Source organism: Symsagittifera roscoffensis, chromosome 3 (genome assembly GCF_963678635.1).
Source record: "Symsagittifera roscoffensis chromosome 3, txSymRosc1.1, whole genome shotgun sequence".
Classification (NCBI taxonomy): Eukaryota; Metazoa; Xenacoelomorpha; order Acoela; family Convolutidae; genus Symsagittifera; species Symsagittifera roscoffensis.
Window position 1 is genome coordinate 75511755 of NC_087064.1, and position 72089 is coordinate 75583843.

The 72089-nt window shown below is 35.5% G+C and overlaps 5 protein-coding genes across 8 annotated transcripts in view; 2 read left to right on the plus strand and 3 right to left on the minus strand.

Moving 5' to 3' along the window:
* The first annotated feature begins 6156 nt into the window (after positions 1-6156).
* On the plus strand, positions 6157-9987 carry LOC134841923 (solute carrier family 22 member 6-A-like). 4 transcript variants are annotated; one of them, XM_063858007.1, is made up of 3 exons: positions 6157-6260; positions 6645-7679; positions 9240-9987. In XM_063858007.1, exons 2-3 carry the CDS (start codon positions 6656-6658, stop codon positions 9815-9817), a joined length of 1602 nt encoding a protein of 533 aa, XP_063714077.1. In that variant the 5' UTR covers positions 6157-6260; positions 6645-6655; the 3' UTR covers positions 9818-9987. The 4 variants fall into 4 exon arrangements, with proteins under 4 accessions (XP_063714077.1, XP_063714076.1, XP_063714078.1 ...); XM_063858006.1 differs by having other exon boundaries at positions 6172-6256; positions 6629-7679; XM_063858008.1 differs by having other exon boundaries at positions 6198-6256.
* Positions 9988-10552: 565 nt separating this feature from the next.
* Positions 10553-11293, minus strand: LOC134841840 (ribosomal RNA processing protein 36 homolog). Its single transcript, XM_063857880.1, has one exon. The coding sequence runs from the start codon at positions 11291-11293 to the stop codon at positions 10553-10555; it is 741 nt and encodes a 246-aa protein (XP_063713950.1).
* Positions 11294-12479: 1186 nt separating this feature from the next.
* On the minus strand, positions 12480-32454 carry LOC134842477 (uncharacterized). Its single transcript, XM_063858838.1, has 12 exons — positions 32260-32454; positions 31192-31480; positions 30963-31027; positions 30647-30882; positions 27045-27473; positions 26753-26895; positions 21994-22064; positions 21862-21921; positions 21556-21690; positions 21051-21389; positions 14121-14680; positions 12480-13926 (listed from the first exon to the last, which is right to left on the minus strand). Exons 1-12 carry the CDS (start codon positions 32403-32405, stop codon positions 12575-12577), a joined length of 3825 nt encoding a protein of 1274 aa, XP_063714908.1. The 5' UTR covers positions 32406-32454; the 3' UTR covers positions 12480-12574.
* Positions 32455-43259: 10805 nt separating this feature from the next.
* Positions 43260-72089, minus strand: part of LOC134842792 (ATP-dependent 6-phosphofructokinase, muscle type-like) — a 480347-nt gene continuing 451517 nt past the window's right edge. Inside the window, exons 6-16 of the mRNA XM_063859282.1 lie at positions 67807-67972; positions 63141-63294; positions 62803-62898; positions 62219-62437; positions 59772-59894; positions 49932-50099; positions 49113-49274; positions 47874-48026; positions 47164-47390; positions 44821-45032; positions 43260-44375 (exon numbers count right to left, since the gene is read on the minus strand). Coding sequence (XP_063715352.1) covers positions 44056-44375; positions 44821-45032; positions 47164-47390; positions 47874-48026; positions 49113-49274; positions 49932-50099; positions 59772-59894; positions 62219-62437; positions 62803-62898; positions 63141-63294; positions 67807-67972 — 2000 coding nt within the window. The 3' untranslated portion in view covers positions 43260-44055. The remainder of the gene's footprint in view (positions 44376-44820; positions 45033-47163; positions 47391-47873; positions 48027-49112; positions 49275-49931; positions 50100-59771; positions 59895-62218; positions 62438-62802; positions 62899-63140; positions 63295-67806; positions 67973-72089) is intronic.
* On the plus strand, positions 57351-59590 carry LOC134842793 (cytohesin-1-like). The gene has a single exon (XM_063859283.1). The coding sequence runs from the start codon at positions 57646-57648 to the stop codon at positions 58969-58971; it is 1326 nt and encodes a 441-aa protein (XP_063715353.1). The 5' UTR covers positions 57351-57645; the 3' UTR covers positions 58972-59590.

Consider the following 72089-nt stretch of genomic DNA (forward strand, 5'->3'; position numbering starts at 1 on the left):
AATTAACAATGGAAACATTTATCAGTTTCTTTCGAGTTTGATCGAAGGAGAATATTTTTTGGCTCTTTTTCCTTTTCCCCCCACCTGCAATTTTTTATAATTAAAATTACTGTTCGGATTGTCCAATTGTCATGAAAATTGACATGCAAATACATTAGGCCATGACAAACATATTTGGTCTTCATAATTAACCTTGTAAAATCACTCGTTAGACCATAAAATCGATGCTCATAAGAGGTGGGGGGGGGGGGGAAGGAAAAAGAGCCTATTTTTTCTGAGCAAAAAAAATCTGTGAATTAAATTTTGTTCAATCAAGATTTTTAACACATTTTGAGCCCGTTAACACTTGTTGAACAAATGTTGTGGGCAGGGGCGGATCCAGGATTTTCTCGAGAGGAAGAGGCGGATTTTCAAAAATTTTGTCGACCGAATTTTTAAAGGTCGACCAAATTGATTTTTCGAGCTCACCCAAAGCACTAAAAAAGTCCCTGTTTTGGCCTAATTTTCTGCGCTGCAGGCAAAATTTTGAACAAATTGGCCAAAAAGGCGTTTTTAAGCACTTTTTGGAAAATTTTGACCAAAAAATTGCATTTTTTCGGCGGGCGCTCCCCCCTCAAAATTAGAATATTTTAGTGCCAAAGGCGCCTGTAGAAAAATGTTAGGGTCCGTCACCAAAAATAGGTATCTCAAAATAGTACAAAGGGGGAACCCCCTAAATCCGCCCCTGGTTGTTGGTTATCTTGGATAAATCATTATCTAGCGATGAGAACAATTTTTTCACCTACCATAGCATTTCCTGCAAAAAATATAACTGTTCAAAAAGTGATAATTCAGTTGGACTCATATGATTGGTTTGTATGTCCACTTACATCGAATACCTATTACATGAAAATAGAAAATAAGTTAGGTAAAACATCCTTCCAAATTGGTCAGAGTCTATCTAATTGGCATTAAATGCACTATTAGGCGCAAAAAACCTCTATCAGCTTTTGATACTTTTGGCGGTGAAATTTTTCTGAAACAATCAAGCAAAGCTTTACCTGAAACATAAACCAACAAAAACTTATCTTTCATTTTTAAAAGTTGGCGCTTGTTACCGATTTTAAAAAAGACGCATTCAAAAAATTTCAACTTGTGAAATTGCTTAAAGCGAAAAAAAACAAACTTAAGTACAACTTATTTCACGAAACAAAAAAATAAATCAGAAACAATGCACCTGAAAAAAATGTAATTTATATTGCAAGAAACTCTAAGCAGAAAATTTTCAAATTGAAGCAGAGAACTTAAAATTACAACAAAAAACAACACGAATTCAAGCAGAAAACTGAAAATTACAGCCACGAAAACAACGAAATCTGGGAGTTTTGCAAATGAACAACAGTTGCGATTGAACAGAGATTTGAAGAAAAAAATTGGCTATACTAATCAAAAACTTGACTATATAATTTGAACTTGGGCTTTGAGTTGGTTTAGCTTTTGATAATATTTATGTTGCAATAAATAAACTGGATAAAAGCACGAACAAAAACTTTCAACAGCTCATCAATCTCAGAATTGGCTAGGCAGTTTTTCTAAATCCCCTAAATACTGATCAAAATATCAAAACGTTGACTTTTTTACGCTCATAACCTGTGTTTGAAAAAAATCAAGGGCGTAACTGCCTCTGCAGGGAAAATTCTCATAAGCTAGTTTATTAAATTTACAAATCTGAGATTTGGCATGATGGTTTTCGAGAAAGTGCAAAACAGTGAAAATTTCGGCACTGGAAACTTTATCAAGTAGAAAATGGCCGCTTCTGTAGAGAAATTTACGGCTATTTGCTCCACCAATTGAACCCTTACACTCAAATTAGGCCAGGTAGCTGCAAAATTATCTGCGAGAAATTCCTACTTAAATTTCAGCGCTACGTCGCTCCTCAAAAAATCAATTGTTACGTATTACGATCCGATGTTTGTCAGAAACTAATAGTTTGAAGTAGTTTCACAAAGAATCGTGAACATACAGATTCCGCAAATTCGAAATGCTTTGTTTGATAACAACAATAAGTGAAGCGAGAACATCGTTGCCCAAATCGTGTTTTTACTCTGGGAACGGAGAAAACCAACAACTACGTTCCCCTATTATTCAGCTGGATTAATCAATAGCATCCTTTTTCTAACAGCCGGCATAGAATCGAATCAAGGACCGCTATACAAATGCTCTATCTGTGATAAACATAACGAGAGTTCGCCAAAGCGTATGGTGCCTCTTCAGCGGATGGGTACATCTCTCTTGCACCTCGTTACGTAACACTGCTGAACGGTCTCGTAATTGCTACTGTCAGAACTGCTCTTTTTGTCAACATCAAAAAGTACTATACCAAATCAAGCAAACCAAAGCTAAAAAAAACCAAGACCCCCTAAACCAAGCAATGAAGAAAACCACAGCAAAGATTTCAAAATCTTAAAATTCAACGCAAATGGCCTGCACCCAAAACTTGGCAACATTGTTCACTTCATTGAAAACAAAAAATACCGGTTGCGGCCAACAAAGAAGTCAAACTTTGTGATGAAATCACCTGTAAATCACCTCCAGTCTACTCAATGATAACTAAGAATCGTATCCCGGAGAAAATTAAAGGCGGAAAATCGGCTTTTATCACAATCAAAAACAACGTAGGCATCAAGAACTTAAAATACCAGTGAATCTTTAAGACTCGCACAGAAAACTGTGGAATTGGAAAAAAATGAGAAAAATCACATAAACTTGTTACTATTTATATTCCACCACACTATAGCGGCGACGCAGGCTCCACCGCATCCATAAATTCTCTAATATTTGGTGATTTCAATGCTCATAATCTTTTTTGGTTCTCTGATTTTGAGGATGAAGTAAAAGCAACTACACTTGCCAAAAAAATAGACGACTCAGACAACGTAGTATAAATGAGAATGTTCTAGCTAGGGTAACCTTTAACTTTAGGAAAGCAGACTGGGGAGGACTTCGCGAATCAACTGAATTAGCTTTTGACAAATGCAGATCACCCAAAACAGTGCCTGAAAGTGAAGTTAAATTCCCCAACATTTCGATTAAGGCAGTCAAATGTCACATTTCACATGGCCGCATCAAAAAATTCCGACCACACTTTCCAAAGCAAGCTGTAGAGTTTTCCACGACCCGCGATGAACTTCAATCAAACAAACCGGGTGACCTAAAAGTTTTCCAGTTGAAAAAATAAATCAATGCCTTGTGGAAAGACACAAAAACGAGAAGTAGATTGAATTAGTTAATACCCTCAAGCTCAGAGCTGCCAACTCTTTAGCGGGCAAATCAGCTGACAACACACAAAACTTACCCATAAACTTCAACAACAAACCAGTTCATTACTCTAAAAAAAAGTGTCATTCGATTTAATCAGCAATACAGTCCTCACCCGCTCATCCCGAACAAAGAGAAACGCAGAACGCTCCGATGACTAAAAAAACTCGTCATGAGTCCTCTATAATTGTCCCACAGGTTGTCACAAACAAAACCAAACTAAGCAGGAAAAGCAAAACTTAAGGGCCCAATAATATCGCCCCACTCATCTTCACTAGTTAAGCGAGAAAAGTATCAAATTCCTTACAGAAAAATATCAATCAATCTCAACTCCTCAATTATTGCGTAAAACTGGAAAATCGGTCGACTCTTTCCTTTACTGATACCGGGCAACAGCAAAGATGAAGCAAAAAGCTACCAACCCATAGCCCTTTTTACCCCCAGTACCGAAAATGATTTGAAGAATCTTGCTGGATGACCTCAGCAACATCCCACAAGATCACCAACGCTGAATTCGAAATTACAGGTCACCAAACACTGCCTTACACTGCGTTGCCACAGACATAGAGAAACTAACTAAATTAACCTCATCCTCCGCACAGGACACGTTTAGTTAATTTAGATTTTTTTGCAACCTCCGACTAAGTGCATCACAGTATCTTGCAGCACGATCTTGAGAAATCGTCTCTTCTAAACATCACAAAAAGTTGGAAAACATCATATTTACGAAGCAGGTCAACATATTGAATTTAGAAACAAAAAATCAAAAATGCGTTGAACGAAACAAGGTACACCTCAATGACAAGTTTTGTTGCCTATTCTGTTTATGATTTACATGTCATCAATGCCCCTTCGGAAAATCACTTAACTTGAACTAGAGGTAAAACCTTATCTCGGTACTATAAAAAATTGGCTTCAGAAACGCAATTTAAAACTATCTGAAGACAAATCTTCAGCGACTACTGGAATAACCTGGAACAAAGAAAAAAAAATCAAACTTATGTGTAATTGAAAACAACCCACTACCGACCAATCAAAAACAAAATGTTCAAAAAGTCACCTTTGGTTACTTCTTTACTTTCACTGAACACATTACTAGAGTGATCAACAATTTCCTAAAAGACAAATTCCTTTTACCGAAAAAGCTCTCAGGCACAAGTTGATGATGTAGCAAAGAAACTCTAAGTATTACATACTAGGCCACTAGCGCAGTGTTCTGAATTATGAAGCTCCTGTCTGGACACTTTCAGTCAGTGATTCTCGTAGGAACGATCTTCAAATCCGACAACACAGCTCTTAAAACTAACTGTCTGCGCAAAAAAGAATCCAATTGAACACCTTCATGGTAAAACTCAAATACTGTGAGCATAAAAACACGGTTAGGCAAACAAATTCTATTTGGCTGCCATCAACAAGAGCGACGTGACCACCACACAACTAAACACAACCCGATGTCGAGAATTATAAAACCAACACTTGCCGAAAAATACTATGGCAACATTAAAAAAACATCTTGATGAAAATGGTCGTCTAACACAAGATCAACACGAAGTCGCTTTTAAAACAATTCATTCAAAGGAGGTGAAAAACTACGTTTCCAAACATCGCTCTAAGCTTACGGGCTCTCAAACTCCAAAAATAGCTTCAGAAGAAAACAGCTTTCCCAGAAGTTCACGACATAATCTTGCTCAACTTCGCTGTGGATATAACACGCAATTGAATAGCTATCTGTCAAGATTGGACAAAAATGATTGCTCAAACTGTAACGCTAGTCCGCATGACATACACCAGCTCTTCAACTGCCCATTGAAACCAACATCTCTTAAGCTTGACGACCTGTGGGACAACCCCGTTGCAGTCGCAAAATGGCTCAATTTACCAACATAATGGGGCACATTAGGAGTTATTCGCAGTTCTCTGTACTTAAAAAAACTGCCCGCTGAAACTGGGCATGCTCGGTTCTCAGTATAAAAAATTGCCCGCTAGAACGGGTTACTGTTTACTCAGTACTGTCAGAAGGGGGCCTTTCTGCTCTTAGCGAACCCTGGGAAAGCCACAGTTACTGTTTTACGGACGAAACGAAACAATCAATCAATCTCCACAATCTTTGTTTGTGGAGTACTGAAAATAAACGGCAATGAAGAAGCGAATTGTACGCCCCTTCTTTTGCAGCTACAAACAACAAGTTAAGTCACAGGTGCAGTAATTAGTTTTTTGTCCGTATTTATTCTTGTGTTTTGGTGTGTGTTTCTGTTGAGTTATGCCTTATAAACTTTTATCCGGACCGCTTGATTCCTAATAACTGGACTATGAAACGTTTATTGTTGCCCCTACAATTCAAAATTATAAAGTTACCACAAAAGTACACGTTTTTATAGAACAAATTATCTTACAAATAGCAGGGTAGTTTTCGAGAAAAAAGAAAGAAACTTAAAAAAAAACAGCCAAAGTTCAAAAGCTAGACTTTTTCGTACACCATATTTTTTTCTTCACAAAATGCAGAACTCTTTACGTCGAGAAGATTCCCGCAATCTGTTCTCTCAACCATTAGCACCAAAATTCCCATTAGCAGAGCATTTTTTGGTAAATAACTTCAATTGACTTTTCAGGACTCCTCGTAGTGGTAAGCCCGCTTGCTCCTACGTATGTACAATTACTAATCTATGGTGACTGGGCAATTGAAAAGCAAGCCTGTTCTATAAAGAGGTATCAACAGCTAATTTGATGAGCCTATTGACTTCTGGATTTCAGTTTCAACCAATGTCAAATTAAATGTATATCACTATTAATGCTCTGACATTTTATCGTCCGCCAAAATAACTCGACAGAATGACATTCGTTTGCTCACTTAAATTCTAAGCAAAATGGATCTCATGAAAGTTCAATTGCCCCTTGGCACGTTTCCGATCAAATTTCTTAATTTATTTGGTATTTCGATTACATTCATCAAATTTTCAGAGTAGGTTAGCTTGGCCATTTATGCATCTGTTTTTATATCTTTCAGCTTTAAAAACAATAGGCAATGATTGACGGGTAAATTCCATGACATTTTTAGAATTTTGCGAGGGGAAAGGCCAAATTGATTTTCCAAGCTATCAAAAAATTCGCAGACAAGTTCTTAAAAAATGACCAAATTTGTTCACACTTGAAAGGCGTTGAACAAAAAAATGATTTTTCGTTTTTCGGTGTCGGATCCATCTCAAAATTTGAAATTAAAGATTTTTCCAGTTTAAGTCATTCAGTCCACAATAGATACCGAAAAATAGTTGAAAATGCAGTAAAGCAGATCCATTAAAGTTTCTCCGCTTAACTTTTATTTCGCATTGGCTAGGCTAATAATCTCCCAGTTCATTGCCCAATGATAGCCAATCAAGACGACAGCAGAACTTATTATACTGTCAATGGGCTGATCGATTCTCTAGGCGGTTATGGTCGCTTCCAAATTACATGGACCATAATCATGATGTTCCTTCCACTTACAGTTTGTTTTGTCTCAACCAATACGTTCTCACTTCAGTATTTAGAAGTGCCTGAAAGTATGGACAGTGAACAAATAGTTTCCTGCGTGAACGAATCGAAGTTCTTTCAAACCGAAAATGGCACGTTCGAAATGGTAGCCGAAGACATGTATTCCACAGCCACTGAAGAATTCGGATTATATTGCGACCGTGAAATTTGGATCCCAATAGTAGCAGCTGTTTTCTTTGTGGGTCAGGCAGTTGGCGCGCTCACAGCTGGTCAGATATCCGATAACTTCGGACGTCGCCCAGCTCTAATCGTTTCGGAACTTTTCTTGAACGTTCCTGCCTTACTCTCAGGTTTTTTCGACTCTTTTCCATTTTTCGTAGTATGTCGATTTTTAAGCGGCGCCGGCTACTCTGCATGTTATATAATAGTGTACAGTATACTATTTGAAATGGTTCCTTCAGAACACGTGATCCTTTTAGGTCTAGGTTATGAAGCAGTTTTTAACCTCGGAACAACATTACTAGCCGTTGCTGCATTTTTTATTAGAGATTGGAGGTGGCTGCAACTTTTTGTTTCTGTGCTAGCTTTACCTTCCATATTTATTCCATTTTGGTCACCCGAAAGTCTACGATGGCTGGTCACTTCAGGGAAGTTTAAAAAGGCAAAGCAATTAGCAAAACGACAAGCAAAAGCAAACCAAATTCGAAGCACAAAATATGATAGAATCATAGATGCAATTTTCTATCAGAAGTATCAAGTTATGAGTGAACGATCCGACGACAGCATTGGATCATGGTTCTTCATTGTCCAAATTTTGAAAATGAAGAAATTGCAAGTCTGGGTGCTGATTTTGGCGCTTTGTTGGTTCGTTCTATCAAGTGCCTATTTTGGAATCATCGGAAGCATAGTTCCAGGTAAGGTCCGACAATTAATTGTCAGTATGTGTTGCTCGCACATACACAAAATTAGCCAGAAATAGTATTAGACAAATGCATTTTTTTGCTCCGACCACTGTAAGTAAGGAGAAACTTTGTCTCTGGACGTGCTTCATCTTTATAGAAAAAAATTCCACGCACAATCAAGAAACATGCATAATCATTAGAATGGGTCGAGTTACATATCATATTGTAAACATAAACAGGTTTATTGTAAAACATTAATGAAGAAAAACTCTTTAAAATGTCACATGAATTAATAAAGTAAGATTTGTTTCACAAAATTTGGACCTAAAAATACCTTCCTTGAAAATGGGTTACTCTCTACTCTGCTAGACTATTTTATCAAAATTTAACCCAAAAACTACTTTGTCAATTTACCAACAAATTATACCAAAAAGAGCCTGAGATCAACAAAATTTAGAGTAATATTTTAAACGTTTTTAAACCTAAAGATAGGCATTTAAGGAAAGAACAAGACTGCTTGTATATCAGGGTAAAGCCCTGAATGTTCCGATTGTCCCTTAATTCATATCGAATAGTTTTTGGGAAGAGAAAATATTGACAAAATATATAAATTTTGGACAACATCAAAGTTTAAAATTAGCTAGCCTCGATTCAATTTGCTAGCCTCAATTCAATTTGGAACAATTATTTTGAGCGGGATAATTCGCCACGCATAAATAATTCGCGTTACGCTCTCAGCATTATGAATAAAACCTTTTCTAAGCGCACATAATTTAGTCCAGAAATTTGCAAATTTGGCAATTTTCAAACCCTCAGAACTTTACAAAAATTATCGGCGGAGAAACATCTTTTTTATTTGAACTCAGGTAGTCGATATCTTCAATGGGGTATAAAAAAACTTTGTTGAAAATAATTATTTCGATCTGTGAAAATTGACTGAATAAAAAAAACACACCGAGCATAAATATTCCGTTTAATTCGAAAGTCGGAACAAAAACAGCAGATTTTGGCTATCGGACAACGATACATGTTCGTTAACAAACTTTGTACAAACTACCTTTTTTGAAATTTGTTTGGGTAAATGAGAAGCTCCTTTTGGTCGAGGTAGTTATTGCATAAACTTTGTTTTTGATCAAAAACAATCCAAAAATTTCCAATGTTAAGGAAATATATTGAGTCCAACTAAACATAACAGGAAAGATAGAAATGCAAAAATTGCAAAGAAATCTATTTGGGCGTAACCGGCTAGCCTTGTTTCTGATCTGGAAAATTTGTTATCAGTCCAGCGAATTGGTTTTTCTCAAATCTCGTATAAATTTTCAAAAAAATGTTCACAAAGGATATATCATGTTAATTTTGCAATCGGAACATCAGTCTATTTTCAAGGTAGCGTGAAATATTTCTTCAAATCCTATTCTTTGTTGAAAAACGGAACAAAAATAAAGCTGCGCAATCATTTTCACGATTTTATGCCAGCCAAGAAAGGGATTTATGAGTGGTTACAAACGTAACCAGCTATTTAAGAAGGAAGTTCTTGTTCAATTTCCGCTGAAGTAGCTCTTTTTTTTTCAGGCGACACATTTCTCAACGTGGCAATATCAGGATTGTTGCCGCTGCTCTCTTTCCCTCTTTTCTACCCAATCGCAGTCAGATTCGGACGCAAGCCAGTCCTAGTGGCATCTCTGATTCTCTGTGGCACATCATCCGCAGTAATCAGCTTCACGTACTACCAATCAGACATCGCCACTCAGTTTCTGGCTCATTTTGGACGTCTTCTCACCGTCTGCAGTTTCTCAATTAACTATGTTTACACGTTAGAGCTCATACCGACTTCAGTCCGCGCTTCTGGATTAGCGTTCTGTTCCGCTTTTGGACGCTTTGGCGCTTTTATCACTCCGTGGGTTGCAGCTTTAAGCACGGCGTTCTGGGAACCCACTGCGTTTCTAGTGTATGGTTTACTTCTCACACTAGGTGGCTTTATGGCCGCCTTTTATCTACCCGAGACTTTAAATGCGCCCATTATGGACACACTTGAAGAAACACAACAGTTCGCTTCTAGCATGGACGACAGTGAAAGACATCACCTGCTGGCATTTAGTTACACAAAATCAGTCAACTACAGGAAACCCGTAATTTCAAACCTAAATTGACCTCAATGGTATCATCCAGTTGCTTCTAACCCTTCAATTTATTAGCTTACTCATTCACGTAAAAAAAACTAGAAAATGGTAAAATGCAAAAAAGAGTTGTTTGCTGCTTTATTTCCTTGATTTAAATTATCATCCTGCACCGTATGAGAAATAAGTATTTTTCAAATTAATCCCTGAAAAAATAAGACGCACTTGGAATTAATATGCTCAGTAATAACTTCTCTAAAATTCATCAATAAGTCATAAGTCTAATCAGAAATTTTATTTTGTAATCCAGCCGATCAATGAAGACAAAGATGAATTAAATGACCAAAAATTAATATTCATTTGCTATCCAAATCAACAGTTTTCGATCCAGACAATTTTGGTTACACTAAACGACCTTGTGTTTCAATTTGAATAATATGCTTCAGATGGGGTTTAGGAACTTAGATGACAGGAAATTAGACGATCAGAAAGTAACGGAATTTAGACAAAAACTTGCGTGCAAATTGTGTAAAACTTGTTTACAGACTTAAATTAACTTTTGACTGAGTAAATACTGGTTGTCCAATTTAGACAACTTGCATGCAAATTGCGTGAATTTTGTTTACAGGCTTAAATTAACTTTTTGCGGAGTAAATACTAGTTGTCCGTAAATTCCGTTTCTTTACGGTCGTCTAATTTGCTTGTCGTCTAATTTCCTAGGCCCCGCTTCAGATAATCAAAAAAGAAGTATAGATAGTTTTATCAAAACTATCTTCTTCCAGGAAAATGTTTGCGTGATTTCTGAGCAGATTTGGTGGCTCTATTTTTCAGTCTCTTTTTGCTCTCTCTTTCTAATCCCTTTTTAACAAGCGCTTCCTTTACAAGTTCTTTGAGTTTGTTTTTCTTTAGATAGAAAGGCTTTTTCCCATCTTCGAGTTGCGCGATTTGCTCATCTAGATTTTTCGATACAATTTCTCTCGTAACTTCTCGTTTATTCCTCGACCTTTTCTCCTCTTTAAACTTCTGAACAAGCCGAGAAATGTGCTGTTTTTCATCGTCTGTTTTCGCTTTTTTCTGCTGCTTTTGAAGCTCTTTTAATTCTTGCTCTTTAATTTCGCTGAGGAATTTGTAATTCTCATCAAAAAACTCTTCATTGAAGGTTCCCGAGAGGTCATCGAACCTTGGATCACGGCTCAAAGATACTTTACTCTGCTGTTTCTGCGCTTTCCTTGTCGCCTCATATTTATAAGATTTAGGCTTCGAGTAAATCGGCTCCTCTGTAGGTGCATGTTTGTCAAACTTTCTCTCAACGAGCGATGTTTTTGGTTTCTTAGTCCTCGGCGCATGATCGCTATTTCCAGTGTGAGTAATTTGTTGATGTGCTCTTTTGCTTGAAAAGGAAGTCAGTGTTTTTCGAGCTGACGTATAATTGGACAGAATTTCTTCTAAGGGGACGTCGGCGAGTTGAGAGGATAATCTGTAATCTGATGTCATGAAATCTTTTGCCATATTTGCTGAAAAAGTTTTCTGTAATTGTCAATGTAATTTTATGTACGACACAATTATTTAATGCATCCCGTTTGTTTTGCACCCGCAGTTAAGTGTAGGTTCAATCGTGATTTTAAACTTAATTCACCATGTTGAAGAAAGCTGTCTAAGAAGTAACGCTTTTTTTTGGATAAATTTGAATTTATCTCAGCGCTTTTATTAACAAAGCGAAGAAGACTATTTTCCTTCACTTACTTTTTTATCTCGCAAAAAATATTCAATGCCAAAAATGATAGACAGACGAATCGCTAAAAAAATTGGTTTGTGAAGGCGAAAGACAAACCCTTGAGGTCTTTAGGGATTTTGTTTTTCCGATTTCTCGGCGATGTAAAAAAATGTCTTATAGATTGAGTTTTTTCTGATACCATACACTTTGGCTTGTATTATATCAACTCCGATGAAGTTTTAGTTTAAATTTTTGAACAACCAGTTTTGCAAACTTAAATTAAGGCTTTTCAGCAACTGAATACCTTACTAATAATTCTGGCTTCGTTTCCTCTTTCTTCTCCCTGCATGCACAAAATCGATACAAATTTTGGGGAAAAATAGTTTTTTTTTAAATGACTGTTGTTGGAACCGTCTCTGCTTTTTGCACAGGAACCGGATTCAGTTGTTCATCTAAACTAAAACTTCATCGGAATTGATATAATATATCAGAGAAACTGGAATCAATAAGGTAATTTTTGAAATTATCGGGAAATCTGAAAAACAAAATGCATAAAGACCTTAGGGATTTGTCTATCTTTCGCTTTCACAAACCGATTTTTTAGGGATTCGTCTGGGCAGGGATTCCTTATTAGGGATTCCTATAGAAAAGTCTTCGCTACGTAGCTCAAAATTCTGATACCAAACTTGACACTCTACGAACTTCCTTGGAGTAGTCCAAATCGGCTACAGATCCAGACTCTATACAATTGTTCCTTCCCACCCCCGGTGGTCTGTCTGAACAATAAAACTGCACAGCACCGGATCAGGGACGAATTAGAGTTTCATCATCAATTATTCAGTCTAATAATAGAAACACAATTTTTTTCTGCCCTAGATTCCTAAAGATAAACGGATAAAGGATGGATACCATTATTTGATATCTCCCTACAATATATACTGAACTATTGTTCAATGAAAAATTTCAGCGAAATGTCTCTAATTCTTTTTTAACAAATAACAAACTTTTTAAATCAAAAATATTCAAATGTCAATACTTTTATGATCACTAAATGTGTAAACAATCAACAAATACAATTAAGAAGGCGAAGCTGTAGAAAAATCAGGTGATTTAATTGGGTTTTTGAGGAGTTCATCCAAAGCTTTCGACAAATTTCCACATTTACTGTTACCAGAACTCCTTGATGTTTGACTGGAATAATTATCTCCTCTTTGCGAATTTAGAATTGAGTTTGAGGAGAATTTATGGTTTACAGGAGACGGCGAGCACAGATCAATTCCTTTTATTTCATATTCGGGAGAGTCATTTACCAATGGAAGTTTCTTACGCAGTTTGAACCCCAAGTCACCAGAATACCCAGTTCGATCCTCGTCCATGTCCATAGATTGTTTAACTTTTTCGTCTTCCAATTCTTTCTCTTTGACTAGTTCAGAGAGGAAATCCATTGAAAGACTATCCTCGCAAAATATCTTATATATTGTAGTAGGCTTATCATCGTGAAACGAACTTTGAGCTCTAAATTTCTTGGGCGACGCAGCAGCTGAACTTTTCTTTGCAAACAATGATTTTCTTACATTATGTGTTGGCTTCTCTTTTGAAGCCGAAGTCATTTTGACATTTCTAAACTGGTGAATTTTTGTAGTCGAACGAGTTAAATGATCGTTTAGAGGTTGATTTTCTTTATCAGATGTAAAGCATTCGGAAACTTTTGTGTCGATAAGTGACAGCGTTTCAACTCCGTGGATGGCCTGGATATTTTTACCTCCACTTTTTTGAATAGGGAATATCCCTCGCAACGGCGTATCACTTGCATCTACTCCGTCAGAATCGATAGATTTGCAATCATCGAAATTCATTTCCGACTTGGCCGGAGTAAAAATTAATTCCGAAACTTTCCCATTCTCATTTGGTTTGAAAATGATGCTATATGGGGAAAATTCAAATCCTTTTACGCTTTTTTGATCGTCTGGAGTCAAATCATTGTTATAACTTCTGACCGACTCTGCTTTTAATTTATCGTCTTCTGCAATTTTCGATTTCATGTTCAGATCGAATGATTGCCTATGAATTGAATTACTACTACTCGTTTTGGCCACCAGGATACTTTTCTCTGCAGAATGCTCTTTCGGCTTGTAGAACGAGTCTCTTCGTTTCAGTGATGATCCCGAACCTTCAGTGCTATTTTGCGATAGATTCGACTCGCCTCCGATTGAACTGCGCAGCCTATTGCGTAGTTTCATACCCTCGTGAGAGGTGAAGCTCTTCGGCATTTTGTTGAACGGGGTCTCTGATACATTCTGCTTTACTCGCTCGTCTTTAGACATCGGCAAAACTGATTGATTCGTACTTTTTGAGTTGTTAATTTGAAATCTGTTGAGCAGCTTAGCACCAGGTGTTTCCAACACTTTCTTAGTGATTAGTTTCTTTGCTGAAAACAGATAGGATGTCAAGAGAAACTCTTTCATCAAGTTCAGGTTTCAAAACTAGGTCATCAAAAAAAATTTAAAATATAAATACGTGTTTTTCAGTGATGACTGATAAAAAACAATACATGACTCGACATTCCTAAAACAACTACCATAGACAGCGAAATGTGGAAACTTAAAGCAAACATTCGCAAACCTTTCTGTTTCTTGGCTGAACTAGTTTTAGTCAATCCACTGGCTTTTCTGGTGTTTTCCTTTCCCGGAGTCTTCGAAGCTGATCTCTTACGCTTCTTAGTTTGGCCTCGAGATGCAAAATGAACAGAAGTGTCTTTATCTTTTTCTCCAGAAGTGACTAGTTTTCGAAACTTCTTCTGGGCCGATTTCAAAATGGAGGAGGCAAGAGAACTTTCTTTCTTCGCTCCCGATTTGTAAGGATCTTTATTGGCAATCCTGTTAGAAGTTCTCGGTTCCTCGGAACTTTTTGCCAAACTGAAACTTTGACTCAACGATCTTTGCAGCATCTTAGATTGCAATTTGAACTTTTCCTTCGACTGCACTGGTTTTTCTAACTTTGCGATTAACTTCGAAGGTCCCGGCAAAATCTTCGCTAGAGGCTCGCATTTGTCACTTGAGTCTGACCGTCCAAAATCCGAATTCCTTGAATCCTTTCTGGTCGATCCTTGAGACCTGGATATTGGTTCCTCCACGAGGTAACGAATCGAAGAACTGCTATGAGTTGAAAACCTGTTCTTACATCTAGAACACAAATGTCGTAATCTACGTGTCAATTGGAACCTGATCTAAACTACATTTTATGATTGGATAAATTAGATATTTTACCAATGTAAAGTATTTAATATTAACCAATCATGATCCATCTAACTAACAATCCACTTATTTGTAAGTGCTGAAATTACTTGTAATTTCAGCACCAGAGAGATTTGAATTTAACTTAGAAATTAGTTGAACTCTCCCGAGTACTTCAGCAGCCGCAATAAACCAGTATACCCTAGATCTATTGAGCCTAGCAGAGACTAGTTAAACAACCTGAGACTAGATAGTATAAGAGTAAGATTAGGATCGGTATTAGACTAAGAAGTTGCACGAATCTATCCGGCCGAAAATAAGATAGCGTTAGCGTGACGAGCAGACGGTGTACCCTATCCGAAATTACTCTATGAGTTATACCCATCGGTCCTAACTCATCTGGTGCAATGATAAAATTTCACGAAAAATATTTTATACAATCAATACCATATGAACAAGTAAATCCATTACGAAAAATAAGTTCTAATTTTCGAAACATTCATAATATAGAAAATAAATTAACACGTTTTCAAATATATCAAGAAACAGAACTTGCATGTAAATACAGAAACCCACTTCACAAAACACAATACTCTGAAATATTAGTTGAATACGAAAATGGATTCGACATGACCACTGGAAAAATAAAAGCCGACCCATACGCCACAAGTCATCCCCTAAACGAAGGAACATCATATATACCAGTTAATTTTCAAAAGAATACAGGTCAACCTGGTGGACATTTAAAGCCCCAAGACGATCACAGCACACGTTTACAAGAACTATCCCTAATGAATAGTACATATTTTGGTAATATCCACTATGATATTCACTTGGATATGAAACTAGACTACACGATTAGCCGAATTTTTCAAGAAATGTCACTCTCCGAATTAGAAACACTACACCAACTATGCGAATTAGAAAGAACACAAATATTACAATCACTCGCACTAGCAGTATTAAAAATACCCTATGCAGGATATTTACTATCAGGAAATAGATCAAATTTTTTAGACTATGAAGGAAACATCTTATGGTTTTATACTTGTACTAAAAAAGTATCACCACTATACGTTTTTGAAGATAAACGATGCTATAAAAGAATCCCTATCTTTTATAAGAATAAAGTACATTTCGTTGACACACTTTCACGAAGAACCTATTTCTGGGATACCGCAGTTCCATGTGGATCAGAAAATAGCCACAACGTAGTACAACTAAACCCTGATGAAGATAAATATTACCTTTTCACCCCATATCCCACATTAATGCAATCACTCAAAAAATTTTCACCAGAAAGCATTCGCGCTATCGCTCGAAACCCAAATATAGACTTACAATCAATAGGAATATACTCAAAATCAGATATTCAACATCACATTAGAACACAACAATTCCAGGAATTATTAACACAAATGGGCACAATTCAAAGACAATCAATTGACCAAAACTTACGCAAACTTGCCGAAACCGCAGGATTTGCAGACATCTATACGCAAGACTATAGCGGATATTTTAAGGACATTAAAGATTATATATATCTAAACGGTGAAAAATACCGTCCCCAAGATATATCACCTATCAATATTTTTAGCTTTGTTACACTTAAGAATGAAATTCTTGATTTTCTAGGATGGCCCTACTACATCTTAGAAAAACTGACTATTTTATACGCAATGTTTAACTTTATTGGATTTCTTTTTTCACTCTTAAAAGGAATCTATAACACATGTGCTATACACACACAAGTCAATAGACAAGCAAGTGTAGCACGCATACTATTTGCAGGATTTTTTGGAATATTTTCTACATCTATAAACAAAATTCTTTTAGACGCACAAATAAAAGAATATAACACAAAAATAGCAACAAGACAGAACACATACGACGAAGAACATAACAATGCAGACACAACACCAACAGCACCACAGTTACCACCCCTACCACATAACCATCCATTATCCCTAGTCCCACGTAATTTTCGAAATTTAGCCATAAGACATAATAATTTTAGACCAACCATATCACAAAGCCCCATCCAACATATAATGCCACACCACTCACAAGATGAAAATACTTATGAACAAATTATAGAACAACCCCATACCACCGCTTTTCAGTCTCAAAATAATAGTTTTTTTTAGCCCACGATGAGCCGACAACTTGGATCCCTACACCGATCAAATTCCCACCCAACCAACCTCACCACTCCAATCCCAATAATACCACTTTTTGCTTTTCCGCCACCCGATTTCCCATCCAGTAATGTAACATCCGGCATGAATTCCGATACTAATTCACACATCTCAGTTTTATACTCCATCTCACAACTCAATAACCCGAATATTGAAACCCCCGATGAATTTGCCGACTCTGAACCATCTCCATCAAATAATTTTCCCACCAACCCCTCAATTTTTTCCCAACCCCCTTTTCAACCCATATTACCAAATAACCCTGACCCATCCAATTCTACACCCTCTTATGCTTCCCAAGTCACTCCAACCTATTCTTCACTTCACTCAGACCAATCATCTCATTCTCCAGATACCCCCCGAATCTCCCCAAAACTAGATAACTTCATTACCCTACAACAACAACCCTATCACCTTGACATCCCAACCATAAACCAAATCTCATCCACAACAGATTCATCCAAACCTCCTACCCCTACAGCCTCTTGAATTTATACTGAATCATTAGCACCATCATCCACAACTACTGAATCTTCACTCAGCACTAATAGAGCTTACCGCACTTTTAAAAGGAAGTTCCCCAACCATCCTTTCCCAGCGAAACCAGGAACAGCCCGTGAATATATCAACCATCCACAACACACTAACACAAAAGAATTTTTAGCTATCACCTTACCCTCATTTCCACAATACACCTTAAACACCCCTCATGACACTAACGAGACACGTAACTTTGTAGACGAATACGTTTTAATGCCTACCCTTCCTTGGACCTCATATTATCATTTTACAAATCCCCTTTGCTTACCTTTATCTAACACTCATATCGATATAGAACGAAATAAGGACATGCTATATCGACTCACTACAACACTAACACCTAGACAATTTACTTACATTGGATATAAAAAATCACTAAAAACACACACTGCACCCCGAGCTAATGAATATACACTAGAATATTACGATCATAACATCATCAGAACTAACCAAGATCAATTCTTAGACGACGATCGCTTCGCTAACCCACAAATCACCGAGAAATTTTTCATTAAAACACCATATGTATTTACACTAAATATCTTCGATCGCAAGTTTGACCACATTATTTCAGAAGCACTATCAGACACACAAGCTTACGAAAGTTTTAAAGAAAGATTTCAATTATTTTCACTAACCTTTCATTTCCTTGCACCACATGAACGAGATTTGCACTGCTCACATGACATTATGTTACGCACTAAACAAACCCACACATATACATATTACCGCTTTATACAAAATCACTTTGACCTACACACTCCATCAAGACAACCACACCATCGTTTTCAATTTATTAACTCTAAATACACCTCACCATTCTTTCTTAACTTCACATATTGCATTAAAGATACTAACCTTCATGGTATTCTTCGAAATTATGATCCCATAACCCAAATGTATATCTTTTGTCCCATCACCAAGACCTTCAATGCAGAAGAATCCCGACCCTTCCTCATCCCACAAGAGTTTGTACAACCTATAGAAATCCCCATTTTAGAATTCATCCATAACACTAAATTCAACCACAAATTATATAATCTAATCCAAAACACACCTTATGAATTTGCAGTTGGCACTGAAGAACTAACCACCATTAAGGCACTTCAATTGCTTTGGCCACTGCTTCAAACTAAAAATATCATCCGCATTTTAGCCAAATTACTAACAACTTCAGATCTCATCCACGACATTTTCCCCCACGGTTTCTTCCCCGACGACTAACAGGTAAGTATGAATTATACATATTACTAACTAATTTAAATATTAGAAACTCACCATTCTTTATCCATGTTTTCTTTAGAATTTTAGCCTTCATCCTCGATCATCTGAAAAATTCACAAAGGAAAATAAAAATTGAAAACTTCTTCAAACTGTTTAAAACCCTATTCAATTTTTGCACCAACAATTAAATAAATATAATACCAATGCAGTAAATTAATTTATAAATTTTTCCCCCACAAGCAGTAAATCTAATAATGATGAAAATTTGTAACTTAATTTTCCCCACCAACTAGCAGTAAAATTAAAAATTCTATGTAGTAAATTAATAAGAAGCAAATGCAGTACTAACCTTTTGATATTTTCATTCACTCGCACAAGAATTCTATCCAAACTCGCACAGCTCGCCCACGAAGAATTGTTTAAAATAATGAATTTCAGTTTCAAGCTTTCACACTCGATAACTCTAACACAAGAAAACACGTTTCAAACTTTCCTTTAACCCGGTTGGAAAGGAATTATATACTAAACAAAACTAACCAATGCAGCTTACTAAACACCACAACACATAGCATAACAGCATGACTAAGAAAAGGAAACCAACGGTACCCAAACCGGATTAACCCAGTTTAAAACTGGATAATTTATTCTTTTGAAGACTATTATAAAGTCTAAGAAAGAAATAATAAAACACAAAAAAGTCGAAAGACAAACCCATACCACAAACAATTTGATTTTTGAAAAAAGGAAACAACCAACAAAACATAAGAAAAACCACAACAAACCCAACATAAAACGTTGTCACATAACAGGACCTCTCACAAAAACCGCATGCAATCATACTCCCACTCCTGGCCTAACCCACCAGGAAGGACGTCCTGAGCATGCTCTATAGCCGGCCTAACCCACCGCGCTACATCCACGCTTTGTGACCATACTCCTATTTTTAATAAGAGCTACTCAAGGGTGAGTAACTCTTCAAAATAACTGAACTAAAACAAAAAGCTTTTGTGAAAACAACTAACTAAAATCATAATTAAAAAATATTAAACTAATAAAAGTTTTATAAAATGTAAATTACATTATGCAATATATAGATCAGAATACAACACCAAGGACGAACATCCAAAGACAAAACGACCCTACTACACTCGAGAAAGAATGGCCGACTGCAATCAATATGCCGCCCACAATCACAACTCAAAGGATTTAGAGTGCGACTTGACTTCGCAGAAAAGGACTTCATTGAACTAGACCAATGACCACCTCGATGTTCAAGTATACGTACAGATCCGAGTAACCAGGCATCCCCTCCACGCACAATCTCCACGCCATTCCCAGACAAGGTCAAACACAAAGAAGTTCTCACCAATGAAACAGAAAAACCTGACATAGCCAACCATTCTGAAATCAGATTTGAGTTTGTTGCGAAAACCCAGTCGTTGTCTTGAGAAGACACAACGACTGAATCTGGGACTTCTCTAATAAGAAAACCCAGAAGAAATAAGATGTTCGCCAAATACAAACGTCCATCATCCATCTTTTGAATTGCAGAAAGATAATTCTAAAAAACTCTGTAAAACCCGGATGGGTGGAACCTGATCTAAACTACATTTTATGATTGGATAAATTAGATATTTTACCAATGTAAAGTATTTAATATTAACCAATCATGATCCATCTAACTAACAATCCACTTATTTGTAAGTGCTGAAATTACTTGTAATTTCAGCACCAGAGAGATTTGAATTTAACTTAGAAATTAGTTGAACTCTCCCGAGTACTTCAGCAGCCGCAATAAACCAGTATACCCTAGATCTATTGAGCCTAGCAGAGACTAGTTAAACAACCTGAGACTAGATAGTATAAGAGTAAGATTAGGATCGGTATTAGACTAAGAAGTTGCACGAATCTATCCGGCCGAAAATAAGATAGCGTGACGAGCAGACGGTGTACCCTATCCGAAATTACTCTATGAGTTATACCCATCGGTCCTAACTCACAATTGGGGTCCAAAATATTTAGGAATGGGGTTTAGGAACTTAGACGACAGGAAATTAGACGATCAGAAAATAACGGAATTTAGACAATAACTTGCGTGCAAAATGCGTGAGACTTGTTTACAGACTTAAATTATCTTTTGGCTGCGTAATAACTGGTTGTCCGTAAATTCTGTTTCTTTACGGTCGTCTAATTTGCTTGTCGTCTAATTTGTAGTCAGTTTCTGTACAATTTTCAAAAGACAGCTATTCGAAAATTGACCAAGATTTAAATTCCTTGCCAGTTATATTTTGCTATGCAAGTCAATTAAAAATCAATATATTTGACGTCTTCTTTTTAAATTTGAAATCTGTGTTTACCTGTTCAATAAATTCTTCGCCGGTTGTGAGTTACACACTAACGCATTTGTTTTTTCACTATTTCCGACAGAAGCTGAACTGATGTCTCTGTTATGGAACACATCTTCTGCACTCGAATTCAGACTCATATCGACAGTTTTATCGATTATCATTGACTCATCCAATTCATCTTCTGACCAATCACTGTCCGAGAAAAGGTTCGAATCATCCGTCATTGCTGCATGTTTAGCACATAGGGCGATAAGCAATTCCGATGTTAGATCTCCCGCAACATTCTCGACGACGAAAATTTCTGAGAGAAAATTATAGGCCATGTCTTTGCACGCCCGCGCAAAGTACCTAAAAATTAAAAATCAACGTATTCAGCAAAAAAAAAACATTTTTTTTTTCTAAAAACTGAAAACTCAGAAGATTTGTTAGAAAGCCAAAAGTATATAACTATAAGCATAAGTCGCTTTTTCAACAATGCTCAGATTGTTTTTTAACCTGCTATTATGAAACTTACCATTCGCAGAACGTACTCTCGATAAATTTCTTGAACCGCTTGGAAAATTCGGCCGAATTAGAGATTGATTTGTTGAACACCACTTCAATCGTCTCTTCCAATCTTCTCTTTACGTCCAGTATAATGTCTTGGTCACTGGAACAACAAAATAAATGAAATCCAAGTATATTACAGCTTTGAATTATTTTGAAAAAATCACTTCTTTTCATATAAGTACATTCGCTCGCCATTACAAGACTTTGAAACAATTTCATCCTGAAATGACAAAACTGGTTGATCCGTTAAAGCTGATCCAATTTTACTAACTTGGAACTACTCGCTAGATATCGCACGACTTCGAAAGCCAATATCACCAGCTTCTCCAGGCTAAAAAGCGCAATTACATTTAGAAACGCTATTTTATGCAAAATATCAAATACTTCGGTCGAAATAAGCTACCTTTCGTGGTGTGAATAATCGGCCGAAAAGATGAAAGCGACAAAATCTTGAATGACTGTCATATCTTCCACCTAAAATATCCAGCTTTCCAATTTCAGAACAATAAGTCAGCCTAAGCTATTCGCGACCAAACTAATTATACCAGCCATTTTAAAATTAAGGGAAAATGCCAAATTCTTACGAAAAATTAATGAACGATGAAACCAAACTTTTTTGATTGGAGATTTCATTTTGCCGCAATCTGTACAAAAGTTGTTGACACCCTAAATTGCTTCGATGGATGAAAATTTGAATATTAAAATTATTTTCCTGCTATTTTCTTTTTAATTTTTGATACAAAAAAGTACAGCTTTGTTGCTCTGCACATTGAAACAATTATTGATAACGATTAGTTTTTCAAGGCCAAAAAGGAAGAAGTTTGATATGTGGGTTAAGTTTCGCAGAGTTTAAAGTGGGCTGATTTGATGTTTATAAAAAACGAGCTCATTAATTTTTAATAAAATGATTTAATTACGCTCTAAAATAATCAGAAAAATGTTGGCAGCAGGAATTATAGCCAGAGGAGAAAGTGAGTCTGTGCTTCGCACGCAAGTATGTCAAATCAGTCAATAAACGCTGGAAAAAAATTACCATGCCAACTGCCTCAGTTGCTACACTAAAGCAGAAAGATGGCATTTTTAAATTTTTGACTAGCATCTACTTGAAATGTATTATTCGTCTGCTTACTATTATTTAGTAGCAGAGCAAAACAATAGTAGTTCTCTCAATAGTTTTAAAGAAAAAAAGTGACATGGAAAACCTAGAAAAGGCCTACTTCAAAGTTCTGAAGATCAATGTCTGCTTGAAGAAATTCGACAAATTTGACAAAAATTTGCCGAGTGGGTTTGACTGAGCCAGCTGTAATGTACTTAAAAGCTGCATTCGATGAGTGTTTTGTCGAAGCTGGAATCTCTTTCAAATGCCTCATAAGTGTGCAACAGCGTCAGGGCATTCTCACAATGTCAAAATACATCGACTGACTAAATTTAGGCACAGACTGAACAACACTTATTCACAATACTGTCTCGCATTGGCGTCGGTAAATATACAGATCATTATGTAGACAAATTCACAAACCGCCAGTTAAAGGATTCGGTGCTAAGCCAGATTTCCTTCCAAGTTTTTCTCATTTAACCAGACGGCGAACCACCCATGCGGCATAAAGAAATGATGATTTAAAACGTGAACAGCCATGAAGTTGAGTCGAATGCAACTGATGTTTATCCACTAGGAACAAATATGTGGGAAAAGCCAAAAATCAAATCATTTAGCAGATATTTGAGATGCAACATTGAAGGAATTTTGATGCCCAAGAAAAACGCAATTGTTATCCTAGCTGGTAACATAGATGTCAGTGATGGCCTCAAGGATAGTGTGATTGAAACTATGACAAAGATTGCAAATAACCAAAAAGGAAACTTGAAAACTGTTTATATCCAATTTGCTAAAATCTGGAGCGGAGAAAAGTACTAGCTTCAAGCAAAGACAAACATGCTTTGAAATTCAACTCGTTATCAATTTGGAAGCCGAATGTTATTGTGCGCATCTGTGGAGGTCAAAATGCTTCATCTGTACGACGCAGTCATCTCCAATTTGTCCATAGCTGGAGACATAACAATCCATAAGTATCAGAGCTTAACTCTTGAATGTGTGGTCGTAGATTTCAAAATAATTTGCGCTTCGCTTCAATTTGGACAAATTTATGTAGCCCTGAGCAGGGTTCAATCATTTGAATATCGGTCTATTCTTAAATTTGAACACAAACAGTTTGACCCGAGAAGTTTGTGGAAAATCAACCAGATCTCAAATAATCTTAGAAATATTTTTCCGAATGGCTTTTTAAGGACCGGTTCGATTTCATCGATTTCCAATGTTTTCAAGAAATGATATTGCAATACAATGAGAAACATTCTTCAACGCAAGGATATTCTTATTTCGAAGAACCCTCAGTCAGTACATTTTACCATCAATAGGTTTTGTCTTAAATGGTAAACACCAATAGTTACAAATGTGTCAAATTGCAAACATTTCTCAATGACTTATTTGAAGCAGCAACAAATGCTCTTAAATTACCTATGGCTCGCAATTTACCAAATTTACCACCAAAACAGCATTTTTAGTTTGGAAAAGAAGTCGCTTCGTAGTATTACACTACGCTCTACTTGTGAAATTAGATGCACCTTTTATATTTACAGTCCCAATCAATAGTTCATCAAAACCAATAAAAGGGCAGTCGGAACATTCAGGGTTTCTGCGCCCTGAAATCAAATCAGTCTTGTTGTTCCGACTTTCGAAGAAAGAGAAAGAAGATTTGTGCTCGGGTTGCTTTTTTCTCCAGACTAATTTCGGCTTTTTAACGAGCCATTGTTGACGGAAGTTGTTTTTATCAGCCCAAAGGTACTGTTGTCCTGAGCTCAAATTTAAAAAGATACTTCACCTGTGATCATTTTTTCGAAAAGTTACGGGAGTTTAAAGATCGCCATTTTGGGATAACCAGCAAGCATGTCTTCATTAACGAATCGGCTCGCAGAAGGCAAACATATTTTAACTGGAACTGAGGTACAAGTATGATAGTTGGTTCCCAATAAAAAGCAAGCATGAAAATCGGTGCCGCAAATTTTATGAAAACTTCAAAACACAAGAAAACCAAAGCGAACCATGTTTACAAAATGTTAAGTCTTAAAAAATGTCTTCAGGGACCCATCTAAGCTTAAGAAACCCAACTGTCATGCTTCTACCTGAACCATTTCGCAAAACTTTTTGTAAGCAGGCCATTCAAACTATGTAGCTTACAATTTTGTGCCCTGAAAGAGTGCCAAAAAGTTAGTTTATCTATTTCAGCCATTCAAGCGATTAGCTACTTCGATGATTTGCTATTTTTAACTTGGTGAATTTTTTATAATTAAATTTTTTGCACATTTTTCGAAAAATCAAACAAAAAACGTCATATCTCGGAAGCTTAATGGCTTTGAACAGCAATATTTAGAGGCAAGCTTTGCAAACTCTAAAAAACCCTGATAGAATTGCTAATTTCAATTTTTTTTTGCGTTTTTTTAATTTTTTTTGCACAATTTCGAAAAAAATTAATAACGTCAACGTCATATCTCGGAAGCTGGAAAAATTTGAGCCGACAAACTTGGAGGCAAGATTTGCAATTCCTGAAAGTACCCTGTTATAGGGTTGATAAATGTTATGCAGTTTTTTACATCTAAATTTTTTGAAAATTTTTCAAAAAATCGTAAAAAACTTCATATCTCGGAAGCTGAAAAGATTTGAGCAGAAATTTGAAGGAAGATTTGCAACCCTGATAATATTCTTACAGCACCCCTCCATAGTTTTGAGAATTTCAAACTTTGGCGTTATTCCTTCAAAATTCTAAATTGAAAGTGATTATTAAAATTTCAAGAAAAACTTATTTTGGATTGAAACTTCGAAATTTGGATTGGAAAAAACATCTAGAATATTATCGTTAACCGTTGTGCTAGATAGAAAAATTAAAACGTTGCATCCATAGCGCATTAAGACTTTCATTTAATATATAATAAGAAGATATAAGTAGCAGAAATTCCTGAGGCAAAACACTTGAAAAGAACAATTCAGGCTAAATCTGTCTAAAAATGAGCTTCTGCTTTCTTCAATTTTCTGAAATTGGTCAATTGCTCTTTTTAATTAACTCTGTCTATTAGAACTTTTCACAACTCTCCACATATTATATAGCTTTAACAAATTTATCGGACATCTTAAACTTTTGAAAAAATTCTGAGCTTGAGACAGCAAAATGTCGGTAAAACCGCAATCGAATTTTCAAAACTGCATTTGAACTGACAAAAAAGCAATGCGACCTGCTTGCGCTGTTTCGGAAAACATCATTTTCGTCTTCGATAATATTCCAGAAATAATATTCGATAATATTCCAGAATTAAGAAAGTTCTAGAATATTCTTGGCCTTCTGTTAAACGTTAAGCCTAAAAAATTTTTAAACGTTGCATTCGACAAAGCTAATACATTGCGTTCAGTTAAACATTGCTTCCATAGCGCATTCCGACTTTCATTTGATATTTAAGACTAGCGCGCGATATATTTTGTGCGATTAGCGCGTAAGCGGAGTTTTAATCCGTCTTAGAAATTGTTTCAAAGTCAGTTGAGGCACGCTATTTAATAGTTTCCTATATGCTAAGTTTATTACTTTATACTTTGCATGTGGGGGATGATTTTTTTTGAAAGCGAACACTACTCCATAAATCTTACAGAACAGTCGAGGCACTCAAGGCTTGGCCCTGAAACGAGCAGTCTCGTTTTCGTATAGTCTCACAACACGCTATGCTAAGGACAGAATTTTTTGTTTTGAGTCTATCCACTCGATAAAAAGACCAATTAGCTTGCCTCAAATCAATTTGGAAGAAGTCTTAAGCCAAAAAAGACTGCTCGTATACAGGGCAAAGCCCTGAATGTTTTGACTTCCTCTTAATCCATATCGAATAAATTTGGAAAAAAAAGAAAATATTGAAAACTATAATTTTTGGACAATATCAAAGATTGATAGTCAAACTTTGAGTCGTACAAAATTAATACAATCGATTCGCTGGCCTCAATCGAATTTGGAACGATTTTGTTTTGCGGGATAATTCGCCAGGCATAGATAATTAGAATCTATTAAAACTGAGCGTTTGCCTATGATTAATACCGCAGTAAAATTAGATCACATGCGAGTTCTGCTTACCGTCCTACAGTGCTTGCCATGAAAAGCGTTGACTTGGAACACTGCAAACTGCAGCTGCTTCAGGCCAATCAAACTGATCTGTTCCGGCAGCAACTTCAACTGACTGTCCACAAACGAAAACAATTCCCGCTCTGTTGAAAACCCTGGAAACAAACACGAGTTTTCCTTTTACTTCGTTTTATCTAAAAGTAATGACAGTTTTCAGACATGTAAACTATATTGAGAAATATCTCTCCAATCAAAATTTTTTGTTTGTTCCAAAATGTCGGTAGATGAAAAAAATCAAACTTACTCATTATTTCGCATTTCTCGTCCTTGCTGTAGACCCTTTGACCGTCTAAACAATTGCAGAAAAACTCCTTGACTGTAGCTTCCCTTTTTGGTTTTGCGAAACTGCCTCCGCTCGAAACTCGCTTCAGACTGGGTAGAGAATTCTGAACCGTTGCCAACTTTGAATTGTTCCTCTCCAATGATAGTCGGTTATTTTCGGATTTTAAATCGGAAAGCTCGTCGTTTGCTTCGATTAACGGGCACTGAGAAAGCTGGAACAACTTAGCCGCTCTTGTCTTTAGAGTACTTTGTTTTCGATTTTCGGTTCCGAGTTTTGTTCTCTGTCGTTTTGCTGCTGGCGCTGTATTATTTCGAGGGTCTGATTCAGATCCACTAATTAATGAGGAGTTATCGAAGTCACTACTAACAAGATCTTCCAATTCAGTTTGACCTAGAAAACATATTGAAATAGATTTTGAAAAACTAAACAAGAAAGCTGGTGCCGCGAGGGGACAATCGCCCAAAAGCAACAAATTCTCGAAACAGTGACGAAAAGTTGCACCTCGCATAAACAAGAAGAAATATTCCAATTGACGATAGTGACAATATTTTTTTTTGTTTTGACAGATCAATTTGAATTTTGACCAGAGACTTCTAAATGAAAAGTTTAAAAACTGAAAATGAAACCGATTCCTGGTGTGGATTGAAATATCAAAAAGTTATTTCTACGAAGTTTTTTTATTTCGGAATGAAAAATGCAATATTTCTCGTCTAGTAACGAATTCTTACGACCAAATAGCTGATTTGAATTTAAAATGATTTCTGAGCCGGATTAATTCGCTGCTAACGCGTTGACAAGCAAACCTATTACTTTACAAAAAAAACATAGCCAACAGACAGTTGCAAAAAAGTCAACGAACGCAATTAAACTGGCTATTAAAAAACTTTCGAATTTTAAAGAAAAAAAATGAGGTCTTAAAGCTCTTTGAATGTCTAGAACAATTAATGATTGGCACTTTTTCGATAAAACTAACCCAATTTGAGAAAACTTGATCATTAGGTAAATTTTTATTTTGCTGGGAAATCTGAAAAATAAAATCCATTTGCGAAACTAGAAGTCAAGCACGTTTTTCGTGGTCTTTTAACTTTCGCTGTTCGATAATCGAGTTTGCCTTCCTTTAAATAAAAAAAATGAACTGAACCTAAAAAGAAATCATAAGTCAAAGTGTAAAAAAGTAAATTTGAGCCTGCTCAAATTTTAGACTTTCTTGAAAAAAATCATCGCGACCTATAAAAGAGTATGAACTACGTTCACCGGGAACAAAGTCACTTTTTTTTAACTCATGGCAATGATATCTTTCAGATGGCTAAAAACGGCTTGTTAAAAGTCGAAAGTCCTCTATAAACACAAATATTCCGTCACTTTCTTCGAAAGTCGAAACAATTACAATAGCCTCTGTATTAATGATTACCAGCCAGGAGCGGATTTAAAGTGGAGGGAGCAGACGCCCCCTCCGCAGAGATTCGACCAACTGCCAGCCCAAAGCGTCCCCCTTTAATACTAGTTCCATTTCGACAGACCGACCCGACCTTTTTTCTAAAGGCGCCTTTGGCGCCAAAATATACTAATTTTTAAAGCAAAATTTTGGTCAAAAATTTCCAAAAGTGCCTTTTTCATGCACTATACTGAATACATATACTGTGGTTGTCATGCATTATACTGAATACAACTGGAAAAATATAAACTGAAGCGGATGGCAAATTAGACGTAATTGATTCACAGAACAATTGAAAGTTGTTGTAATGATGAATTGCCTGATTGGGAAAATTCACAATCAAAAATGTTCAGAAAAAGATGTTTCGATGCCCAGCTAAAAAGACCCAAAGCACAAAAATTATGCCAGCCAAACATAATTAATAAAAACCGAAAAAATAGGCAGAAAAATCATTCAGTTTTAGACTGTTTCGAAGAAGTTGATTGATCGGTTATTAATTCTATGAATTAACAAGACTGCTCGTATCAGGGCGAAGCCCTGAATGTTCCGACTGCCTTTTAAGGTTTATGGAGCAGCAGTAATAACATTAAAAAAATTAAATGAAATAAAAAAAATGAATAATTTTTTTCTAAAATTTGAAATTTTTTATGAAACTCATCCCCCCACACGCCATATAAAGTACAAAAAGATAGATTTCGTTCCTTGTAACAAATCAATTATGACAAATAAGCTTTATTCAACCAATTTGGAACGATTTATAAGACGGATTAAACCTCCGCTTACGCGTTAATAGCGCGAATTATATCGCGCGTTAATTGTCCCAAATTGGTCAAAATGGCCAAAATGGCAATCTTTAAACCCTCATAACTTTACGAAAAATGATCACAGGTGAAATATTTTTTCAAATTTAAGCTCAGGACAACAATACCTTTTGAATGATATAAAAAAATTCCGTCAAAAATGGCTAGTTAAAAAGTCGAAATTTGTCTGAAGAAAAAAAAACCCACCCCGAGCACAAATATTCCGTTACTTTCGTATCGAAAGTCGGAACAAAAAAAAATTTAAAAAGTTTGAGATTTTATGTAAAAACATCCCCTCACACGTCATATTAAGTACAAAGTGATAGATTGTGCGCCTAGTAACAAATCAATTATGGCAAACAAGCTTCTTTCAACCAATTTGAAACGATTTTAAGACGGATTAAATCTCGCTTACGCGTTAATAGCGCGAAATTTATCGCGAGTTAATTGTCCCAAATTGGCCAAAATGGCAACCTTTAAACCCCCATAACTTTACGAAAAACGATCACAGGTAAAATATCTTTTCAAATTCAAGCTCAGGACAACAATAGTTTTCGAATGATATAAAAAAATTGCGTCAAAAACGGCTAGTTAAAAAGTCGAAATTTGTCTGAAGAAAACAAAAACCCACCCCGAGCACAAATATTCCGTTACTTTTGTATCGAAAGTCGGAACAATAAGATGATTCAAATTATCCGGACAAAACGAATTTAAACTTCAAATTTGAAGCGCGTTTTTCATAAATTGGTTCACTATAGACAAAAAAGGAAAACAAAACTTGCATAGAACTTTAACAGAAAAGAATGAAACTCTAGCTTGCATATATAAAATTGAAATGTAATGAACTAAAGGCAACCACACTAACTTTGCATGTTCCTTAATTATAATGTATTAAACCAAATTGCATTTCAAACATCTCGCGAATATCGAGTCGGAAAAATTCTGAAACACGATTTTCATTATTTAACTGTTGTATTTGAAACCAATATCTTTTTTTTGGTTCCATTGATAAAAGAACTAAAAAAGCATCAAATTTTAGCTTATTACTAATGAAAAGTCGCCAAAATGTTCATCTTTTTTTTAAAAATCCGCCTCGCCCCTCGAAAAAAAAAATTTAGATCCGCTTCTGATTGTACCGATTGAGGAGCTCGTTTCTATAAAATATTGGGTCTGGTTGAGAAAACTCTCTCGATGCAGTGCTGGCAAAAATTGTCACAATTAGACACTTTCACGGCAGAATTTTTGAACGTCATTAAATTAATCACAAAAGAACCTGAGATTTCTCAACATATTATTGTTAGACTAAGCATGTCTAGTGTAGTACTTACTACTCAATCCAAACGATCCACTGGCACATATCGGCGACTGAGATCTTTTCCGTTTAACTGCAACATCCGTTCTGCCTATTCCATGGTTCACCTTGCTAGCCCACAAATCATTCTGACTATGGCTGAATGCATTTTTTGAGTTACGTTGTTTCAATTTCTGGTTAAAGGAAGATATAATTGATCCATTCATGAATTCCACGAGCGAAAAATTTCCCGTGTCAACAAGTTCCGAGATTCTAAATGGAAAACATAGTGAGCATATATCAACAAAAACCAAGTTCGAATGCAACATTTTAATTGTAAAAATTACACCAACTGAGAGTCTGAGGTCTTGACATTAAATCCAGTCGTTCCAAAACAACCAATATAACGAGAGAAGTCCTGAAACACAAAAATACCATAAATGACTTGGGGTATAAATTTCGCTAAATTCTTCGAGAGTCGAATAATATAAATGAAATAGTAGATAACACTTCAGATATCAAAAAATTGTGTTTCCACGGCTTGAAAGCAGAAATAAGGCAATCAGACATAGCTGCACCAACACAATCAAGTAGGAAATGTATATCAGACAAATGCGCCACATTCGGCTTCAAAGAAGTCTCCAAAACATCGAAGTAATGATTGACATCTGAGATGGAGCTGGACCTCGGGGAGTCCAGAACATACACGACGTCCGCACTGAAGTCTCGAAACGAAAGGACAACAGAGCAAATTAAGTTTAGTTTGTCCTCTTGGGTTAAAGGTGCAGACTGTGTTTGCTTAGTGCCTTCTGAGAAGCCAGTTAACACGTTTTGAAAGGTCATGAAAATTTGGTCCGTCAACTCGAACATTCTAGAACAAAATGATTATATTTAAGGTTAAAACTACTTAGCAACCAAAACCTTGCCTCCTCTGAAACTCAGAGGGCCCTTTCACGTTTCTAATAAACTATCAAAAATATCAACATCACGGTCGGATTTTCGCGGGGGGGGGGTTGGTTATGGACGCTTCCCCTTCAGGAATTCGACCCTTTGGTATTATTTACCCTTCGACCCTAATGCCCTTTGGTATTATTTTATGACATCCATTTTAGGCCATCGAGCAAACCTTAAATTTTTCCGAAGGCGCTTTTGGTGCCAATACATATTAATTTTGAACGGGGAGCTTAGTCAGTTTTCCAAAAAAATTTCGAAAAAACGGTCTACGAAAAACGTTGAAAATCCGCCCCCCTCGAGAAAATCCTAGATTCGCCCCGAGCCAAAATTTTTAAAAATGCGCAGAGAAAAAGTCACCAGGATTTTGTACGGAACAAGCTAAATAATGTTCATCATATTTATTGATAAAATGGCTCTTTTCCAGTTCCCCCTTTCAAAATACCGAGTTTTATGTTTGTTTTACGTGTTATTACGACTAAATGCGTGATGTTACGCTGTAAAGTATGAAGAACAAATCGGTTCAGAATTGTCGATTTGTTTACCACACCAAATTTCATTGCATTATGACAACGTTAAATAAGCTTTTCAAAAATGTATTTGAAAGGGGGGGGGGCGAACTGGAAAAGAGCCGATAAAATATATCTGCACGCAAATTTCAGTCAACTACTTTTTCATTCAATCATCCATTCGACTCACCCGTCGTGTTTCGACCCCAGTAGAGCCACCCACAAATTCGCACTCTGGTCTTCAGTCAAGGCTGCCCTGGCCACAGCGGACAGAACAGACAAAGTAAATTTGTGTCCATTGGCAGATGCAAATTCAGGTGATATCACAAACAACATTATTGTCTCACAACTGAGACGACGACTTAGCTCAACGCAATCTCAACACAAACCTGAAAATGACGGAGATCACAAAACACAGGTCATCAAATTAATCAAATTTGGAGTATGATGCGACTGTTTGGTATCTCGTATCCCTCTTTTATATGTGGTAACTAAAGATTTAAAAACTTGGGTAACTTGGATTTAAAAAATGATCTAAAACAGGTCAAAATGACGTTTTAGGGCTTTTTTGGTAAGTACTGACCAAAAAAGGCGATTTTTTTCTGACGCCGCCACTGTTTAGAACTAATTTATTTGAGTTGCCTCTCAAAAGTCAGGAGAAGCCAGTTATCTACTTTCGAGGAGCAATCTCTTGAAAACATGTAGCTCATTGTCCTTTGATTACGACAAACTAGTTTTATCAAAAACCAATTTCCCTTTTGGATGTGAAATCCGAAGCAGCTAAAAACAGCAATTTTTAGGTCATTACTTTCGTCTATCTCTAATATAACAAACAAAAAACAACTATAAGAAGAAATTGCATCCAATTTGGAATGCTTGTACTCAGAGACAACCAAACAACGGCTTACATTCCAATCAGGAACAATATCACCAAACCGGATTGGTTTTACTATCATAACTGATTCAAAGTTTTATCGCATTAAAGTGTAAATCTTAATTTCTAAACTAGCAAAAAAATGAACAAAAGCGAAACCAGCAAAAAAACCATTGAAATTGCGCCAGAGCAAATCTTTCAAGTTCATCTTCAGAGCAAATCTTTGAGAAAACGAAAAAAAAGACTGACCACAACTTTTTTTGAAAATGACTGACCACAATATAAACACCTTTTAAAGAAATCAAGTTTTCGTAGCATAAAGAGCAATTTTCATGTAAAGAAGGTTAATCGAGCACTTTACTTGCTTGAAATTAGACTAACTCAAAAATTTCAAACCGGTTTTTCTCGACAGTGGGGACAAAACTTCCAATTTCAAAAAAAGTTTCTTAAACTGTTTTGAAATTCGAAGTTTTGTCCCCACTGTCGAGAAAAACCGGTTTGAAATTTTTGAGTTAGACTGTTTTTTGTTAAAACTAGTTGAATTTGAGAAAAATGGGATCGACAGGTAAAATTTTTCCACTGGCAAATCTCAAAATCAAAATCCATTTTCGAAATAAGATGTCGATTAGGTTTTTTCGCGTCCTTACCGTTTTCATAAATGGAGAGAGCTATTCGCAGATGAATTTGAATGGAACTCAAAAAGTTCATATATTCATAATTGCCTTCATAAATGCATTAATATGTATGAATGCACTTCGGAGTTATTGGAGTATTTAAGAGTCTTCACTACATTCGACTCGTAATGAGGAACGTATAAACATTCCATCGCAAGTATGACCGCTAATGCCAAACTAACGAGTATTTTTGAAATAGAGTATTTTTGAAATAACGAGTATTTTTGAATAAAACCAAGTCAAAATTAATCGGTAAAAAATTGAGCTGATTACTTACTATCACACTTTTGAAGAAACCAACTCTTCTTTATTTAAATATTTAAAAAACGACTACATACATCTAAAATATTAAGGCAGGTAAAAGCAGGTTTTATATTCTGAAATTCAGTGCCCGAGGTCTGAGGTACCAAATATGAAACATTAAGGATTTATACAGTTTGTTGTTGATCGAGAAAAAACCCTATTCCGTATTTATGAATCAGGTTATTTATAAAAATCATGATGTCAAAGCTGAAACTTTTTTTCAAAGATCACAAGATTGTATCTTCAACAAAGAAATCATTTCTTCCCGCAGTTTATATTCACACAAGTAAAACTGCAATTCGCAAACAAGAGCAAAAACGGCAAAAATCAACTTCAACAAAATTTAAAAACATCTGGGGAAAAAGTAGTTTTAAAAAATAAATAGAATCAGCCAACTTCGGAATTCGAACCACATCCACATTCCTCTTAACAATTCCATCATTTGCCTTTCCAATGAGCCATACTGATTGTGTGAAGTAACACACATTGTGAAGTGATAAATACGAGGCAGCAATAAGTTCAGCTTTGATAATCTGAGAAAACGCGTGCTGATAAATACTTTGCCTTATTGAACACCTTATTTTGCGATGCGTAGACATTTGTGTCTCGGACGATTGTGTAGCAGACAAAATAGTCCAAAAAGTTCATAAGTTCTGATTATGCGCTTTTATTCAAACTTAAGTTAATTCTAGTTGCGGAGACCTGGCCGCCATAGGCTAACCCTCATCAACTGACATAACAGTTGCCGTTTCAAGTTGAACAATTTTGAGACACAAGTGACTGGGAAAGTTTTGTCTGGGTATTTATGTCTTTCAGACAATTTTGCCTGGAAAACAACTGCCTGGGACACAACGTCTGGACACATAAAATCATATATGGTATAATAACACTGATAGCTGATTGCTGCGCAAGTAGCACAGAATATTCCAAACACACTGATTGAAAAAATAAACGTAGAAAAAAATTTAAAATCGAAGAGATTTTTTTGTCCAAAATTACCTATAATCATTTTTCTTTAAACATCGAGTAAATTTGGTAAAAACACAAACGAGCAATTTTAATAGCATAAAACAGAGGCAAAGCAAAGCTTCGAACCACTTGCTAAGGAAAAAACGTAGGTCTAGAAAAAAGTTTTAAAAAATCAGATTGGAAAACGTTGAAAAACGTTTTTGAAAATTAAACAAGCAACAAAATCCGTTTGAATCCAACTGACGTTTTAAACCTGCCAGATCAATGCAGAATACACGCGATGAAACTATTTGTAATCAACACCTTGATGAAAAAACGAATTCTGTTTTTTTTTTTCAGATAAGACAATCTACAATTACCGAACAATTTTTTATAATTTTGCAGGAATCAAAACTTAAAGCGTTTGCAAAAACAACAAACCATTGAAAATGACAATTACAAAACAATTGACAATATAATAATTAATTTTTTTGGTGTAAAAAAATAGCTAAAAAAACTTGAATCAAACAAAGATGTAGAAACAAGAACGAGACGCTGCTCAGAACAAACAAATCATTTTGAAAAGTTCTGAAGCCAAGAACAAACGCCGATTTTAATTCCTAAATAAAAAAAACTCCTGTCAGACAAAAACAAGTTTAAAGAAAAAGAAAGTTGAACGGAAACCCAATCGAAACCACAAATAAACTATTTTTGATTAAAAAACAACAAAGGCTTTTCATTGCACCATTTTAAAAATGAATGAGTCCGTAAACGTATCAATTTTATCTGGAAGTAAAAAATATAAGTATAACGTTTTTTTTAAGAGTGACAACAAAAAAAACTAAGAAGATATTTCAATAAAATTTTAACACATTGAAATTACTTTAAACGAAAGGAAAACAACAAGTTAATCGCGAAAAGTAGCAGACAGCAAAACTGCATTGACAGCGTTAAACAACAAATTCGTCAAAAATTTTGAGTTGATTTAAACTTGCTTGGTTCAAGCTTGCGTGGTCTTCATTTTTCAAATGAAATGGCTACCTTTTAAAAAAGGTCAGAATCCAATGAGTAAAAAATTCAAAATCAAATGTCAAAAAAACTTGAAAAATGTGGAAAATTAATGAGCTACTCCTTCTGCGCCAAGAAAATGGCGATAAATACAATAAATCGATCAACCAAAAACAACAAAAGTTTGAACCAATTCTGTTACTTGAACTGAGAAAAAAAAATAATTTGGTTTATTTTTTTTCTTCATTTTTTAAGAAATTACATTTCAAAATCAAAATTTCATTTGAAAATCAATCACTTCCACATAATACCGGAGAAACTTTTTACTAATTCCAAAAAGAGTTTTACATTCGTAAAATAAGCGGACAAAAATAAAGCCGACCTCGTACAGCCCCGAAATTCTACCAAAAATTTTCGGTACAGAAAAAAATTCGTAAAAAAATCAATATAGAAATCCAAAAACGATACATAATATGCAACTACTACATACTACACTTACCATGGTGCTATTGACATAATTACCATGTCGTCCATTCTGTGAACAAAGTTCTGTACTGGAAAAAGTCTAGTACACGATTGCAAAACCCTTGTTTATCGTAAGGGTAAATAACATTGAATAGCTAATTTAACGTATTATAATCAACATTTGAGGTCACCCTCTAATCAAATTCCATTCAGCCTTTATCTAATTTAGTCGGAACAATCAGAACCGTTTTTTCAACACTGAATACTTGAAAAAATTTGTCTCGGATTATTGCTGGAAGGGCGTCAATATTAAACCACTTGACCTCCATCAAGTTTGGTCAAAATGGGCAGTAAAAACAAACCCTACTCCATAGTTATTTACCGCCCGTTACTCAAAAACTGACGTTATTTAATAGAACGTTGTTTTGTGTAATGATAAAAGATCCTTTAGGGAAGTAAGTTTAAGCTTGACGTACACTATTTCCTCGCGTTTGGATCACTTTTGTGAATTTTGTAAAATTGATAACGATTGAAAACTAGTGCCTTCTTTTTAAGAGCAATTGAAATTCAATTCACATATGAAATGTAATAGCAAAGTCAAATGAACCAAGATAGTTCTTCTGTCACTAAAAATTCAAAAAAATAGCCATAAGACAGTTGGAAATTTGTCAATAAGCGCAAAATACCAGAAAAAATACAGAATTTTGTTTTGAAAACAACAACATTCGAACTTCAAAGAAAAAATTTATGCCCATAAATCTCTTTGAATTTCAAAAAAAATTATGATTGACACTTTTTTGGCTAAAATTAACTAATTTGAGAAAATTAGATAAGTAAATTTGTATTCTGCTGGGAATTATAAAAATCTAAACTCCTTTTCGAAACTAACTTCACGTTTCTCATGATTTTTACCTTTTCACTGTTTGATAGTGGAGTTTGCTTTCCTAATAAAGGGAATGAACGAAATCTTGAAAAAATAGAAATTGAAACGCTAAAAAAATCAAATTTGAGCGTGAAGAGATTTCAAGACTTTTCCTCATCACAACCTTTATAAATGAAAAACGGCCAATAGTAGCTCAAAAAAGCAAAACGAAAAGATATCAGGAAAAAAAGAAAAAACTAATACTGAAATTAAAGAAAACTACGTTTCACTGCATTCCTGCCTCGCTATACTCCAAATAAGACTAAAAATTATTTTCGAACCGTTTTTCTCGGCACTGAAATTTTTTGAATAAAAAAACTTTTTTGAATTTTTCAAATGCCGACTGATGGCTAAAAGAAATTTAATATGGTATATCAAAAGACCCATTCCTATAATTTTTTACCGTACCGGATTTGTTGTGGATTTTTGTCCAAAATTCGAAAACTAAAACCAGCCCGCAGATAAAATTCCACATTTTCAGTGGTCGAACAACAAAAATAGCTTACCGTCTTTTAAAGCAGCACAAAAAAATCCAATCGCCCTCTATGTTGCTCCTATTTTATTTAATCAATCGCTAGCAGAACAACCTTCAACACAGAGGCGAAGTTGCACTTCGCATACACAAGCAAAAATATGACCGATAACGCTACTGGGAAAAACTGAATGCGTAAACCTTTGAGTCTACAAAATTTCTTAAGTGACGCACGCCAATTATGAGTCTTTATAATTGCTAAGTCACGTAAGCCAATTGTGATCCATTAGCAGTCAATTTGAAGAAAAAAAATTACATCTAACATGCCTCAATTTATAGAGCGGACGCATTTTAACTAGTATACGAAGGTGTTCATAAAAAACATCCGACCCTGCCAAGGTTCGAACCCTCTTATTTAGTTGCTGGTCGCCTTCCCTACCTGTACGCTACAGATCCATAATAGCTTGAAGCTAAAGTGCTATTTGTAATATAATAGTCTGTGTTAATATACTTTGCATTGACTTAGGTTGGAAAAAAAGAGAGTTCATACCATAACACAATCTTAGCTTGTGTAAAAACCATGTATTACCTGCGTGATTAGGGTAAAACCCAATATTTAGTCTTTTTATTGGCGTTATTACCGGTAACTTTGACACTGTAACTTTGAAACTAAGGCCATCGATCTCAATGGAAAGACTTCCCGACTGTTTTTCGTTTTCTCGACACTGAGATACACTCATTAAAATTTTTCAATATCAATCGAATCATGACTAAATGGCTTTAACCTGTTAACCTGATGTATCACTCGACCCTGCACGTCAACTCTTCGCTAACCAAGACTCCAACTATCCTACCCAATTATAATGGTTCACGGCTATAAAATTTCAGTGTGATGCGTTTCTTCATTAACTGAAGTTTCTGGACGCGCTTCGATTTTAAAATATAGGGAAAATGAAAACAACCACAACCAAAAATATTTTTAAATATAAATTTGAAAAAGCGGGAAAGAACCTGGAAGTTTTTAAGTTTCAATAATGAAGCAAGTAAGAAAATCAAGTAAATTGTAAGGAAACTTTTTTATGGGGAAAAAGGTTTAGTTCCCGATTACAAGACCTTTGCTCTCGGAAGTGCACAGAGTTCCAATGACGTTTACGACTTTCATAACTCAATAAAAACCGATAACCACATACGCTTTTAACGCAAAAACACTGAACCAAAAATCACTAAAACAATTACAAGAAAAACCTTATCTTGAAGTCAAATTCTTTCGTAGGCAGTTTCGTAGCTTTTTACGCTTAGAAGCATATTTTGGTGAAATCAATATTTTTCAAAAACAAAAAAAAACATTTTTTATAAACAAACCAAATATGAGATAACAATGTCAGATTCTGAGTCAAACTGTTTTCATGAAAAACTTGATATTTCAAACCTAATAATGAGCTTTAAACACTGTGCCTGATTTTAACCAGGAAAATCCATTTATGATTAAAAAAAAAGATAAAAAAGGCAGGTTTAAGACTTATCTTTCAGTTTTATATGGTATACTGACCATAAAAAGGTGAAGTTTTCCACAGCGTTGCTGAAACAAGGTATTAAAAACAAATTTATGAAATTAATAAGGTTTGGCTAAGACCATTTGTTAAATTCAGCTTACCTCACAAATTCAACTTTATTACCAGGCAAATCAAGAGCGTCTGTATATCAGAGCAAGCCAATGTGTTTTGTAAATTCTCAAAAAATCCATCTCGAAAGGTATTTTGGCTGATCAAAATTTCGCTGTTGCTCATTAAGTTCAGCGGCCAATAATCAAAACTCTGACCACTTACAACTAGTCAGAAAAATTTGCCCCAGTCCCCAAATTATTAAGGCCTAGAAAATTAAAAATCTTTTTGATCTTTTACTCTTAAAAAGACTGTTGGTTAGCGGAAAAAAAAATACTGACTTGTTTTTCGAATTTCAAAGAAAAAAAGTATACGGCCTTAACTCTTAGAATTTCTAGAACAGTTTTATGATTGACACTTATTTCATAAAGCTAACCCAATTTGAGAAACGATCAAAAGGTTAAAATTTTATTTTCGTTGGAAAACCTGATAATCAAAGTTAAGAAGTTGATCACAAACTTTCAAAAAAAGTGTTTTTGCGGGAAATAAGCCGACAAAAAACAAGCAGACAGACAATAATCTAATATAGCTGGAAACTTTCAGTTTTTAAAAAAAAAACAGGTCATGACGTTGAATCGAACTCCCGGGCTGAGTTGCCTCAAGCATGGGTGTTACAGCAACCAGGATGAATACTGAATCTTCAAAAAAAAACTTGGGCTACGGAAAGTAAGCCGACAAAAAAAACAACAGCAAAAAAACTATTGTTTCCAAAAAAAAAACAAGTCCCGGTCGGATTCGAAACAAAAACATTGCCGTCTCAAGCAGGAGTGTTACTTCTACGCCAGATGGTTGATAAAAATTATAAAAACTACATTCTGAGAAAAAACAGTCAAATCAAAATTGCCAAACAAAATACTCAGGAAATTAAATTATAACAGAGGCGAAGCTGTGCTTCGCGCCAGTTGCGATGCAAAAACCGACAGCCACTAAGTCAAAAAAATCTCAGATTTGGCAGGATAGTTTTAGAGAACAGTCAAAAAGTTTTCGAAATACGGTCCCAAAAATAAATAAAATTGACTTTTCCGAAGGCTATAGCTTTTTTTCTATATAATGAAGGGTGTACCATCTCATTCATCAAGGAATTCCGAAATCTGTTGTTCCAATTGAACCATTAAATTAGCAGAGTACTTTTTTGAAAGCAGTCAAAAATTTCAAAAAAAAGGTCAGTTTCAAAAATTTGATTTTTACCGGGGCGATAAGTCTTTTCAAAAAAATAAAGTAAATTCGCAAAGGCAGCGGGAATATTAAATAGCCTTCATTGCGATTTGACTTTTGTTATCAGGGTGGCAGGGTAGTTTTCGGTTAAGAAAACAAATTTTCCAACAAACGATCAAAATTAAACTAACTTTCCATAAAAAGTGGAGCGTATTAGCTTACGCCAGGAGGATAACCACAACTGCTTTTTCAATTGAAACCTTAATTCAACATATGAGAGGTTAACTTTTGAGAAAAATTACAAAACAGAATAACCTACCTGTCAAAAAATGACCTTTTAAGACATATTTTTTCTATTAATATTAGGACGTAGAGGCTTATGCAGAAGATATCCCCACTACCTGTTCTTGCCATTGAAATTTTAATCTCATATTTATTACAGTAGTATCTGAGAAAACAATCGAAAAAAATTTCGAAGGCCTTGGAAGGAGTGGGGTTAAAAGAGAATATGCAAATATGCACTCATACAATGTAGTAGCCGGTATTTTATTGAGCCACTTTATGAAAACCAGAGAAAAAGTTGTCGAGGAAAATTTCAGCGAAAAGTGACAAAAAGAGTCAAAACGTCTCAAAAAGATTTAAAAAGCAAAAAACAATATCATAATACCTGATTTTGTCGAACAGGAATTTTATACTATCAAAACTACCTATAGAAAATATTTATGCAAAAAAAATATGAGCCGAAACCGTTTAATCGAAAAAATAATTTTAAAAATCAAACTTGGAAAACTTACAAGTTACTGAATTTCAATTTTAGTAAAAGATACTGAACTAAAAAAATTCAATTTTTACGAAATAAGCAGTGCCAGTTAATACTAATTAAATTTTTTTAAAACGGAAATTGAACCGACGGAAACTAGGCCGAAAACCACGAACCCGAAAATCAATTGTCTTACTGGGCCTGTTTTCAACATGTACTTCATTAAATATGATTCGAGAAAAATGTATGCAAATTTGGGCAGAATGATTTTTCGTCAATGCATTTCGATTTGGTGGCTTTCATCTTCTTCTGAGCCACGGACACTGCAAAAATTAGCCACCATTGAAGCAGAGAATAGATGCTATGAAAATTTCACAGCTACAGATTATAGCAAAAAAGTCACCAAATGAGCACTGCTATTTGCAGGTTAGGTCAGAAAAAAGTAGAGTCAAACTAATAAATTATGCTCATAGCGTAATTATACACTGTAAATAGTTTGGAGGTTATGAAGCTTTTCAGGTATATCGAAAATTTTTCAATGAAAACAAAGTATTTCTTCGAATCACCCTTCACAGTTATATAGATAAGATACATTTTGTCAAGAAGCTCTTTTTGACTGATTCAGCGAGGCAATAAAAGGCCACAAAGCCGAAACCATATTAGACGGAAGCTTTTAAACACGTAAAAAACTGGAAAAAAAATTGAAATAATGCTGAAACTGAAGTAGGTGTTAACTTTACAACCAACATAAATTCAAAATAAATTTCGACACAGACCTGAAGCCTCGCTTCGCAAACACTAGCGACAACACGATAAAAAGCAGATCTATAATATGGAAACATAGCCAATCGAAGATTGGAAAAGAGTAATGAACGCAAGTAAACAAAAAAACTACTTTCTTTAAAAAATCTCAATTTTCGAATTTCAAAGAAAAAAAAGATGCCCTTTAAGCTTTTTGAATTTCTAGAACAATTTAGGATTGGAGATTTTTTGACAACATGAACCCAACATGAGAAAACTGGATCAATAGCTTAAGTTTTTATTCCGCTGGGAAATCTTGAAATTCCACTTTCGAAACTAGAAATCGTTCACGTTTTTATCGCGCGATTTCCACGTTCGTAATTGGAGAGTGCTATTTACGTCACTTTCAGGAGATTTACGTCACTTTTCACTAAGTTCATTGCTCTTAATAATAAAACTAGAAATAAACCTCGAATTAGTAATAAAAAAATCAGCTATATCTCGGATTCTATCTGCGACTTAGAGTTTATGAGCCTCACTCACAAGCCACGGACGCTTAATTAATCACAAACACTAGCCATAAATTAAGCAAAAAACATATGCTATCAAATTTTAAATGCTTCAGATCGCGATTATAGCAAAAGTGCCACCAAATAAGTGAACACTTTTATTGAACACTTTTATTTGCGAGTTAAAAAAGAAGGTTCGTACTATTACACTACGCTGCTTGCTAGTGTCAATAAAACGGGCATTTAAATAGATACATGCTCAAAATATTTCTGGTTGCACTCTCAAATTAAGTTTTTTTTGTCCCGCAACAATTTCAGTCACCCTGAGCAATTTAACAAAAAATCAAAGCAATTTATATACTTGGACAATTCTCAACAGCCTAATTTTTGTTTCAAAAACCACTAAAACCACGTGGACAACCATTCAAGAAAGAAAAAAAACAAATTTTCTCTAATTTTGTGTCCGTTTTTTCACACGAATCTTGTTCACGCGCAAACTATGTTTTTAAGGGTCACACCAAACTCACTAATTTTGTGGAAGGCAATCATCGCGATTATTACACATTACGATTATTAGTCAAATATGACAAAATTTGAAACCGCATAAGAAACGCGAACTAAATATTTTTTTAATTGGATTACAATTTCCCTAATAGTTTCCTCAAATACGCTTAAATTCTCAAATACGCTTAAAAAAGTTCATGTGTGCGAAAAACTCAATTCGGTGCAAAATTGCAATTAGTTAGGCCTTAACTTTTTATTACTCAGCATTTACAAAGTCAGTAAGCATCACACAGCCTAAGCATCAGTGAACATGGTGTTACGCAAATAAAACAGGAGTTGTTAAGGCGACAATAGTTTCAATGGGCAATAAAAGAAGACAATTAAAAAAGAGCTAACTAAAAAGATCCATTGATTTTGCCGTTTAAGATTCTAGTTTTTAAGAAGTAACCAATTGAAGGTTTGGAAAAACATTTAGTCTTCTTATAGCCTTGCCATTTTAATGACTTGTCGTCTAATTTACCTAGCACCAGTGATCATTTTATTTCAGTTTCAACTTCAAAGTTTCTTTCGAGTTTTCGAAATACTTCAACCAAACGCAATGCAGTTCTTCGAGAAAAAAAAAACATTTTACTACATTAGTAGCAGGATTTGATAATCATTCAGATTACCAGTAAAATATTTTCCGGTTTGTTTATTTACATTCCGAGTTATAGAAGAACATGCATTTTTATAGAGTGCAAAACAATTGGCAATTAGTTACCGTTATTCAATTCTAATAAATTGATATTATTAAACTATCAGCATTTTTATTTCAATCTACTTGAATAACAAAGATAAGCTCAATATTTTCTACATTAAAATCTATTGCGGTTAAAGTTCAGTTTCTTCACCGCTAATGCCAAGATATGGCTACATTTATTAATTCAGGTAAGTTGTAGCAACAAATAAAGCACTTCAATGACGCTTCGTAAGGTTCCTTCTTTTTGTATTTCACATAATACTGCTTTCAAGGAGGTTGGAGCTGGAAGAATTGGTCGACGAAGGGTAGAACTTCTTATGTCCATTTGTTTGGTACATATCATCAGGAGGCGTCAGGGACATGATTCCCACGCTGTCCGCCATGTAGACACTCTTGTGCTTGGCTAAGATACGGAGCAGAGGTCGCAGTCTGAGCCACCACTGTTCTGCGGGCAGTCTGAACTTGAAGTCTGTGACCTGTGACACCCAGGTCACAGGGGAGAAGTTGAGAGTGCGTTTGTCCAGGCCCAGGAGACAGGCAGTGTGGCTACTCGTAGTGTTGATTAGGCCATCTAAACATCAGAGTCAAATTAAACTTCCAATCACATAAACCTGCAAGCCCGGTTTGTAACAGTAAAAGATTTTAGAGCATTGACATGGTTAGAAGTTGGCTTCAACTCAATTTTAAGGACAATCAAATAATAAAACTGGAATAACTGATTGTCGTAGTTTTATTAGCTGATTGTCCTAAAACAATGTTTATGAACCAACAAAACGGGAACAGGACTACTTAGAAGAGTACATACTAGTAACTAGTACTGCGCATTATAATTAGAAAAAACTTTTTACCCACTAAGTTATGACAAATGTCAAATACTTCAGTCATCTAAACAAACATTTAAATAATTTTCGTCCGACTTTTACCGTTCCTTAAACTGTTTTTTTTACCACAAGCACTTCCTCTGTCAGCCAACAAAAAGAGCTTTAGTTATAAAATATGTGAGCGGAAAAACAGACCTTTCTCGAGTGCTTCCTTGATGCGGGTGGCCATCCAGTTGGCAGCCTTCACCCCCAGTTTAGTAGCGAAGTTTCTGTCGTAGGGGGAGGGGTTGGCGCCCTGCTGGATGTGACCGAGGATGTTAGAACGACAGCTGAACAGACCATCGCCCTCCTCATTGTACATGCGCTCTATGAACTCAGTCGTGTAGTTCGTACTCGCCTTCTCGTTTCTAAATCAAAACATCAAAATATACAAATCAAAATCAAAACTGAAGGTCTCCCACGCAGTTCAAATAGCCTGATCTTGTTCAGAGGCTCTTGCTCAAAAACTACCACCACAATTGAGCTAGTTCAACAACTTCATTCATTGTGGAAGTTGTAGTCAAAATTTCAACACAGAGGCAAAGCGGAGTGAATAAAAAAAAGACAAGACATTATGTTGAAAAAAATTACTTAAAATAACTTGACAAAAGTTGAAAAAATACAGCTACAAAAACTTCATATTTGTATCGGATGAAGTTAAAAAACACGCCTTAATGAAGGGAAATTGTTAACCGAGTGGCAACAAAGGAGACAAACTTCAGGTCGAAACCTGTTCAGCCGAAAACAAAACTGTTGTCATAAAAAACTTCATAAACCCACATTTTTACGACCCATCTGTATTGAAATACATAATCCCAAACAAATATATTTTACTCTTGAAATTACGCCAAATAAGTTTACTAAGACGATACAGCATGAACTGAAACTGTTAGAAAAAAAAACGAAAAAAAATGAAAAAAAAAACTCAAAATCAGACATAGTAAATTTACAAATTTGTGAAGTTCCAGTTAAAAAAAAAACTGTTTAAATTGGAACAAAACCCATGCTTTAAAAAGTAAGCGAATAAAAACCTTACTAAATAAAAAAATGGCGTTTAAAAAACCGACAGAAACTAGGACGAAACCACGAACACGAAAAAGTGAAAAAAAAATTTGAAAAGATAATTACTATCTGAAACGGGTTTAAACTAATTGCTACGTAAGTATCTTCCTCTAGAAAAAAAGATCCTCTAGAAGTGCAGATCTTGTGGACGAAGTTGTTTCAGGGGAAAAAAGTCAAGTAGTCGATTGCAAAACCCTTGCTTATCGCAAGGGTACAGAACGAACTTTGCTTAGTCCAACAATGCTTTTCTAGAAAACTTAGTTCGTATGCTTTTCTACAAAACTTATGGGCAAAATTTGGACATAATCTAAGGCCATCATTTTTTCTACAATAATTGTGGCGTAGCAGCTTAAGCAGGGGAGATCTTCGGAACATGTCTTTTAAATCAACTTTTAGTCTCAGCTTTTCCAATGAAGTTTTCTGGAAAAAGTTTTAAGAAAAAAAATCAGCAAAACAATACGAGAAAAAAAAATTTTGCGAAAAATTAAAAATTTTTCTAAAAAGTCTCAAAAAATATGAATAATCATAACCAACAGACAGTTAGAAAAAAGTCAATGGACGCAAACAAACAGAAAAAAAATGACTTCAAAGATAAAATATTAGATGGTCTTAAGCGCTTTAAATTACACGAATAATTTACGATTGGCACTCTTTTGATAAAAAATAACCCAAGTTGAGAAATCTGGAGTGTTAGGTACAGTTTTTATTCAGCTGTTTAATCTAAGAATTGAATTCCTTTTTCGAAACTAGAAATCGATCATGTTTTGAGTTAATTTCGGCTGTCTTTTAGCAAATGAACTTGAACTGAACTCAAAAAGTGCACATATTAATGCACAGCTGTAAAATATTAGAGCATTTTAGGACTTTTCCTGAACGAAAAAGAAAACATCACGAACTATATAAGAGTCTGAACTACGCTCATCGACTATTTAAAAACCAAATCCCATGGATTTTCATAAAAATTGTGTTTCTAATCAAACAGGTACTAGCCACAAAAGAAATTAGATACACAGATATAATGCTATGCAGCAAAACTAAACCAGATATAATGTCGCAGGAGTGCCACCAAATACATGACAACAATAATACTTTTATTAGCGACTTAGGTTGGAAAAAAGTGGATACCGTAATACGACAGTCCGCTCCGCGTATGTAAATAACAAATTATCAAGTTTTGATTTTAAAAAATTTATTTTTATAGTTCGTAATGAAAATTGGTCGCAATATTATGTGCTCCTTGCACAGCTATCGGCTATCATTCTGAGACTTTACCTTTTTCAGACCAGCTTAGATATCAATATTTTGTTCAAATATTCTATTATTTGGCTTTATTCAACATATTATCCAACTTAAACTCGATATTTATAACTATTCTCTCCATTCCCTCTAAAGATAACGACAGAAGAGATTGCTTCTTTTTGTTTTTCTCAGTATTACCTGATGATAAGTCCCCGTGAGACCCCCTCGTTTATCTTCTCGGCAAGGTGGTAGACGTCACACTTGAGGTCCTCGATGTTAAACTTCTCCTCGTGGATGTAGGCTGCATCCGCCCCACACGCCAGTCCAGCCATGGAGGCCAAGTAGCCACAGAAGCCGCCCATTGTCTCAATCACAAACACCCGCTTCCTCGTGCCCTGCGCCGACTGCTTGATCACGTCACAACACTGACAACACAACAACAACTATTATTGATTCAACTACATTTCGTTTTCCATAAGACTCCTCATAATTAATTAAAATACATCGAGTTTTCGTTCAACAAGAACGCTAGGTATTAGGCCCCAAATTTTGGCCCCGACTGAGTCAAAAAAATCCAACTTGCCTAACTACAGAGTATCGGACCATTTTCAGACCACAAAAGAACCAAATTTAAAAAACCGATAAAAAATTGAATTTTGAACTCTGCTGACAAAGTTTTTCAAAAAACATGACAAGTATTAGGAACTGGACAGAAACATTTGACCGAGCGGCCACCCTAATGAAACCTACCATGGTAATATATGCATTTAAAAAATTAAAAAGCAATTCAATTTTAAAATAATTTAAAAAGTCCTAGGCTTATGAGATTTCAAATCAACTTTAGGGCCGAAAATCAGAAGGAACTCATCCTCTGAAGAACTTTTACTGAGACCTGAAGTTGAACAGACCTGTACGATGGCATTTAGTGCAGTGTCTGAGCCTATGGACAGCTGAGTTCCTGGGATGTTGTTGCTGATGGATGCAGGCACTATCACCATGGGAATGCAGAACTCGGGGAACTGCTTCCTAGCTGCATGTAGCTCACGGATAGATTGGAAGGCCTGAAACACATCTATACTTTCAACATTTCAAGAATCAAAATAGTTCCAAAGCTATTCAAAACTAAGATGAAAATTTGATTTTTTAACACAGTGGTGAAGCTGAGCTTCGCACCACATGCGATACGAATATGAATGTTATGAAAATCAAACGGAAAAAAGTTCAAAAAAATGCATCAGAAGCCCAAAACATCCGGAACAAAATTGCCTGCACCATTAGAAACTCTACGAAGAGCATTGGGAATGCTATACAGAAGCCAAGTTTTTTTTTTAAATCCTTTCTGCAGAACTCAGCAGACAGACAATAATCTAAAGTAGCCAAAATTTTCTATTTACAAGAAAAACGAGTCTCAACTGGAATCGAACTCCCGGGCTTTGTCGTCTCAAAATAAAGCTGAACCTTCGAGCTACGGGATCTAAGCCGACAAAAATAAACAGACGGATTTTAATCCGAAAAAGCATAAAAAGTCTAGTTTGCAAAAAAAACGCCCGGCCGGATTCGAACCAATCTTTGCCATCTCACACAATTGTTTTTACCTCTACATCAGATGCGCCGAATGGTTGATTGGATTTGAATTTATAATTACCAAGCGATAACAAAGCCGAAAAAACCTGTTTATACACTTGTCAAGAAAATAATTTAAAAAATGTCAAGTCCCTTTTCGCGTGAGAGCACACACACGGACACAATAACTTTTTTCGGACGTAAAGAGGCAATAAGAGGCCACGAAGTCGATATTAATTAGGACAAAACATAAGCAGACAAATAATAGGCTGAATTCCGTTCGAAAAAAAAAACTGATACTGATCAGATTCGAACACAGGAACTTTGCCACCCCAGGCGTATTCGTTACCACCAGGCTAAGCGTGCAAGAGAAGCAACACATTTTGAATGCATTATGAATCAAGGTATTGCCGGTTCAGTGAATTCTATGGACAAAATTGTTTACGGGAAAAAGTATAGTACCCAATTGCAAAACCTATCGCAAGGTTAACTAATTGAGATTGCGTCGAAATTAATCAATAAGAAAGCCTTCTATTAACGCGTAGCTTCAATAAGATACTCGTCACTGAGTTCAACAACCTTACCTCGAATCCGCCGATAATTATGAGTCCATCTAGTTTGTAGTGTTTGAACTTCTCAGCCAGTTTACTAAGTCCGATGTCGGAGGGCGTGGTCCTGTTGGTGCCAAGAGATGATCCACCCAGAGCACTCCAGCAGGCGGTCGCATTCCAGAGACCATCCGTCACCTGGGAGAGAATAGCCCAATGAATTAATGGAAAAAACCCTTGCTGTTATTGTGGAAATATTCAATTATTTGCGAAGAATACATCATTTAAGTCCGGTCACTGGTCTTTGTTTCTCTGTATGAAGTGATTATCTTTCCTTGTTTAAAACTGAAGGTCTCTATTTCGAGACCCACACGGATACGTCTTCGGTTCTTGCAAGCGGTTCTTGTTCGGGAACTTACTTGAATTTCTATGATTTTTTCGCCTATTTGAGAAAACTGGATCAGCAGAAAATATTTTTGTTCCGTTGGGAAATCTGAAAAGACCATTTATAAAACAAAATATTTTTGTTCCGTTGGGAAATCTAAAAAATACCACTTATGAAAGAAAGTAATTTATATTTTTCGCGCCTTCGCACATTGGAAATAGGAGAGTGTATTTTGCATCAAGCAAATCAATTGGACGTAAAAAATCAGAAGTCAAACCGCAACAATGAAAATTGAGCGCGAGCAACAACAAACAAAACTTTTCCTGAAAAATAAAACTAAAAACCACACGACCAAAACTTGTTTTCAGTGCGTTCATTGACACTTAAAAATTTGATATTTACAAAAGGATATAACGTAATTGCATGTGAAATAAGGAAACTGTTTATATTTCTAAGTAACACCCACTTACTTCTCCACTCATGAGTCCTTCGAATCCCTCGTAGACTAGGATTGCTCTGACATCGGGTGCTAGAGAAAGTGTCCTGGTGGCACTCCTGACTGCCGCATTCATGCCAGCTGCAGGCGCACCTATGTTCATCACGGCCACTATCCTGTCCGTCGGACACACCTCTGACGCCTGAAAGACAACCGGTAAGCATTAAGCGAGCAAACGAACTATTTTCTTTCTCTCTTTTTCTTGCTTTCTTCCTTCTTTCTCTCTTTCTTTGTTTGCTTGTTTCTTTCTTTATTTATTTATTTCTTTTTCTTCCTTTTTCTTTTTCTTTTTATTTTTCTTCTTCTTTTTCTTTTCTTTCTTTCTTTCATTATTTCTATCTACGAATCTTTCTTAAATCAAACCGGAATTTTATTCTTTATTTTTCGCTCTATTTTTCTCGTACCATGCTTTTATTTAACAGCGGTGCTAAAGTTCAAAGGTTTCTTGATAAAGTGACGACTTTATTCTTTCAATCTAAGGAATTTGAAAAGCCAATTAAATGAATCGTTTCAAATCGAGAAGGCTCTCTCAGTTAAAGCGTAGCATGAGCGAATTCATAAGTTATTTAAAATTACTCTCCTTGCTAAACAAAAGCGCTTTATTCCATTCAGACATGACTTATGCCAATGCTTTAGCAAACAGATCGTTAAAAAGCAGAACTCATCAAATAAGTACTTTTCATGTTGTTCAGAAATCGTTACTGATGCCGTAAGAGATGTTTATTGCCTTTCTAAACTGACACTTTTCTGCCAAATATTCAAATTGAGTCGTCCAACTGTGATGATTTGTTTGCTGCTAGTCCCGATGGTCCAATGCCATTTTTATTTCAGAAGTGAGAAACATTTTACACGGGGCAAGCGAAGCTTCGCACCACTAGCTATGCAACACATACATAGCATGGTAAACTAATAGACAGAAAAAGAGATGAAAGATTCGAAAGAATAACGAAAAAAATTATTGAACCAAAAAATTTTTCCACCTTTCTGTGCTTTTTTGTCTGGAACAAAAATTCTTTTTAAAAAAAATATGCCATGAAGTAAGAAAAACGAACTAAGCGGTAACAAAGCCAACAATTCTTAAGCAGACACTTGGGGCCAAAAAAAACGGTCAAGTCTTTCTCGAAACATTTACATAAACTTTTTTGGGTGATATACTACAATAGGTGGCAGATTCAAGTTAAATCGATCTTTGTAATACTTCTTTGTATAATTTATTTTATAGCCAAATTTTTTTTGGTAAAAGAGTGTAAAATTTGAATTTTCGAATATTATTTCCTCATTTCCCATATAGGCATTTCAGTTGATATATAATGAGCCAAAGAGAAAAAACAAAAAAAAAACGATACACTGAAATAGGAGCTAGTAAATATACAATCAACATTTAAAAAATCCAACAGAACGGGTACTTAAAACGCAAGCATGCTCAAACTCTTTTGGTTTCTTGGCGAAGTTCAGATGAAGATGACCGATTTCAGTCATCCTGTGAACAAATTTAGTTTCAGAAAAGGCTCAGTGCCCGATTGCAACACCCTTGCTTATTGAAAGGGCAATCATCATCACTGTACAATTTTCGAAACAAAACTTACTCCATGTAAATGGTCTATATTGGAACATTTCAGGCAAAAGCAAAAATTGCCAAGAAAGCAATACTTTTTAAATTCATACGCAGATATGTTTCCTCATTTACTAAATGATCACGTAAAACATCAAAAAAACTTATATCCTTTTTCCTATGATTTAATTTGATGCCATACAAGACTACGCCTCGAGCGACCTTGCGATGGCGTGTTTCTTGAAATAATCAGGTTGATGCCCTCTTGAACTTCAAGCCAAAATAAATTAATAAAAGTAAATAAACAAATTACAGCAATAGATAGCGACTTGAAAAGGGTGAATAACGAGATCAGCTGATCTGCTCTAAGTCTTCCCTGAGCAACAGAAGATTCAAACCGCATTTGTTTTGAACGTAGTTATTAATGATAATCATAGCTTAATAATTTAACAACTTTAAAAAAATAAAGTCCAACTGGGATCCAACCCCCCCTTTTCCGGAGCTCCCATCAAGTATTTTACCACTATACTAAAAAACTGTTACAATGTAAAATTTGAGATCCTTATGAATAAAAAAAATGATTTTTTTGACGATTATTTCCCACCACCTATCTTGCTTCACCCTTTTCTTTTCCTTTCCCTACGACCCTGATTACTCTGCTTATAGCTCTGATTTATTCCTTCCTATGTACAACTATCTTTATCCAGGCATTAATTATCAACAGTTCCAGTCGGAAATCGAACCCGTACCCCAGGGGTTCAAGTCACAGGTGTTATACCACGGATCCTTAGGAAAGCCACTATACCACGGATCCTTAGGAAAAGTTACAATTACTCAATTCATTATTATTCAAAAAGCATCCATCTCTGAGAACATGGGCTAAGTCTATAATTCTACTTTCTGTTAAACTTTTAATGTTATTAGTCGTCCCTTTGATTGTAGGGCATTATAACGTTTCGTTTCTTTATAACGAATGGAAAATTTTTTCAGCTTCGTGCGAAAAGAGAGTTGTCGTAAAAGTTAACCGGCCCTACGGGTTGCAAATTTTAGGTTTTCTAATTCCAACTAATCATAAAGATAGCATTCAGAATGGAAAGTATTGATAGATCTTAGAACAAACTTCAATAGTTTATAAACATATAGTTCATAATCAGAGTATTCCATGTCGAGTAATAATATCTTCCGATGAAACTCTTTCTTTACGGAAATTAATGAAGATCAACTGATCTCGCGAAACATGTACTTTACATACAATGCCATATTGGCCAGCCAGCTGGAAACATGTTAAATGTTTGTTTGGAATTACTAGTTTGAATCAATATAAATTTTTAAAAATTTGCAGTTGGGCTCACCCTTCAGAGGAACAGCGGCCATTTCAAAAATACGAGACGCTCTGCACCTTATAGCAAGCTGAACTATATTATCGAAAATTTAAGGCTAGTTTATTTACAGATAACCAGTTATCAAGATGATCAAGATCAGTATCAAAAAGGTAAAAACTAGGGCCCAGCGAGCTGAGATTCTTATCGTCTGCAAAAAGAAACGCCTGAGCATTTTTGCATAGACGGCAAATCGTTAATATTAATCAGGAATAGCAGAGGTCTTAATATGTATCCCTGTGGTAAAACGCCACGAGAAAGCTATAATTGCTATTTTAACCCTTTGCTCATGCTTACTCAAATAGCTCTCAAGCCATTTAAGAGCAAAACCACGTATTCCGTAAAAGAGTTTTTTTAAGGAGAAATTGATGATCTATGGTATCAAACGCTTTTTTGAGATCAAGAAAAACACTAAATTTTCCTGACGCCTCAGCTTTTCAGTTTCTTCGGCAAGAGCATCTATAGTGCTATGCTTTGAAAGAAACCCGAATTGTTTATCGAAAAAAAACTCGAACCTGTTGTACATTACAAAAATTTCACTTGAAAAATTCAAGAGATATCAGATAATAATTATTTAAATCAGCCTTCGACCTAGTTTTTGCCAGTGGGAAAATTTTTTGTTTTTGATAGTTCATCAGGAAACATGGCTTGTGCAAAACAATGATTTTTTAAAATTCGGTGACACCTGGTGCAATGCAAATGATCGAAACCTCAAATAGAATATTGCAAATTATATTATCGCCAGATGAAGGTTTGTTTGGTAAGTTAGATATGCAATTTGAGACTTCATAAAATTTTTACTCAGATGGAACGACAAACCCTGCGTTTCAAGAACGTTAGGGTCACACGCTTTCAGATTTGTTGTATGTTTAAAGCAGCAAATGCAAAAAAGTTATAAGTTTCCGACTCTTGCTTCGAAAAACATTGGCCGTACTCAGCGCACGTTTTAGCAGGCAAAATCTGGGACATAACCAAGCTACCCTTTAAATCATAAATAACTTATTGTCCTGTCTTGAGTCTCCGATAAAATTGTTTTTTAACCATCTTAATATCTCTTTTTCAATTTTACCACGCAATAAATTGAACCTGTTTACTCTCTCTGAGTTCGCCTCATCAATTCTCCAGATTTTGTTCGCCTGATTTTTTTAGTTCGTAGAGTCTTGATGCTATAAGTGAACAAAATTGGTAATTCATTTATCTGATTCAACTTCTTTTTAACTGGAGCCAATTTTTTGACCGCTTTTAAGAAAATAATTCAAATCGCTGAAAGATGCATTCGCATCATCCGATACGACTAGTTGGCTCAATTTGTGCTGCATCTTTTGCAAAAAAAAACATCTCTATAAAATTCAGATGGACTTTTAAATCGATTTTTAACGGGGAAGCAAACAGTTATTGGATGGTGATCGCTGAAATTTTCATGTTTTAAAATTGTCGCAACTGCACTATTTAAATATTTGATGGCAAAGTGGTCAATACATGTAGCCGAGTAATCAGTTACGCGCATCGGCTGCTTTATTAAGAGTTCAAAACTGTTCGACTCACTGTATTAATGTTATTATTAATTTTGTTTAGGTATATCAATGCTGAAATCTCCACACAAAATATGCGGTAAGGATTCTAATGAACATCTTACTTGTAGGTTATCCAAATCTTCAACTAACTGTAACTTGTGGTTTCTTGTTTTTTTTTGTAAATAACTGAAGTTTATTTTGCAAATTTGTTCCAGCTAGTCTAAGATCGGGAACAAAGAAACAGATACTCAAAAGAAACCAAGTTGTTTCCAGAAGCATAGCAACCAGGTCATTCGACAGAAAAATCAGCCGAAAAATTTCAGGCCGAAAAAAGCTTGTAAGCGACAAAAAAAACTATAACATCAGTGTTGGCAAATTACATATTACAGAAGGTAATCAACAATACTTGTTAGCATAATGAAAATTGCTCATATCACAAAAACCGTGACAAAGAAGCAACACCGACAAAGCCTATGCAGACAAATGAACACCCGACAAATCAGTTTTTCCAAGAAATTTTTTTTATTTAAAGTTTTCAAGAAATTTTCAATAATTTGCTTACACTGAGGCCAAGCAATGTAACTTTTCAACTCTTTCAATCAAATTGACCCGAGGCAAAGCTGCATTTCGCAAACACAGGCGACAACACGCCAAACACAGCTCTAAAAAAATTAAGAAAAGAAAAGGCGAAAAAAAAATGTGAAAAATAAAACTTTCGCCAGCTTGCGGAAATCGAACATGGAGATTCAGACCACACGCGATAATTATTTTCCATATTCAAACTAGAAGTTGATTACGTTTTTGTGACTTTTCAAGTTTTAGTGCTAGAAATTCGTGCTTTTTCCTTTCCCCAAAAACCTTTTCAAAGTTTTCGATTTACGGTAGAATTGTAAATAACAATATCAGCCAGAATACATTCAAATACGTCTTTTCGTTTGTTTCTGTTTCCACATAAAGTCACATAGATAGCTATCTATCACTGAACGGTGCGTTCTTCACCTTTCTTTGTTTCTTGATTTTGCTACATTCCACATGCATTCAGCAGTTTTTCCAATTGGACCATTAGGTCGCTTCACTGGTCGACCTGCCCAATCAAGATGTTCCTTGCTCCAGTAATAGCACTCTTGTAACTACTCTCGGTGCTCTCTGTCAAGAACAAGACAGCTCTACTCGAATAGATTTTTAATAGTTCAAATTGCGAATATAAATTTGACTCTAGTTCTGATTTCTGGTCCAATTACCCGCAATTATGAACTCGGTTCTCCTCATTTTCTGACTTTTCATTTTAGTTTCTGTGATAAACATGAGCAAGACCGGCTTCAGGATATGACCGACTGGCACGTCTCTACAGTTTTTCCGATTTTCAAATAATTAGCCAACAATTCTTGAGCACGTACCTCTTGAGCAAAAAGTTTTTGTAGAAGCTATCTGTAACTCTCTTGGCAAAATGCAATAGTTTTTGTGGAAGCTATCTCTAACTCTTTTTGGAAAAAAGCAAACGTTGTGTACTCATTTGCCCAACAGCAAATGAGTGATGTGAATTTGCTGTATGAATGTAAATTTTCCGTTGCGATTGATGTCTGTAACTTTTTCATTACAACGCCATCGATCTTTTTCCTCATTTAAATGTGATTTCATTACAGATCCACATTTATTACATCATCTATCTGCATGTAACAATCCCTTTTCAGTAAAAAAAATTGATAGCCTCCGTTTTATCTTGTATAATTTTTTTCAACTTTTTTTAAACAATTTTTCACTGTTTTTGACGCAGAAAATTGGATAAAATGCAACTTCGGGTCACTTCCGGTTTCTAGGACAACATGCGTTTGAACATACTTTGCAAGGATGATGCTAACTCGAATAAAGAAAACTCAATTATCAAATTTTGCGTCGCAAAATTTCAAATTAAAAAGGTAAGGAAAAAGAGTCAATAATGGAGTTTGCCTTTAACTACAAAAATGAACTGAACTTAGAAAGAAATCAAAAGTCAAACCTTTAAAAAGTAAAATTGGTCCTGAACAAATTTTAAGACTTTTCCTTTAAAAAAATCATCTCGAACTATATAAGAGTCTGCACTACGTTCGTCGATTCTTAATAAATCCCGAATGTCACAGTGGGAATAGAAAGGGATTTCAGATACTCCCATATAAAGAAAAAAATACAAATTAGCCGACTAGATGAAGCAAACTGACTTGAACTAAATATCTACCCCCAAACTAAAAACTAATGTACCTTTTTTCTCGCGATAACTTTTGATTCATAGGGAATACACGCGGATAGGCAGAATTTTTCATGTACAACAATTAGGTTTTGCTATTTTACACATCTTGTTCTCATTTAAGTAAAAAGTTCATGATTGCAAATCAGGAATATCTTAGTTGCATATAAGCTGGTGCATGCCGAGTATTTACATCATAGAAAGCTGGGCCCACTGACGGGAGGGGGAAGCAGCTGACGGTACCCGGTTGGCAGTAATTTACGACATCCATTTTTCATCGACCACACACCCTTGAATTTTTCGGCGTCGCAACTCACATTCGTCTGCGCAATTATGCGCTCAATTCAGATGAAAGCGTGCGCGACCAAAAAATACCATCAAAACTCCATCATTGCCTAAAACATAACTTTTCGACGATTTCCTTTCGCAAAAATTCGCAATTGATATTTTCAATCAAGGCTCGTTGCAATATTTTCAAAATTTTTAATTCCTGCCCAATAAAACTACGAAGAAACTGAGACACTAAAATCGCTCATTGCCATGCAACACAAAAACTATCTCGAATATGTACCAGTATGCAAGCTTTAAAAGCTTTATAGACTGCCAAATAGAGCGGTTATAACGAAATTCAGCTACGGAAAATCCCTCCCGATCCAAATCTATGACAGCTCTAAACAGTAGTTTATCACAAGACAAACAAGACTTTTGACAATCAAAAGCAAAATTTACGTCTTTCTCGCAATGTAATCATCGTAGCTTTCTTGTGCTCTTTTTCAAAACATTGTCGTTTTTTAAAATAGAGGTATGTGACGGTACATGTTTTAGTGCATAATCAATCAAAGAGCATTAATCTAAACGAGAGTAATTTCTTCTGTAAAACAAATGCGATTATACGATATGTTCACATACCTCAAGATTGCTTTCATACACAAGAACACCTACATAACGCGAAAAACGACTCTAAACTAGAATCTTTATCTTCGATAACTTTAGGCGCATCTGCAATTTATTGATTATTCCTAATGGATAATATAACTCATAATGAAGTTGCAATACAAGAACAAAAAAAATTCAACCTCAGAGCCGAAATGGAAGAAAACCGAAGAAATTACGCAGAAATTGAAAGTCGTTTGAAAGAATTGCAATCTGCTGTGGACGCACAATCTGATTCAACTAAACTGGGACCTGCGATTGAACTTTTTAACAATGGAAAATTCGTCGAGTGTTTTTCTTTTCTCATAGAACTTGGAACTGTTACTGATGACTCGAATAATTATGAAAAGTCGCAGTTTCTGAGGGAGCAATCGCCAAAATTGAATATTGAAAAATTCCACAAATATTTATTCAAGCCTGAAAATGAAAGAGTGCTGAAAATTTTCATCTGGAGTATCAACATAACAGGACTTAACTTGTTAGAATCTGTTCGACAGTGTTTCGAAGCATTGCGATTCACAGAAGCGGAAGCTGGCGTCATATCTTTTATCTATAAATGCATTTCGGAGAGTTACTTCCGGCAAAACAAGGAAGAAGCAGAAAAGAATTTTGGGACAGAAGATGTTTGTGAGTTCGCGGCTGGAGCTGTAGTCTTCATCAACACCTCTTTGAACAACTCAAGTGTGAAGGCAAAAGACAGAATGACCGAAGACCAATTTGCAAATTTCGGACAATGCGACGAAGTAAAGCAATGGCACCAAGCTGGTATTCAGAGAGACTACATGGTTAAACTGTACCGCGAAATCAAAGAGAATCCACTCCGGTTCAACTGCAAACGCGACCAGGACGCTTCGACAGGCACCGAGGCAAAGGTGATCAAGAGTGGATTCCTGGAAAAGCAAGGCGGAGAGCGAAAATCCTGGACCAAAAGATACTTCGTGTTGCATTCTGATATTCTCTATTATTATACGGACGATACCGCAACGAGTCCAAAAGGGATCATTATTTTGCAGAACCTTGAAGTCAGCAAAGTGGATCTTAGCAAGAAGAAGTTCTGCTTCCAGTTGGCCAGTGTAGATGGGTCCATTATCACTGCTTCAAAGGCCAACTCAAACGGCCCTCAAGTACCCGCAATGCACTCGAGGTACATAATGAATGCGGCAAGCGAGGAACTGAGAGACAGTTGGGTGTCTGCGATTCACTCTACTCTAAAAATGGACATGATGCATGCATTCCAATCATGGAGGCAACAAGATGATGAAAGAGACGGCCATAACAGAGGCAGATACGGCAGAAGAAAGTCAACTGACAGTGCTATTTCAATACACGCCAGACCGAGAACACCAGTGGGACCACGAAAAAGAAAAGGATCACTCAGCCTTATCCGAAAACCAACATGTAACATCGAAATGTAACTTATTTAAAATAAAGATAACGCTAATTTGTAAACTTTAAACCAACGAAACATAGCCAACTGACAGCTGAAAAAAAGTAATGAACGCAAGAAAAATAAAAAAAATACTGACTTGTTTTTTCAAAAACCAGCAACTTTTGAATTTCGAAGAAAAAAATAGATGGCTTTAAAGCTCCTTGAATTTGTCGAACAATTTATCATGGATACTTTTTTAGCTAAAATTAACCCAATTTCAGAACACTGGATCAGTTGGTAAAACTTAAATTTCGCTGGAAAATCTGATAATTAATTTCCTTTTTCAAAATTAGATGTCAATCACGTTTTTCGTGACCTTTAAATTTTGCTGTTCGATAGTGAAGTTTGCCTTCCTTTGAACAAAGGAGATGAACTGAACTTGAAGAGAAATCACAAGTCAAACCCCGAAAAATCAAAATCGAGTTGAACAAACTTTATGGCTTTTTCTTTAAAAAAATCATCAAGACCTGTATAAGAGTACTCACTACGTTCATTACTCTTAATCAACCAATTGCAGATACCTTTTCAAAGTGTAGTAAATTGTAAATAATTCACATAGTTTTTAGTACCGTTGAAAAAAAAAACAATTGAAAAATTGACCCCAATTTCCTGATTTGCCATTTTGAATAAGCTGCCGATTCGCATTATGAACAGATAGAATAAGAATATCTACCAACTTGGTCGGGTTTTGAATCTATCTAAACATTAGAAATAAGAAATGAAACAAACAGTTTTATCATTGAATCCAAGTATGGTGCATGCAGAAGAGTGCACTGTTGCGCCTACCTTTGGGGGCATTCGATGGTTGAGAGTCTTGTAGATCTCCAGGTTACTCTTGAAGCTCTTTCCTCTCAAGCTCAACGCATCTGCGAAACGCTTCTCTTCAAGTGCTATTCCCACTTGCCGCGTCTAAAGAGCAGATTTACTAGAAAAATTTATATTTAAATTGAAAAAAAGAAAATTTATTTACTTCGCTGGTGGTTCTCAAAACTGACTGCAGTCGTTTTGAACCTGCATAAAGAGTGAATTTTCATGCCATTTCCTTTTTTGTTATCGAAAATGAATGGAAAACGCTTTCTCGATAAGTAAAACCTCAAACTCTACAAATAGAAACTGAAATTTTTTTTTCAAAATTCTAGACATAGCCAACAGACAGTTGGAAAAGATTCGACGAACGAAAGTAAACAAAAAAACTTGTTTTTTTTTGAAAAAGATTCGAATTTCCAAAAAAAAAATAAAATAGATGATTGACACTTTTTTGATAAAACTAATTCAATTCGACAAAACTGGATCATTAGGTAATTTTTTTATTCCGCTGGGAAATCTGAAAATTAAATTTTATTTTCGAAATGGAAAGTCGATCACGTTTTTCGTGACCCTTACACGTTCACTGTTCAATTGTAGAGTTTGTATTCCTTTTACTCAGAGGCGAAGTTGCATACACAAGCAAAAATATGACCGATACCACTACTGGGAAAAACTGAATGAGTAAAACTTTGAGTCTACAAATTTTCTTAAGTGACGCACGTCAATTATTAGTCTACATTATTGCTGAGTGACGCAAGCCAATTATGAGGCATTAGCAGAAAGAGTTAATTTTAAAAAAAGGAAATTTACCAACTAACATGCCTCAATTTATAGAGCGGACGCATTTTAACTAGCATACGAGAAACATCCGACCCTGCCTAGGTTCGAACCCTTTTTATTTTGGTGCGGGTCTCTTTCCCTACCGCTATGCTACAGATCCATGATACCTTGAAACTAAAAAGCTATTTTGATATAGTCTGTAAATATCCTTAGAAATGGCTGTACTTAATAGCTGGTTATTGATCAAAATGAACACTTCCTGTTGCGGATTTGAAACTTCAACCTGATGATTAGAGTATCACTCACGTCCTGGCATCTGCGCCACGGTCACTTGTAAGCAAGATAGTGGCCAAGCTGATGCTGGATAAACCTGTTTTAATCATTCTACTGAAACACTGCACTGATACGGAAATGCGTGAATTTCAGAACTTCGAAAACATGGTCTTTACGCAAAACCTTGTTCTTTCTCAACTAAGTAGAAGATTAGCTGATTATTTAAAGGAGACAACTACTACTCGCTCTTTCAAAAGAATTCTCTATTTCAGATTTGGCTGGGTAGTTATCGAAAAAAGTAAATATTCGAAAAACGATCAAAAATCAAAAACTATATCAATGAACTTTTCGCTATTAAAGCATGGGAATAGCCTCTGCTGCAATGAAAACTCCCATACCCTGATTTCTAGATTGAACCCTTAAAATCAGATTCAGATAGTAGTTTTCAAGAAAAGTGATGAAATTTCGCAGGGAAAATCTAAGCACCATGATAGTTGGAATGGACTATCAACTTCAGAATCAGCAGGTTAGTGTTTGACGAAAAATAAAAAAAGTTACAAAAATACGGGCGAAATTTCAAAATTTTGACATTTTCTAAGGGCATATTTTTTTTCAAAACGAAGGACATAGCCGCTTGGGCAGGGAAGATTCACATAACTGGTTTTTATCGGTTAAATCATTTCTCTTTTTTTTCTACAGATTTAGGGAATAACTGCTTTAGAAGGAGAGATCCCCATGATATGTTCTTTTGATTGAAACAAAGGATGAACTTTTGCTATTAACCTGCCTATGCTTAAATAGGTTAAATATGATTAAATTGGAATATACCAAAAGTGCAATCAAATGAGCACTTTTATTTGCTACTTAGGTTAGAAAAAAAAATCTTCGAAACAAAATTACAATACGCTTTGCTTGTCTAAAAGCATCAAAACTCGAACCAGCAAAAAGCAAATTTGAGCGTGAACAAACTTTTCCTGGAAAAAAAAACAAAAAACATCACGACCTATATAAGAGTCTGAACTACGCTCATCGACTTTTAAAAAACAAAAACTGAAAACCAAATGAACACCAACTATACTTTCATCATTGGTTAGAACAATTAGCTCAAAACAAAAGTGCGCAGCCTTTTGTAATGCATACGTAATTACTTTTCATCCCGAAAATCGAGGGATGGATAGTCCGTGCTAGTGGCTTGAGGGAGAGGCAATATTAAGCAGCCAACAAATTTACATAACAGTTCATGTTTATGTATTTCTCACAAATGAGGCACAACGGCAAATCTATGAAAATAGCTGAACAGCTCGTACATTTCTCTTTAGCTTAGAGCATAAACAGTCTTAAATTATGTTTAAAAGATTTTAAAAAAAGTTGACCTTCTCCACACAACTCATCAAGGGTAGTCTCACGACGCTGTTTCCGGATAGACACACCACACATGCAGGCGTTCCTTTCTGTGCGTCCCTCAGAGTGATCACAGCCTCTGCCCCCAATCTGCAGCCGAGCAGTCTGTCAAAGGCAGAAGGGTTGCCGCCTCTTTGAACGTGGCCAAGAATAGTGACTCTCGTGTCCTGAGTGGTTCTTTTTGTGATCACCTAAATCGCAACGGGCGAGGAAATAAAATTCTGACTTCGTCCAAAAAACGAGGAGTCAATAAATTAAACGTGTCTTTGTGAAATAAAGAGACATTAATTTTTTTTCTATTCCGCGGTCATTTGAATTTTTCTAAATTTAAGCCACAAAATGTATTTATTGTCTTAAAAATCTGCCGAGTAAATTAAATTGAACTTAGAGTAAACAGGGTTTTTTTTTTAAAATTTCGACCCGTTTATTGAACGCATTTGATGGATGCATTACAAAATTTAAAAGGATGAATTTTATTTTTGTATTTTTGGAATAAAATTTCAAATCATGATTTCACTCAGTTTCTTCACGTCATATTTGGTCAACAATTACGCACTTCTTTGACGTGTTCGGCGGTGATGGGTTTGCCATGTTTATCTGCTGCTCCCTCTGCCACAATGATGATGCCCAGTCTACGTGCATATAGTCGAGCCTAAAAAACATTCATCTTACAATCAGTTGGCATTTAAAAATAATCGAGGAGCAGTGAAGATGAAAGAACCAGCAAGTCAGGTAAAGATTAGAGATTTCTTAACCTTTTGCTATAAAATAGGCATACAACGACAACCTCATTTGCACTTTTGGGTTTCAATACAATTTTATAACATTTTGTTTGCATGTAACAATTTTTCCATCATTTTTTCAAATAATGAGCACAGAATAGTAGCAACTGACTGTTTCTAGTTTCTCACACATCCTGTCCTCCCATCCGTCCTCGGGTGGCTCCTCCGGGATGAAGAGCCAGTCGGCGGCACTGGCGATGGCACTCACTAGAGCCAAATAGCCACAGTGTCTGCCCATCACTTCCAACACAAACGTCCGCTGATGACTACAAAAATAAACATTACTTGACATGAGTTTATAGAATAATCATATTCATTTTCAAAAATTTAAAAGCTGAAAGTCTACAGCAATTTCATTTTACTGGTTTCTCATTTTTAGCATGACTGTTTCTTTTTGATTTATAAACAAGAACATATTTCTTCGGTTCACAGCTACGACAACTACATATAAATATTAGACCGCTGTTTTCTTCTAAGTTCTATTCTTTTACACAGATAAAATTTTTGCCAGAACTGCAATGCCCAAAAACTCAGATTTCGATTTCGATTTTTTGATAAAACGCGACAACGTTTCCGGGAAAACTAGAGAACATATCACAAAACATGCGCTTTAGTAGCCTCGATTAACGCAGAGACAAAAAAAATAAATTTGATTGTTTGATTGTATAGTTTTAACTGTGAGCTCGCCCTTAAGAACATTGAGCAATGGTGCCCAGACCTGCATATGTCCATCTCGAATTCGTATAGGGAGCCTACTGATTTGTTCATTAATAACAGATGTATCAAAACTCAAGAAGGTACCACCCAAGGCGACACACTGGCAATGGCAATGTATGGCATCGCAATACTGCCTCTTATTGAAAGAGTACGTGAAATTGATGTAATGCAAAAAGGATATGCTGACGATGGTAACTCGGCAGGGTCGATTGATAACCTGAAAAAAACTACATGACGAATTTACAATAAACAGCCCGGCATTCGGTTAAAACGTGATCAAGTGTCATTTAATGTCAGAAGAAAGTCAGAAGTTTCTGATCAAAGTCAAAAGTAGTAAAGAAAGCCCGTGAGGCTTTTGCTGATTGTGATATAGATGTTGTTCATGGTCATCGTGTTCTAGGATCAAATATAGGCTCCCAAACCGAAAGCGATAAATTCTTATCGGATAAGACTAATGAGTATAAGAATTTACTGCAGAAACTATCAAAGCATGCCAAAATTTCACCTCAAAACGTGCATAAGTCGACTACAGCAGGAGTCCAGCACACATTTACCTTCATTTCAAGAAAAACTCTTAACAACAATAACCTGCTAAATGAAAAGAAATGGTAATCCATGATCAATTGTTGACTTCCATAGTCAATCACGCAAACTATGACGATCAGTACCGTAAAAAAAATTTCGTTACCAGTGCGTGGAGGAGGCCTTAACATCATTACACCCAAAGATAGGGCTCAAGAATATAACAGATCGAAGGCAATAGCTGCCTTTCTTTACGATGACGGTGAACCAGATGCAGAAGGTTGTCAGGCAAAACTCGCTGATGTGATCAAGAAGGAAAAAGCACTGACTCAAAAAGAGAACATTAATTTAATACAAGAATCGTGCAATTATTCCTTAAGGCACACCCTCGATCTTGCAAAAAAAGGTGCATCATGCTGGCTGAACGCATTGCCATTGAACAAATATCATTTTGATCTAACTAAGTCTGAGTTTCGAGATGGAACTGCTCTGAGATATGGATGGAAGGCTTTACGCACCTTAGACACAATGATATACGGACTCCAAAATCGAGCCCCATCTTCAGCCGTTACAAGAAGAAACCTTTGATAACAAAAGTACGTCAATTGAAGACAATGTCCGACTTGACATTAGAGCAAATGGACATTGATGATCAAGGTACCATCGAGCTTTCTTTGACGTGAAAGTATTCATTCCCGTGCAAAGTCATGCCCCATATATATAACAGAATCTTACAAATATCACAAAAATGCCAAGAAACTCCCCTATGAGCAGCCAGTTATCAATGTCGAAAAAACCACTTTCGTGCCACTCTCTTCTCATAAACTGGAGGAGCTTGGCTATCAGTGACAACGACTATGCAGCTGATCGCCGGAAAGTTATGCGATAAAAAAGAAGACCGCTACTCCGACATCACTTACGTGCGCATTAAAATAAGTTTTGCGCTACTTATGCATCCGTGGTTCGCGATCTATATGTCGTCGCACAGCCATTGAAGCGTCGATTGGAACTGTTGTTGAGGAGATGATGCTTCTGCAGTAATTTACACAGGTTGCTAGATGTGCAAGTTTGCACCCATTACGTCCAGACTTGTGTTTATATACCCATCTCTATAAATTTCCTTTAAAAATTGTCTATAAATATTTTATCTCTCGTGCTCGAAATTTAGTTTATTTCTCCAGTTCTTGATGTAATGTTTTTGACTGGACCGTTACTCACACTGTATGGGGGAAGGAGTGCGGCTTCGAAATCAGGACACCCGATCGTGCTGTCGAATCTTACCATTGCGCGGTGTTTGACATTTAAATGGGCTCCTGAGCACGGTCCTTGTATAATTATTTTTCATTTTGAAACGGTTCAGAAAAGCACAGAGCAATTCAATTCCATTAACATTTTTACGCATAGGCTAAGCAGAGCTTTGCATCACTTTCAATACAAAAATGAAAATCAAGAAACAATTCAAGAACAAACAAAAAAGCCTATTGCATGTAATCAGATAGAGAATGTGCTTAGGATAAGCCAAAATTTTCAACCGAATTCGTAAAACCTCAAAATTCAAACAGCCAACAGACAGTTGGTGAAGTGTCGAGAGGCAATAAACGCAAGGAGACAGAAAAAAATTGCTTTTCAATAAAATTGAAACCAATTGCATTTCAAGAATTTTTAATGATTGACATTTTTATATATATAAAAAATAACCCATATTGACAAAACTGGATTAGAAAGTATAACTTTTATTCCCCTAGCTACTTTTTCGAAACTGAAAGTCACTCTCGTTTTTCCCAACCTATCCACTTGTGAAATTAAAGCGCCCAATTTGCCCTAACTTCAACAACTGAATTTGAATTGAATTAAAAAAAGGTATATAAAGATAGTGAGGAAACGAACAATCTCCACGAACTATAATTGTCTTCACTATAATCATTAATCCTCAAAAAATATTTAAATAAAAATTGAAACATTTTTGAAATTTCAGCTATCGGTACAGGAAAACATCCTTGCAATGCTTTATATGAGATCTTTGAGAAAAATTCCCAATCCAGCAACAGTAAAAAACGATAATTTTCTAACAACCAAACTAAACTTCAACTATTCAGATGCAAAAAAAAATGAAACAGATAACCGCTTAATAAAAACGGAATCAACAACCCTTGATCAACTTTGCAAAAAAAAATCTATCTGCAGACCTATGTTTGTGAGAAAAATGACTTGGTCAAAAAATGACAAACTAAGTTTCAAAAATTTAGAAAGCTCAAACTTAATGACAAAAAATTCACAGACAAAATAGCTTAAATAGCATTGATAGAATTCAAAAAAACTCCCGCACAATGTAAGGGTTCCTCTCGTAGAACTAATCTTGGCTTGCAGTAACTTAACCCAAAAAAGGCTGACGAAAACCCATTGATTTTCATCTCCGTCGAAAATGTTACTTGCAATGGAAGCGAACTATATAGCACCACAGAAAAAATGGTCACAGGCGTAATCCAAATTGCTTATATTTTCAGGCTACGAAATGTTGGAAATTGGTTATCTGAAACAATTGATTCGGTAACTGTAGAAATAGAGTACAAGCTTGAACAATCAAAAAAATAACAATCCAAATATACGCTATTTACGATCGAAATATAACAACCCTATTTAGTTTTCTGAGACTCAGAACTGAAAAAAAAAATCTCGAACTGCATTATAATCTGCATAATTTGTTACAAACAAAGTCGACTGAATGTCAAAAAAACGAACAATTTTTTTTTTCAATAAAAAAAATGCTTTCCAAAGTTCAGCCACACAATATTTAGCCGTATAATCTCAAATCCAAATAATCTTTAATTATACAGGATATAAGCTGAAAAATCGTATTAGGTGAAAACTCATTGAAAAATTAAAGCCGACACCCAATAAGCAGAAAATCTGCCATAGAAAAAACCTGCAATTGAAGATCTCTGGGCGTACACGACAAAATGCGTACATACATATTCTACCTTCATCGCAAACGCGAGTGCACCATTTACCATTTCTAATTTTCACCACTCTGTTAAACAAGTTGGCTACCGAAAAAAAATCTTGCACCCGAGTACAATAACCTTTCCCAGCAAGAATTAGACCACCTGCCGACACAAAGGTTCCCCCCGTTTGTACTATTTTGAGATATCCATTTTGGCTGACTGAGCCTAAAAATTTTCTTAAAGCGCATTTGGCGCCAAAATATACTAATTTTGAGGGGGAGCGCGCACCAAAAAAAACGAAATTTTTCTGGTCAAATTTTTTTCGAAAAGTGCTCAAAAACGCTTTTTATGGCCTGTTTTTTCAAAAATTTGCCTGCGGCGCAGATAATTTTATCCAAAGTGTGACTTTATAATGATTGGGGGAAGCTCCGAAAATCAATTTGGTCGATCTAAAAAAAAGTCGAGAAAATTTTCGATTTTTTTTAAAAATCCGGCCCCCATCGAGAAAATCCTAGATCCGCCCCTGTTTGATAGTATACACTGGTACAGTTGAAACCAATGTGAATACTGTGTTGAACTGTCGCATCCTTTTCTGACCTGATGGCTGTGGTGGTGATGTTATCGATGCACTCCATGATCCTGTGCAGGGCAGAGTCCACTCCTATGTCCATGTCCGACCCACAGAAGTCATTGTCAATTGAGCCCACAATGCCCACTATGTTCAGCTGACTACACAGACCCATGTCATCTGCATTTAACACCCCTGTAGACAAATAAAACATTCAGAAATCATTCGAGCACAGTTGCAAAACTGAGCTTTACCAACAAAAGCGAAAAAACAGAAGCAACAGATTGATTGATTTGATTCATTGATTGATTCTAGTACCTCCCCGAAATCATTAACATTAAATTACATTTACCAACATATAGCTCAGGCAGTAAGCAAAGCAGAAATCAAATTGTGAATGAATTACAATGAAATGGTCAACTTTAAAAAAAAGATAGCCAAGTATAACAAACAGCTCTTCTGCAAAAAAAAATCGTAGGGTTCCAATTTTTTCCAAACTTTTCACGTCCGGTTTAAAATATGAAACTTATTGGACTTCATTTGGAAAAATATGGACTTTTCACGTCCGGTTAAATAGTTTTCAAATTTTCAGCAACAAATAACCGTTTACACGAAGGCGAAGCAACCCCTCATCAAGCTGAGGGGTTACTTTTGCTGCTCACTGAGACTAAAGTATAACAATGCATTGCAAACTTGAAGACATAAAATCAACGAAAACCGCGAAGTCGTAAAAATTGATATGTCAAAACGTTTCTTATTTTGTCTCATGAGATCTTCAATTTGTGGAAAATAGCAGCACAAAAAACTAAGTTAAAGCACTTAATAATGTAGCTAAGCCAACAAAACTTGATCCAACAAAGGATATGATTTTTTTCTTAAAAAACATAGCGAGCAGACAGTTGAAAAAGAGTCTATGAACGCAATTACACACATAGAGGCAAAACTGAGCTTCGCAGCACTTGCGATTGAAAACAAGCATAAAAAACATAGTCGAAAAGATGGAAAACTTTGAAAACACTAGTTCTACCAAAAATCAAAACTTCGCATGCCAGAAATTTGAGAATAAAATTAGCAACGGAACAAAACTTACGAACAGAAAACAAAGCCCCTATCTTTGAGCAGACATAAGTTCAGCAGAAAAAAAAATGATTTCTAAAAACAAACATTACAGTTTTGAGCCCCATTGAAACTAGAATGACAACTAACATTGATGTGGAAACAAAAAAAAAATAAAAATCAAGAAAAAAACTACAAGAAACGAAAAGTGAAATGGCAACTAAATCGGCAATTTTGAGCACACACCTGTTGAGCTGAAAAAAAACAATTGATTTGAAAATTTTTTAAAAGTTTCCAGTCCACCTACCTACAAAGAGCAACAATTGAAAACGGATCAACACCCGAAAACCGATCAAAATTAACTGTACGTACGAAAAAAAAATAATTTAATTTACTTTAGCGAACAGTAAACAGATTATTTCACTAGTTCTTTATTTTGTTGAAACTACCCAAAAATTGGAGACTCAACAAATTTATTAGAAAACTTAGCAGACAGCAACTGAACTTGAGATTTCAAAACGATGAATTCGTCTAGCAATTTTGATTTAAATTATCAAAAAAATTGAATTTAACACAGAGGCGAAGCGGATCTTCACACTTGCGATACCAAAAACATATTGTAAGACTTCAACCATTCTTACAAAAAAAGCGCGAAGTAATTGAAAAGAAACCATTCGGAAAACCATTAGGGTTCCAATTTTTTCCAAACTTTTCACGTCCGGTTTAAAATATGAAACTTATTGGACTTCATTTGGAAAAATATGGAATTTTCACGTCCGGTTAAATAGTTTTCAAATTTTCAGCAACAAATAACCGTTTACACGAAGGCGAAGCAACCCCTCATCAAGCTGAGGGGTTACTTTTGCTGCTCACTGAGACTAAAATATAACAATCCATTGCAAACTTGAAGACATAAAATCAACGAAAACCGCGAAGTCGTAAAAATTGATATGTCAAAACGTTTCTTATTTTGTCTCATGAGATCTTCAATTTGTGGAAAATAGCAGCACAAAAAACTAAGTTAAAGCACTTAATAATGCAGCTAAGCCAACAAAACTTGATCCAACAAAGGATATGATTTTTTTTCTTAAAAAACAGAGCGAGCAGACAGTTGAAAAAGAGTCTATGAACGCAATTACACACATAGAGGCAAAACTGAGCTTCGCAGCACTTGCGATTGAAAACAAGCATAAAAAACATAGTCGAAAAGATGGAAAACTTTGAAAACACTAGTTCTACCAAAAATCAAAACTTCGCATGCCAGAAATTTGAGAATAAAATTAGCAACGGAACAAAACTTACGAACAGAAAACAAAGCCCCTATCTTTGAGCAGACATAAGTTCAGCAGAAAAAAAAATGATTTCTAAAAACAAACATTACAGTTTTGAGCCCCATTGAAACTAGAATGACAACTAACATTGATATGGAAACAAAAAAAATAAAAATCAAGAAAAAAACTACAAGAAACGAAAAGTGAAATGGCAACTAAATCGGCAATTTTGAGCACACACCTGTTGAGCTGAAAAAAACAATTGATTTGAAAATTTTTTAAAAGTTTCCAGTCCACCTACCTACAAAGAGCAACAATTGAAAACGGATCAACACCCGAAAACCGATCAAAATTAGCTGGACGTACGAAAAAAAAATAATTTAATTTACTTTAGCGAACAGTAAACAGATTATTTCACTAGTTCTTTATTTTGTTGAAACTACCCAAAAATTGGAGACTCAACAAATTTATTAGAAAACTTAGCAGACAGCAACTGAACTTGAGATTTCAAAACGATGAATTCGTCTAGCAATTTTGATTTAAATTATCAAAAAAATTGAATTTAACACAGAGGCGAAGCGGATCTTCACACTTGCGATACCAAAAACATATTGTAAGACTTCAACCATTCTTACAAAAAAAGCACGAAGTAATTGAAAAGAAACCATTCGGAAAATAAGCCGACGGAATTAAAGCCGACACTTAAGCTCCAAAAAATACTATTGAAAAATTCATAACAGGCACGCAAGGCCCATCCCTAGCATGCCCATGCCAAACATGCACCCACTATATTCACCTCTTCAGTAAAGAAAAATGTGTAACATTTTTCACGTGCCAAATCTGTGCCTATAGTTATTTACAGAAAAAAGTCTAGTACCCGATTTCAAAACACTTGCTAATCGCAAGGGTAAATAACATAGGCGCTACGCGCAATACACCGAAGGCATAGAAACTGAAGCAAAAACCAAACAACTTGAACAACTAATAATTGAAGAATAACAGTTCTAGAACAAAAAATCGTACTAATACATGTATACACCAAAATTTTGCTATATCGAGAAAGAGCCTGAAATAACAGTTCTAGAACTAAAAATCGTACTAACACATGTATAGGTTAAATTTTTGATATATCAACGAAGATCATAAAATAACACTTCTAGAACTAAAAATCGTACTAACACATGTATACACCAAAATTTTACTATATTGACAAAGAGCCTGAAATAACAGTTCGTGAGCTAAAAATCGTACGAACACATGTATACACCAAAATTTTGCTATATTGGCAAAGATCATGAAATAACAGTTCGAGAGCTAAAAATCGTACTAACACATGTATACGTCAAATTTTTGCTATATTGACAAAGATCATGGAATAACAGTTCTAGAGCTAAAAATCGTACTAACACATGTATACACCAAAATTTTGCTATATTGACAAAGATCATGGAATAACAGTTCGAGAACTAAAAATGGTACTAACACATGTATACAATAAAATTTTGATATATTGACAAAGATCATGAAATAACAGTTCGAGAACTAAAAATCGTAATAACACATGTATACACTAAAATTTTGATATATTGACATAGATCATAAAATAACAGTTCGAGAACTAAAAATGGTACTAACACATGTATACGCTAAAATATTGCTATATTGACGAAGAGCCTAAAATAACAATTCTAGAGCTAAAATCGTACTAACACATGTATACACCAATATTTTGCTATATCGACAAAGAGCCTGAATAAACGTTGTAGAACTAAAAATCTTACTAACACATAAATACACCAAAATTTTGCTATATTGACAAAGAGCCTGAAATATTGACAAAGGACCTGAAATAACAATCGTAGAACTAAATGTCGTACTTACGCATTGTAGATCAATTTCTATAGCTATAATAAAATACAAAAGATTGTGTTTGTATGTGTAGCAAAACGCCTCCTGTCGTTTCAATCGGCCAATCGTATAAATTG

What these genes read in the sequence shown, in the direction of transcription:
- LOC134841923 (XM_063858007.1), top strand. Translation starts at nt 6,656, where the DNA reads ATGATAGCCAATCAAGACGACAGCAGAACTTATTATACTGTCAATGGG. An exon ending in CATCGGAAGCATAGTTCCAG is followed by an intron (nt 7,680 to 9,239) that starts GTAAGGTCCGAC and finishes TTTTTTTTTCAG; the next exon opens with GCGACACATTTCTCAACGTG.
- LOC134841840 (XM_063857880.1), bottom strand. Translation starts at nt 11,293, where the DNA reads ATGGCAAAAGATTTCATGACATCAGATTACAGATTATCCTCTCAACTC.
- LOC134842477 (XM_063858838.1), bottom strand. Translation starts at nt 32,405, where the DNA reads ATGTTGTTTGTGATATCACCTGAATTTGCATCTGCCAATGGACACAAA. An exon ending in TGGATCGTTTGGATTGAGTA is followed by an intron (nt 27,474 to 30,646) that starts GTAAGTACTACA and finishes TATGTTTTCTAG; the next exon opens with GTCAAACTGAATTGGAAGAT. An exon ending in GATTATTCACACCACGAAAG is followed by an intron (nt 21,922 to 21,993) that starts GTAGCTTATTTC and finishes TGCGCTTTTTAG; the next exon opens with CCTGGAGAAGCTGGTGATAT.
- LOC134842793 (XM_063859283.1), top strand. Translation starts at nt 57,646, where the DNA reads ATGGATAATATAACTCATAATGAAGTTGCAATACAAGAACAAAAAAAA.